This window comes from Ixodes scapularis, unplaced genomic scaffold (assembly GCF_016920785.2).
Source record: "Ixodes scapularis isolate PalLabHiFi unplaced genomic scaffold, ASM1692078v2 PGA_scaffold1__304_contigs__length_218370807, whole genome shotgun sequence".
Classification (NCBI taxonomy): Eukaryota; Metazoa; Arthropoda; class Arachnida; order Ixodida; family Ixodidae; genus Ixodes; species Ixodes scapularis.
The window spans coordinates 177,508,404-177,580,492 of record NW_024609846.1 but is presented as its reverse complement, the minus strand read 5'-3'; the positions used below and the strand labels follow the sequence as shown (position 1 = coordinate 177,580,492).

Genomic DNA, 72,089 nt, shown 5'->3' with positions numbered 1-72,089 from the left:
GTAGGATCATACAAATGAGTTGTGACAGACCTTTTGCCCAACCAATATTACCTTCTAAAAATTCAAAATTCCCCGATCAGAGCACTAAATGGCTCTGATCGAGCATTCCTGCAGTGAAAATAAATCAAATTATTTATTGCCAAAAAAAAAAAAATTCAATTTACAAGTCGCGTTTTGTTGTGTGCTTTCTCCCTGGAGCAGTGTGCAAAGAGGTTCAACATTGTTTGACGTGGTCAAAATTTCCGAATGTAATTAAACGTTTGCATGTCATAGACGTGGCCTGGCAAATTCATCATCAACAAACGTGACCCAAATAGCATAATGAAATATAACGGTGCAAAAAGGTACAAAAGAAAGCAACAAACCGGACAGCTCAGAGGGCTTACTCGCAACTATGTTTACGAAAACCAAAATTGTTCCGCGCAATGACACACACAGATCTGCTCATAATATATGCCCATTACGGCACACACTGGACATTCATTCTCAGTTTCAGGAATTCCAGCGTCTTATAGTAGACAACGCCATTGACGCTGCGCTCACGCAGTTTCTTCCCTCACTGTAAATGTAGAAAGCCTCAAGCACCGCTCATGCCACTTTTTTTTTTGTGCCTTCTGAAAACTGTGGTGGTATTAAAAGACGGCTCGCTCAGGCACTTGTTACAGTAAACTGAAAAGTGTTCTCCCACTGTGGCTCCGAGACAGTACATGTGCTTACGAAGCCTATCGGTCAGGCAGCGTTCCGTTCGCCCAAAGTAGGTCAGGCCGTACGAGGAGGGAATGTCGTACACAACGCCCATGGCACATGACAGAAATTGCTTAACGTGATTCATAATGCATGTTTTTTTTTTCCTTTTATTCTCTTTGTTTTCGCATTCCCTCTGACACAAATCTAACTCGTTTTTACTAGGTTAAAAAAACACTGAAATTCCATAGCGGTTTCCCACATTTTTTATTAATTATGTAAAACTCGGTAAATAAATCCCTTATTTACCGAGGATGACCATTAATCGCTTTCTTTGCACACCATGTTTTGTAGACTGGCTAAGCTATATTCTCTTCAGCATTGTGCCTGCCGCGTCTGACAGTACTGTCGATGGATAGCCCACCGTTTTGAGCCTGTCACTTTGCAGCTTGAAGCTGTCCCCTAGTGTGTGGAAGAAGGATCTCCACAGTGCCGAGCATAGGTTAACGCAATGCTTCTTTTTACCACATTTGAATGGGCCGACCTGTTCTCAAGGATACCTTTCTTAGATCTTGAACCTCACTTCCAGCAGATATGGGAGTCTCCAAAGTATATGGAAATGTCCAGGTACTGGAGCACACCTTCTTCTGGAAACTCAAAGGTGAACTTTAATGCCCCTCCTCTCCCTCCTCCCACACACACACACACACTCCGCACACGTCTTTACCACTTGGTTCACCTGCGTGTCCAATGGTTTTCTCTTTCTAGAATCACTAAACATCGTCAAGGTGGGGGATTACCTTCCCGATACTCGTACTGTTAAGCTCTGTCGATGTCACAGTCCACTCCACCCAAGTAAATGTCAGTTAAAACGGGGGCAATTGCACAGGAGCCAGTCCCCCCCCCCACTGACTTTTTCCGGTAGCACACTTCTGGCCACGCGACTCTCATGGACTGCAACAAAACTTGGAGGATGCTTAAGCTTTGCCTTTAAGAGTGGAATGCTATAGCTATACATATGAAATCCCCATCTTTCAACTAGCAACAGACGAGTAAACTTTCAAACAGCGAGCAGCCGACTATACCCAGTAGGAGTAGGGGAGAGAAGGGGGAGAGAAGGAAAGAAAAGAAACGCGAAGTGCACCACCCTGACTTGCACTTCGCGTTTCTTTTCTTTCCTTCTCTCCCCCTTCTCTCCCCTACTCCTACTGGGTATAGTCGGCTGCTCGCTGTTTGAAAGTTTACTCGTCTGTTGCTAGTTGAAAGATGTGGTTGTGTTGTCCCCGTTTTAATTGTTTTATTCTTTCTTCATCCATGACTTAAACCAACACGCTCTTCTCCCAAGCATGAAATCCCGCTCGTTCTTAAGCCGAGCAAGCTTCTCTGCGTGAACTAATCAGTAGCGTGTCTTGCTCGCAACCGAAGGGTCGTGGTTCGAATGCCGCCTAAAATTCTTGAATTTTTTCTTTAAGGCAAATATATTACTTTATGAAGTGAAACCATTTGAGACATGCGGCGACCTTTAATTCGCATTACATGTCATGTTTCTTATTCACTAAAATTCCACGCGGGAGATTACGTTTTATATGAGCATTGTGGCTTGTTTGAAACTCCCGCGCGAGTTCATGTGTCTGTGAATGTCATGACCTATCGACCAATCGGGATTTTCCCATGACAACACCACCGACGCCGACGCGGCCTTTTCTGCTACGCCAGCTCCTTAACGCTATTGGGTTGAAATCGCAAAAGAGCTTATAACCGTGCAATTGTGTTTTCGGAAATTGGATTAAAGTTTTTCTTACCATTATGGTACATCTATTAATTTGCTGGTAGATTTAAATTAAAAAATTACCCGTGATCCCCAGGTCCATTTGACGTTACAATTTAAGGGTATATTTTGTAATTTAATAATATAATACGCATATATGTTCTGAAAATAATTTAGGAACCTATTTTTCCAATACCGAGGAATCTATGTGTTTACCTTAAGAGTAAACAGATAATACAAATACAAATAAGTACTTGAGAACTAAGCATGTGCTTATTTTGGTAGTTGGAAAACGTCAATATTTTTCCACAAAAAATTGTTTCATTCTATACTACGAAACAACCATTGGCGAGGAACGTATATCTAGTTCTTTCGTATTTCATTTAAGTTAAGATTCTGCAAGATCATCAAATGTACATTTGTATCAATCAAGATTGTTCTTATTTACAGAAAACAAAAGAAGACATTTGTGTCATGCTACAGAAAATACCCGTGAGGGAACTGCATCTTTGATGAGGAACTTTACCGAAGATCATCAGACAGATTCACATACCTTGGCGCGTGTGTCGATAACTATCATAAATTTATTTCATAGTAACGTTTAGAGCCTTGCTGTTTATGATTAAAACTAAAATGTCTGTTAAAGGGGAGCTATAGCAGGTGAACTTTTTCAGCACAGTATAGGAGCCCGAAGCTAGTGCTGCTCGTCCATTGCATAGATTTAAGCGCGCACAAGGATCCAGATTGAGCCTGTTAAATCAATTTGTTAAAACGTTTTTAGTTGGTACACATTATTAAGGGTTGAACTCTGTTTTAACACTGCTCGGCTCCCTTCGCTATATTGTCCGATGTTATCGGTTAGAATTTCCCCCTGCCCGTGAAAACGGCACATGGGAGGCTGACGCAATCATGAAGCTAACAGAACTAGGCGAAGTTAACCTACGCGTCCATATCAACTCGCTAGATAATTAACCAATTATAAATTATTTTTAAGCACACACAACTCAGAGAACAGGTAGTTGATTTTATTAAACTAAAGCATGTATAAATATAAAACTAATTTCAACAAAAAATTATATCTTTAATGAAAATGAATAAGTGCGCCCAGCAGGAATTATGTTAGGCATTGGAAATTATAGTAGTTTTTATTTTCACCCAGAGGTTGTACAAAATTAGACCATTAGTATTTTTACGACCTTCTTTCATTCACGCACAAATGATACCCAAGTACAAACTTGATTAGCAGATATCTATGATATTTAAACGGCAGACATTTTTCTTGCCAATTGTGCACGGAATTGTATTTTAGAACCTTCTCTATTATTAACCATCCTGGAAGAATTATATGTTACATCAAAGTCGTCAATTTTTATTTCGTCGTATTTTTACGTCTAAGTGCTTGGTGTCTGAATATATGTGAATCCGAAATTAGCTTTGATAAAAATAAATCTTGGACCAGAAGAATCGAACGCCGAGAATGGTGCATTTACTCGCCTGTGCCGTTTAAGCTAAATATTGTAATGAACCACTTAAATGGCATACTTTAGTAAGGGCTAATATTTTTTACACATAATTTACGGCTACACGTGGTTTGTTTAGTCAGTAATATGCAGATGAATTAACTGTACTTTATCAAATCGAACAATGGTTACGAAGGCGCCAAAAGACAAATGTTTTGACAGCGCCGGGATTCAAACACTTGGTCCCTTTATTTTCAGTTGGGCATGCTAACCACTACACCTCGCCATCTTGTGTCGTCTCCTTTCTATCTTATTGATGCACCAAAACAAAGGTATTAAATTCTATGCGTTCCTGATTATCACTTATTTCCCTAAAAGGATCAGAACTTGTCCACTTGATTGATTGTATGTGAATGTTTCAAGCCTATACGGTAAACTAATGGCACACATTTCACATTTTGCTACAATACTCTAGTACACATACCATGTTGCCAAAATGCTGACACACGAACACGAGGGAAACACTTAACGGTAAAATATATGACAAAATATAATTTTAGGTCGTGCGTTTTGTTTTATTTTATTTGGGCTGTCATCCTAGTCAAAACATATTGCGTGACATCAGTAGAGTCCATAGCGACATGGGGTTAGAGCAGCAAATAAAGCTACAAAAGCTAAGAAGACCGCAGGGCGAAAGAAGGGGAGGAGGGAACTACTTTTAACAAGAAACGAAATGGAGAAAACAGTTTCTTTCCGAAGGCGGCCAGTATAACTGTCGACTACAACATATAACACCAGGCAGCAGAACGTTTCCTTAACCCCTAAGCAAAAATGAATTCATGGTTCGCTAGCCTGCCACGGCCCCTGACGCCCGTTATGCGTATGCAGTTCGAAATTCTGTGTATAACAATGATGGAAACAGGGAAACTGGTCCCATTTATGAGTCAAAAACGAGTCCAGCCGTATGTACGTAGCGTGATACAACGTTGTATGAGTTGTGAGTTTTCTTTAAATACGCTAACTCTTTTCGTCTTGAGGAGACAGAAGGGGAAGGGTGGCACACTTACCAGGGAGTCTCGATCCGCTCTTGGACCCGCGAGTAGCGGCATGCGGCTCGCGTGCCGCAGTTTGGCCACCCCTCCGTTATATGGAAAAACTATTAGAGAAATATAACGTCCCTATTACTTAATATAACGCGTGTTAATTTTAAATTTCAGTTACTGCCTTTCATGACTTTTCTACTTGTCAGGCTCTTCCGGACACGGGTCATACTACGTCAATACAATCTAGTAAAGTCGCAGCGCCCGGAACAAACACGGATAACCCGGACGTGTTGTCCATCATTAATAAGCTTCACAAAGGTGTCATCAGGTTGCCAGCAAGATTTGTCTCCCCCTCCTGTCTGCTTGGCAGAGCTTTTAGACAGCGTAGCTTCTTGCTCGTAAAATTTCGCATTTCGCTCGCGACAAGCAGGCTTGGGCGAACTACCTACTTCTTCTTTCCACGCTTTGTTCGCTAGCCTGGATCTACGCTCCGTTCCGTCCTACAATGGACCTCGGTAGGCCTATACGAGCCATCCCAGCCAATCCAGCGTAGTGAACGTAGTACGTTACTAAACCCACGCAGCAATGTCACTGCGCACCTCTTGAAGGTCTCGTGATCCTCACAGGGCATGGGATTCGTTCCGATGGCTTTTAGCTTTCTTCGCAGTCCATCACAAGGTGAAACAGAATATACACACACGTTAATGTTTGAAGCGTTAGCGCACGTACAGCGATAAGGGCTGCGAGAAGACCGAGCGAGCAGACGATCCCTGAGGTGCCCTCGTGGCGCTGGGAGATTGTCCCCTCCAGTTCGGGCTCCACGAAACATCGTTCATCTCTCCGGGAATTAGCGACACTTTTCCGTCCTTCTCATTTTGCTTGTGCGTAGAGATTAGCGAAACAAAATGAGGGCAGCGTGCAGCGAGAGCACAAGTGTGACGCGTAATGAATAATTCACCGTACGTGTAATGGGCGGTATTGTTCCGGTTTTGATTTTTTGTATAAAGAAAAAAACACATAACTCACCATTTTCTTATTTTTTTAAAATGATTATTAAATAATAGGGGTTGCTTTACTTTCCTAAAAAGCACAAACGATATAATTAGCGTGTTCATTTACCCTGGGCTTAAATTAAAAGAAAGGGGCTTTACTTTTGTTTGTCAGCTAGAAGAGCCCGTTGACGGTTAAATTACATCAACGCTCGACAAATCTTCCGCACCTTCTTTATATGGAGTTGAATAATCTTTTTCATACGCCTCCTAGACAAAGCGGTGGCTTACAGATCTTCATTTGACTCGTTTGAATTCCGGCCGAAGTACCCGAAATCTAACGGAAACAAATAGCAGAAAAGGCACTTCAAACTAAGATTTCGGCAACAGATATATAAAACAAATCATTCTCCGTCTCTGCCGGTCCGTGAAACAGTCAATCAATCTGAATAATCTTTTCTTTTTTTTTTTTGCATTCATTTTGGCTTTGAGTTGTTTCTCGGTCACATTTCCGGTTTTTTGGAATTTCTTTTCCGCATTATATTTGCAAGCGTCCCTGAATCCATTACAAGGCGACCACAGGCGTGCTGCATTTACTGAAGAGCCTTTGCACAGATCTTGATCGCGATTCAGGAAGGTAATTCTTGGTTTTCTTGCTGTGCGAACATTTGTTTCTGTCTTCCTCAAGCTTTCAAGCTTTTATTTTGTAGGCTGTCTGCGTGCGGGCGCCCCCAGCACCATACGATGAGCAAGACATAATAACTGGTGTCTATTGCGGACTTAATACGGAATGTAAAATCACTCTGCGGCCCTTCAGGACATCTGCCCAAGTTTAGAACTCTATCAAATGTGCGCGTCACCAACAAGGAAAGCCTAGGAACCTGTCCTTGTATACAATTGCTACCGTATTCTACTCTTGCCCCCCCCCCCCCCCCCCGCCCCCCAAACCCTCCGACCCTCACTGAGCTACCAAAGGTAATCAAACAAACCTATCGCTCATATTCATACCTCTTAGACAGCGAATGTCCGTGTCTTGAGTAAAACCAAACTACAAACCGGCAAAGGCGTCCTAACGAAGAAAAGAAATATGTATATACATATATATTTATATATATATATATATATATATATATATATATATATATATATACAGAGAGAGAGAGAGAGAGAGAAAACGTAGCGCAGGATGACGAAAAGGAGATACGGCAGAAAACGCACTTAAGACGGTTGTTGGAGTTTTTAAAACATATTATTCGTAAAGTTCGTTGATGTTTCGGCCCGAGACAGACCTTTTTAAAGGCTCTCTTGAAAAAGGTCTGTCTTGGGCTGAAACGTCGACGTACTTTACGAATAATATGTTTTGAAAACTCCAACAACCGTCTCAAGTGCATTTTCAGCCATATATATATATATATATAATACACAATGATTATTTTATATTTTATATATACTCTTTCTCGCCTGTGTATATAATACACAGTCGAGAAAATGTATATGTACAATACACACTTTCTCGACTTACTTTTCGCGTAGACAACTATCATATCTACATTTTACCATTTTTATTTTACAAATGAAAAAAATAAAAAATGGGTTTTTAGAGAAAATTAATTTAAAAATTGGTAATTTTGGTTTTAGCATATCAGTAACGTAAACGTACCGCAAAGAATATTTTATAGAGCTAAGGCATTTTATAATATGTATGAAGAGCGTGATTAGGCTCTCCATCAACATAAAAAATTTTGATGTAACCCAAGTAGATCACCAGTATTTAATTGTCAAAGTTCGTCAACAATTAAGTAATATTTTTTTATTATTTTTCCCGAATTTTTTTTTCCAGAAAAAAAGCAAAAGGCCTAAAATTATTTCATGATATTAGAGCCATTTACTTGTGGTCACAGAGTGCTTGAAAAAAATTAATATAATGTGGACTGAAAATCGACGGCGGGAGATCGAGCGAAACATCCGACCCACGACGGATGTGAAAAACAGTGCTTTCCGCAGCGGCTGCTCTTAAAATTTTAAGTCGTGAATAAAAAATCCGACGAACTTGCGGTTTGTGGCTACTGCGATTTTAGAGACTACGCCATAACATATATTTTTTCTCAGCGAAATTAAAAATTTGACACTTTTTGCCTGCACGATTTGAGATGAAATCACCCATATAATATATATATGACTTTCAAGTTAGATATTTTTATCTAAAATTAAACCCAAGAAACGTTGCAAAAGATGAAAGAAAAGAAAAAACATATCCAAGGCGCATTATGTTTTCGCTTCTGTTGTTACAGATTTCTTGTGCATCTTCCTTTAGTAATACGCAGTTTTAACTCTCGACATTTTATTATCTGTTAAACACGCCCAGGCACGCGTGTAGAAACACACGCACACAAGAACGTTTCAGAAGCCATTCACTGAATCTCCCGGGAAAATAATCTACGTGACACTGTTGGACGCGGTTTCCTTCACGCCCTCATGAGCGCGTGCGTGCCTCACTTGCTCACCGGACTTTTGTTTTCATCACTTCTCCTCTCGACAAGATCGCCGCTCTCGCAATCAGGTTTTTTGCCAACAGAACTGAGATGGAGCAACGTGTCCCTGCAACCAAGCGAGCGACCCAGTAGAAAGCGACTTGTTTTTGTTCATCAAACTAATAACAAAACTGGGGGCACCCGACCACCCGCTTGCGCTTTATTTGTTGTGATGACCTCAGTCAATGCAACAAAAAGAAAAAAGCATTGAAGTAACGCTGAACACTTCTAAACTCTCCTGTCTTAAAAGGTCAAGGAATGCCGCGTAATTCTTTCCCACAAGCTCTGTCGTCGAGCTCACAAGTGCGCAAGAGCCATGCTATGCTCTTCTAGTCGGCTTCACTTCCATCCAACCAATAAGAAACAAAATCTTGATTGGTTCTATCTGCATGCTCCTGCATTTTACTGCTCTACTTAATTGTCGAAAAATGGAGCTCAAGCATACGATTAATTGCAAACACTGGGATAACCAGAACGCCGTAACTAAAGTCGAAATTGTACCTTACATTGGAGGCATCGAACGTCTGTCTTTGTCACAGAAAAAGTGGACTGGCATGTACACAACCAGGTTATTTCCACATCAGATCGTGCAATGATGATCCGGGTCAATTTTTATCTTTGTTTAAACAAATTTATGTAAAACCCTTGTTCTTGTGAGGAGTATCCAGCTATACGCCGAACACAGTTGCCAATTTGCTTCCGGAGATATAAAAATTCGAAGCTCGAGGCATGATAATTGCCAAGACTTCGCTATGGTACTTTGCACAGCCGTCAATCTCTCATCAAAATATGCACGTAGTGATAACTTGTTTAGTTAGTCTGTGGAAGGTTTCACGACATGTCCACGGAATATTAAAATTGCAATAAAACAAGTTCTATACAAAAAACAAAATTGAGTGAAGGTTTGTTTTCGTTTTTTCCAAACGGATATCATATGTTAATCAATGTTTTGCCATCACAAGTTAGCGTAAACGGTTAAAGAAAATTAAAATAAAAAAACATGATTTTTTAAAATATTTACATGCATTTTCGCCCCCTTTAAAGGAATGAGCTTTGTTTCTGCATTTCTGCATTACTATCAAAACTACGATAATGGCTACGCATATTTTTCCTATATATTCGTAAAATTAATTTCAATAGAATCGTTTTGGTATAATTTGCCTGGTTTTATATAAAGTAGTTCGTTGATAAATATTTCGTGAATGTGTCTCTAAAACGTGCTTATTATGCTTTCCAATTTCTTTTGTTTTGTAAATTTGTTTTTGTAATTTTTTTTTTATTTTGTAATTTTTAATATTTTGTGTTCATGTCGGAAACACTTATTAAAATAAAATAAGCTATTACTACGAGCATGCTTCGGTGTCAAATTTATGGCTGTGCAAATTACCACGATGAGACCTTCGCAATCTCCACATCTCAACGGTCGTAATGCTATATATACGGCAGACAATTAGCTACGGCGGTCCCATAAGCCAAATGCTCCTACCAAGTATATGGCGTTAATATATAGTTTTCAAATATATGTTAAAATATAATCCGGACCATCATTGCACGATCTGATGAGGAAACACACACCACTCTTACTTTCTAACTTTATTTATCGCACAATGGCATGATGAATAGCCTGAATGCTCTTTCATTCCGGTAAATATTGAAAAAAATGTTGTTCTGTCTGTCTTATACGCCTCGCCAGTGGGCTCATTTCCGTCTTCTGCGCATGAGAAAGGAAGTAGCGGTGACGTCAGAACGCCGAGCCCTGATTGGCTGATCGCGACCCCCTATCTGAACGCCGTCTGCTCCTTTGCAACGTCGTCTGCGTCTGTCTTACCTTTCCTGCGACTTTCGGATGTCGAGCGAGCTCGACTTCGGCTTTCAGAGAGGGCAGACGAAATAACCCGAGCGGTACGTTGTTTTTGTTTAACAACTAGCCGACGCGCATCAAGGAGGGAAGTTAAAGGACTCACTGGCGAGGTGTCCCGAGGCGCCGAGGTTTGTTTGCTAAGAACCGAGAGTGAGGGTGGTTAGTGTCCGCAAGTTCCCTCCCAAATACTTTTGCCCTCCTTTCGTGTGCGGCGAGACCCCTCACTCTTTAACGGCGTCGGCGGGTTGGCGCAGTTAACGTCGTCTGCTTTACGTCTGCTAGTCAAAGCGATGGCTGCTTTACCTTTCCTGCGTCTGTCGGAGATTCACCGCTTTTTTACCGGCGAGAGTCACCGTTGCCTCGGAAAACAAGGAGATGACAAGAGGAAGAGATTGACATCTTATTCTAAAATTGAGGTCAGCGATCAAAGTATAAGACGGGAAGGGTTCACAAGGGTCGCGCGGGCATATTCCATTCAGCACTCCAACCGGTCGTGGGCAGACGGTCACCGAGTTGGAGTGCCTGCTAGGCCTACCTGCCGTGCTCGCTTGGTCGTTGTCGGTGGAATCGTGGCCGTTGGAGCTTTTCCCGGGTGTTTGTGGATCCAGCGCTCTTGTTCGCCGTGGTCTGTTTCAAGTACTTTTTACTTTTTTCTTGCTGCTTGAAATCGGGACGCGTGAGAAGCGCACGTAGAAAAATAAACGTCCGTTGGTCGTCGCGACCGCGACGCTGTCGGCCATGCTGATTTGATCGTAGGAAGTGCGTAAGACAGCTTCGGAGCTGTCGTAGAATTTCGTCGTAACCTGCGTAAAACTTACGAAAATTTCGTTTCGTGAATACCAATTTGTTCTCAAGTTTTGTCTTACGTATATTTTTGGCGTAAGATCGTTTTGTGAACCCTCTGCACTTTCGAAAGTCGCAGGAAAGGTAAGACAGACGCAGACGACGTTGCGAGCAGACGACGTTGCAAAGGAGCAGACGACGCTCAGATAGGGGGTTCGCGATCAGCCAATCAGGGCTTGGCGTTCTGACATCACCGCTACCCCCTGCGCAAGAAGCAGAGAAACTTGCCCTCCGCATACTCTATATACTAGTATTTTAGAGATAATTTATAATTTTCCCTTGTATGTCTTCACCCTCGCAACGGAAATTGTTTCCGTCAAAAATGTTATGCTATTGCAACACACTTATAATTATTAAATAGTAGTATGCTAGTGTACACAATTTTTTAATGTTAAAGGTGTCATAAAAGATTCTTTAAAAATAGTGATAATACGCACTATAGCTCTCTCATGCACTGCTTTCGTTTTTTTTTTCAAACAATGTCTGTAGTTTCATTCCGTAATGTACACTAGGGTTTCAAAATCTGAAAATAGGCTATTTTAAATTTACACAACGCGTACTTCTAAATACGTGATGCGAGATAACACATACAAGCCTTCTTGTCGTAATTTTTAAGTGATGTTTTCAAAAGAGTCGTTGACCACATAATGTCCGGCAATAATTACCATTGGTTGGCATGATCACTATACACACCTGTAAGTACGCTCATCATTTCAATGAAATTAAAAAAAAGTATCATAGATGTCCGGTCTATTCTAACGAAGAAATAAGGAGCGTGAGAGCACATTATTTTAATTTTATTGATATTTACTGCTATAAAAATACTAGAGAATTATTTTTTACTCACTCTATATCCCCATTTTTGGCGCCTTCCGGTTTTCCGTCATTTGTGCACCTCTTCCAAGACGCCTTCCGGTTTTAGAAGGAAGGTGTTGTTTATGAGTCTTTACAATGTGTCAAATCGTTTTTGGTGTTGTTTTGAACTTATATCATGTCGAAACGCCGAGTATTGTGATTACCAATGCAGTAGGCGAATGCGAGAGGCTGTGAACCAACTCTCATATGTGATTTTGTTTAGTTTTCTGCGTGATAATCCCCGCTTTCGTCACCGTCGCACATTAACAGCGGTCCTGTCGACGCAGCATTGTCGACGAAACTCAGCCCATTAAACGCAGCCCTGTCGACGAAACTTTGCTGGACATCAAGTAAGCAACGAGTGTCCTTGAGCCTTTCATCGACCAAACGAGACGCGGTTTCTTCCACGCCAACAGGTATTTATTAGCATATCAAAGAACTTAATTAACAGGAACTTATCAACAAATAACAGATTTGCCGTCTGTTTTGATCTTGTATTGAGTCTAATATTGGGGAAATATGTGCGCTTTGTAATAATATTACATTGTAAAATAAAATAAAAATGAACTGTTTAAAGTGACTTACCCTACTTGTAACATACAGTGCCCGGATGGGACAGGGCTCAACTGTTCCGCAAGAATGTATGCACCGTACGTCTTGCTATAATTATTTGCACTGCAGTTATGCGTCTTTAGGACCATTAGCACGCTCGGTGCGTTTTCTCATTGAGCGTATCTAAATTCACGTGGCAGCGTTTGAAAACGTTTGACTAGATTACGTCAAGATACTACCACGAGTTACCGCACCGTACTTTATATGCAGCCTGTCAAACTAATATTTAGATTGATTGCCATACCGCCTTGCTTTATACGAAGCACGGATAAAGGTTCATTTATTAATTTATCAATAGCGACCAACTACGTTGTGAGAACTTACCTTGAGTTACAACAACGAGCTAGCGGGACATCCCTGCTTAGTATGACGCGTGGCAACCTTGCACGCGAAATACTGAACACGCGAGACCTGGCAACTCGCGGTCATAAGAAGTCGACTGCCATGCGACTGTAGTCAAGTACCACTGCGTGGATCGGTCTTGGCTTGCGGTCGCACCTCAACTCAAAGCTTTAAAACTCCGCATGACGTAGTAAAACGCTGAACCGTGTCGTGTCAGGTCACTTACAGGCGCCAACGCCGCTCTTCATAAACATCCTTGTGGGTGTTGTGTCGAACTGGTCGATGAGTTTAGAACCTCCTTGACTCGGGAATGTTTGCCTGTATTAGGCTCGATCATTCAGACACACACGCCAATAATACGCACTCACAATCGCGCGAGCCCCATAGAAAAACACGCTCAACACCAAGAAACCGGAAATGGAAATGGCAACCAAAAGCCGCCATCTTGTTTGTTGTGCTTTACCTTAAAATGGGTTTATATCATCCCACATAAAGAAGCAGCTTGACCATGCCTATCATGCGGTAATAGTAAAATTATTTTATGCGCAATCTCTACTATCCGCATTCTTAAATGTAGTCGCACCAATGTATTCGCGTAAGAATTACAATTCCCGATATTACACCGTGCGTTACACGAATAGATTCACAGTCCCTTATTTGGATGTTCAAATTTTTATGGTCTTTGGTCCTGTCTGAAGTACTGAGATAAACCATTGACGACCGGTCCCTTAAGACATGTTTATTAAGCTTCTTGAACAAAGTATATCAAGAATTGTATGGAATGACATAGATAAATTCAAAATTCTATAATCAGTCATTATACCATACTTAAAGTAATGCTTGAGTCTTGAAATTCTCGTGCAATATCAAGAAAGAAATGTGTCGGCGTTCTGTGACCTTATGTTTGCGCATTCATTATTCTGTAATCGCAACCAACGTGCTCGCCTTTAACTTTGAAAAGTTTTACCGTTCCTCACATACAGTGTCTTAAAAGTTTTTAGTTGCTGAAAGTGTAGTTTTTTTACGGCAAAGAACCAAATCAAGTTTATCTGCATTTACATCCTCGTTATTTTAATTTTTAGGAGAGTGTATGCATGAGATGTGCTGATAAAAAACTCAATGTTGGAGCTATGCCTAAAAAGATATAACGTTCATCATCCAGATTAAACAATAAAGTGTGATATATTTCTCACAGAAAAAATACTGGCACTCCTTCGAGCCTCCCTCACTTAATGTACATTATTACTCTGTCTTCCCTTACCATACGTAGCAGCCAGACTTACATTGATTTATGTTTTTGAGACGTAAGACACCTGAACTTATCAGCACTGTGAACAAGATAGCTTCTATACATCGTGCAGATTAACACAAGCATTGTGTGAACAAGATTATATATATAATTTTGCGACAAATGCATTTCTCCCCCCTGACACGGCTCATCACTCCTTTAAACTCACACATCTTATCGCTTGGCGAAGTCCTTGGTTCGTTTTTCTTAGTTTCACACGACATCTTCATAATAAGCTGTGTTTAACGGCTTCCGCATGTTATCTCATGTAGCACAACACGGCTTATCCATGGGCCATTCAAAGCACATTTGAGATTATAAAGCATGGTCGCTGAATTTTGTAGTCAGTGAATATACCGACAATATTGAGCAGCGCACTCTTCCCTGCTCCCGAATCGAAGTGCTTGAAAGTATTCACAAACCTACACAAAAACCTCCCATGAGAGTCGCAAAATCGCGATGGAAGCGTAAGTGTTTGTTAAGTTCGCCGAATTCATTTATGAAGTGGCACCACGTGACCTTGAGAAAAGGAAATGAAAGAAACGTGCTTGACCTCTTAAAGAGAAGAGCACACACACACACACACACGCAAGCATAAACGCAAACACACACGCAAACAATTCACATACGCACATTCGCAGACATGTGCATACGCAGACACACACACACACAAGCAGACTCACATATCAAAAAGCTTTCATATCAGCCAGATGTGTTGTGCGACAGTCCCGGGGACCTAGCATCCTAGACGTAGGGGTTCGTTGAAAGATCGTGCTGCCGTCCTCCGTGAGGCGACATCTTGATCGATGGTTCACGAGCTCTCCACGTTTTTCGAGGGGCCCCTTGGCATGGTTCTCGTACCTGTTCGCTCCTGTGCGCAGGCGCAATTTTTGTACTATTGGTTTATTTATTTTATTTTGCCTACAGTTCCTTGTGGTCTTCGTTCAAGAAGCAACGACTTGAATTTCATCGCAGAAAAGGCTCGACCGGTCAACACTAAAAATCTCGGCGTATATAAAAAAAAAAAAAAAAAAATAGTGCAGGCGCGAAATGTTTAAATATACAGTACAGCCGTGTCAGCTGTTCTTTTTTTTTTTTTTTTAATATTTATATTGAATAATAAGTTATTTCTTTCGCTATAGTTGATGTTTAAGAAACGCTGGAGCTGGCCTCTTCTGGTCAGGCTTCTTACTTTCGGATTCCGGTGTTGTTAGCGGCATACTTCGCAACCTCATTTCCTGAAGGAGCGAGAGTAAGGTTATCTGGACTCGACACGCCCTGCGTTTCTCAGGCTGTGACTGCAGTGTATTTACTGATAAAATGGGCTGTCTTTGTTTTAGCGAGGTTGAAACAGAGAGAAAAGAGAGAAAGAGAGAATGTGTTTTTATAGTAAGAGGTTTTTATAGTAAGCGTCACACATACGCATTCATACAAACTCTGGTAATCTCATCATGCTCTCTAGAGGCATTTACATAAACATAAGTGCTCAACTGGGACGCTTTAATCACAAGTTTGCGAGTACCGGTTTGAATCGAATAGCGTAGTGTCGTCGTAACTTTCACACTGTTAAGAAAAGGAATTGTCGTGGCTCGCCCTTTTATTGTGAAGGTCGTATATGACGCAGTGCTATCTCGATTCAAATCGGTATTCGCACACCCTTATTTTTTCTTGCTCCTACTCGCGTCAAAAAAATAACTCGACACACTGGTTTAAGAGCAGACGTCACTTATTGACCGTCACCGCCGCGCGCCGCGAAGGAAAAAACAACTGAGCGTGCCTGTGTGCCAGCATTGTGTCGAGTTTGGAGCGCCACGTGCGTGGCCGGGGTGGTCGATTGTCCTTCGCCACCTCGCGGTGGAAATGGCCGGAGGAGATTCAACATGCGAGCAACAAGCTCGATAGTAGCCTTCCCTACGCTGGGAGTAAAAAAATGTGTCTACCAAAACACCTTTCAGATATTTCAAAAACCATCCTTTCTGAGCGGGCCGGGCAAGCGCGAATTCATGGCCTCAGAACGAACCCCAGAATGAAACGGCCTAGTAAAGTATCCTAATATGAAATAATGCTTGCACAAACCGAACCGTTAGTCTAACAGTCGCTCGAAATATATAAGCAGCTATTTGACTAAATTTAGGCTCTAAATTGACATGTATCACACACAGACATGGGAATCACATGTCGCACACATGGAGAAAGACAGCCTAATGGGATTGCGATTTCCTATTTTCGTCGCGGTTAGTTTATACAAGCAGGGGTACCGGGATTTTAAGCCGTCCCTTAATTTAGCCTGCTCGAACTTTGTCCGTTGCTGCAGTCAAAGTGGGCGACGGAGGGACGGGGGCTAGCTTCAAGTAGGAACATTAATATAATATTTAACCAAAGCATGCTTAAATAGGCCAATGAGCAAAGAGAAGTAGGCACTGAACATTTAACAAAACAAAATACCCCACGACGCAACTATAAGAACTACAAACAAAAGGTCACCATCAAAATGAGAAGTAATAAAAGTACATCAAATCAAATCAAAAGTCTTTATTTTTCTCTATTTAGGCAGAACGAACGGAGGGGAAAACAACAGAAGTGTTGCTTGACAGGTCTCCATCTCTACTCAGCAGCTGCAAAGACAAAGCACAGAAAACAGTTATCACACAACAAGAAATAGTGTATGTGATTATTCGCTTGAAAAAAGAAAAAAAAATAAAAACAATGGAAATGACCACGTCATGCACTTGCACCAACATGGGAGGCTCATTAAGAAATGAAAGCAAACATTATTTTGTCATAGACAAAATTTCTATGTTTCATTCTTTCACGCAATTTAAGAGACGGGGAAAAATACTTTGCAACATCTGATTTCCATTATTGATTTTGGAGTGCGGCCTGAACCACGTACCTGCCCTGCGCATATCATAAATCGTTTCTCTAACTGAAAGCTTCGAAATAAACAGAAATACTTTTTATTTGTACTTACATTTATAGGAAAATTCTTTTTATAGGTGATGCAAAGTTCGTAATTAAAGTAATTTGAAATTTGCACAATATGAACATTTTAAATCATGTTTTCGTGTGAGCACCGTATGCAGTATGGCGTATAATACGCACAACTTCTTTCTGCAGAATTGGGATCTGCTTATGATTTGTGGACGTGATGTTCCCCCAAACCAAAAAGCAGTAATTATAATGTACGTAAAAAAGAAAATTATATTGAAGGAGCACTGCTGATGTTGGGAGTATAGGACGATATTTGTACGAAACACCTACGACATTTGCAAGTTTTTGACATGTATAATATGCCATTTTATCCCATAGATAATATTGATTAAATATTACACCGAACACTTTAACAGTTCCGACAATATATATCTTATGGGCACCGACGGAGAGAGTAGACGTATTAAAGCAATTTCTGTTGCTCTAGAAAAAGCGGCTTTAGTTTTACTACAATTAATTCCCAAGAAGTTATACACTGTCCATGAATTTAATTATTTTTTTCGAAATGTATTAGTGGCACTTTTTATCTGCTCAGTATCTGTACCTGAAAAATATACACTAGTACCGCCAGCGTGGATAATAAAACGTATAGTTTCATCAATATTTACTAATTTACTTACATACAAGTTAAAAAGGGGGCCCCAAAATACTGCCTCGTGGCACTCCAGGTGTTAAGGGCTACAATTGAGATTGATTTTATGTGTGTCAACACACTGATAGCAATGTTTAATATAAATTTTAATTCTAATTAGGGCTCTACCACGCACACAGTATATGTGAACTTCTTGGGGCAAGGTATTATGATTGAGGCTGTAAAAAGCCTTTGAAAAGTCTATAAATACTCCAAGTTTCTATTTTACTCAAGCTTAACTTTTATTGCTTTAATATTGCAAGTTTAAGGACTTATTTTACGATGTCTTACATTAATAGAATTTCAGCTGTATCTAGAGTTTTGTGGACCCCTCTCCTCTAGGGTTTCTATGCTTGTCTTAAATCAGCTCGCTTGTACTATAATCTTGGTTTCAATGATAATTTGATTTACGACACGTTTCAGTTATGTGTTCCAGGAAGTTGCTTTTCTCCTGAATGGATATTGTTTATTTTCGTAAAATAAAAACAAAAGTTACACCAGGATATAACTGCGTGCCTGTAACACCTTTTGGATGTCTTGAGTGGAGCGATCAAAGCAACTGGTATAAGAGGCTGTGTGAATGCCATAGGTGGGTCAACGAAATCAAAAATAGTGTGGATGCCTCCTTACCTAATATTTTCCACTCTAATGTCTGTGTTATAGAAGTAGATCTAGGCTCTTGCTTTCCTATAATGGTTCTAGACTATAGAGACCACACCGTTGCTATAGAGTCAGGCGAAGAACCAAAAGTCCAAACAATAAGTTCAGCTCCAAATGCAGGTTAACCTTTTCTGTTAGCAAATAAACAATTATCTCTCTTTCTCTCTCTCTCTTTGTGTCAACCGATTGTTTCCATTCTAGAATGAAATTAACTAAAAACTTATGGACTAATTTTTTTTTTTTAATTCTTTGAATTTTTTTTTAGGATCGCGCTTCCGCTCTACCTTGGTTAAACTATTTTATCTAAAATTGGATTCGCATCACAAACATATTTCTTGTAATATATTCCTGAGATTCGCTCCTTCTGGTTAAAATTTCTAAAACAATCCTGTTGAAAGCTTTCTTCCCTAATGACTCCCTAAAAAAAAATCACGTATCAAGTTGAGTTACAAGTAGAACAATCATATCGCACAGTGGGAATGATTGCTAAACTGCATGTATTACAACTTTACATGATACCCCAAGACTAGACATATACAAAGTGGAGTCTTAAAATTAGAGCTGTTATCTGTGTCTTTAAGCTGAGGTTGATAAAAAAAATATACCGGAGACAATGTTTTAACAACATGTGTCTTGCACTCTATTTAGTTAGTACGCTATGGTCGATGGCAGCATATGAAAGGCGGAGCGCTGCGAATTTCCAGCGTCTTATTATCCCTCCACGTCCAATCAGAATGCGCCACTAGCCAATAATAATGCAGAACAACCTATCACGAAGCCAGAATCATGAACATTATGAGCCGCACCCTGCGTGATCTAAGGCTGTGCGTGTGTACAATCCTCTCGCCTCCCCACCCTTTTGTAAAAAAACAAAACAAAAAAAGAAAACACTCTTTAGTATGTAAATATGCCGCGATTGATATTCTCAGTCTGAGCATCATTTACATAGGCATAACGAGGGCCTGGAGATATCCTTGATTTTGTCAGATTTCGGAAATATTCAAACTTTTTCCGAAAACCGGAGGATATTATCTCGACTTTGGAGCGCCAACCCTTTGTCGGATTCGCCTTGTGCGCCTTACCCCATTAGAAGCTCGTCGGTCGATATTACCTTGGTGCCCGTTGCATCCCCCATAGGTCGTAAGATATCTTAGTCTACCTTAAATTCTCGGCGGCCTTATTGATCTAGAAACGATGACGGGATGCGTTGACTCATTGACGCCGGGTCCTCCTTCCCTATCGGAGAAATACGAGATCCGCAGAGGGATCGCGCTCTTCCCGGGTTTCAATGCCTTTAACTCACGGACAATGGGCGCGGTTCTCGCTTTGACGGGAAAGGAGAGGGGATGACGAAGGACTGGCTGTGCGTAGGGAAGTGATCGGGAACCAGGGCACGGCAGACACCTCGCTTCGGGCGGGATGAACGTACGGCCCGGCGCTACGGCTAATCGACGCGACCCCTTGCGGAACATACAAACGCGCTCCACGCACGCCAACCACCGTGCTTTCTGACCTCGTTAGGGCAGCATGAACGGAGTAAAATGATCTTGGTAAGGCCATCAGGCCCTGACACGTGGGCAGCACTGGGCCTCTAGGGTAATGTGCATGGACGACGAATCTGTGTTGTGCAAGAGGTCTCAGGCGGATAAGATGGATGAAGGTCAAGGGCGCTCTGGGGGCTATATCTGAAGTGCAGGTTCAGTACACGAGAAGCAAGAGATGATAGTATAAGTAGCCTGTTTATTCTTTTTTTTTTGTGTGGGGGAAGGTAGACCACTGTAAAAGCCTTCCGTCATTTTATAGTGAAAATGTGTTACGGAGTGGGGGAGCGGAATGACGCAACACATGACATTTAGATCACCTTGCAGCTGCCAGAAGAACGTTGAGTTGAAAGACACGGTGCACAAAGCATATGGGTGGGGCAAGGTACTGGACGCTTTGAGAAAACTCAGAATCGGGAGTTCGTTTTGATCTTTTTAAGGAATCCTTGATATGGAAGTAGTTGATTTTCTAAACCAATTCAGAGCCAACCTGCTGTTAGAATGTAATACCCAATGAGTGCCGCTAATATTACCGTTTTTTTACCTTTGCTATCCATTTTAACGCACCTCCATTCAATCAGCAGATGCGTGATGAAATTTAGAGCTAATAATATTTTGGCGTGATTAAGATGTTCTGTAAACACTGGTTAGTATAGTAACCTTTATATTAAGGCGACGAGTACGCACACCAAAATAACGCAAATTATGAACCCTGCTCGATCACATTCTTGGCCAAAACGTTCATACTTTTTCAGCTCTCCAAGGATGCGTATCTCAAGCTTTCATGGTTGCAAATGCAAGTGGTCTAAAGGGTTAATCAGGTCTATTTCACGCTATGGGAACATACCTTCATGTAACTCAAATAACGAATAGCTCTTGGTGCATTTTTGTCTTGAGTCTGACGGTTAGGAACCTGGTGATTAATCTTTATCAGAGATTTTGCGTCGATATATATTGCTCGACAACCGATAAGTTGAACATTCCACGCGTTACCAAGAGCAGCAGATACACTATAAGAAACAAAAAGAGGAAAAAGGTAGCAACGGAGTGTTTTCCTCCCTTCTATTGGCGCGCCTCTAAGCGGGCACGAGAAGGAGGAAGGACTGAGACATTTTTTTCCTCCAGGCAGAAGAGGGAAGGGCTTCGTCCTCCGTCCTCATCTTTCGGTTGTATTTTTCTAGCACATCGCGCGCGTTGTTGCAAGGAATGTTGTAGAGTTAATTGAGCTGAAGGTGCAGTAAGGGCCGCCTGTAATTCCACCTCCCAGTCGAAGCGTGCAGAACATTTTGGTTGCATTGACGTTTTTACCACTAATTTTATCAAATTAGCAAACGATCGAGGCCGTTAAGACAGCGAAGTTCCGGAACAGTGCTAGCGGCACTGCGTACACTGGCCTAAGATGGACGAATCCGCATTGCGGGACAACGCGTCAACGTTGACGACGTTATGAGAACCGCGGAAACTGCGTCCGAGACAGGCAGGTTTTGCTGCCGCGTGCCCGGTTCCCCTTATGCTGAGTTCAGTTCTGTTTTCTGATCCCCAGTGCCAACCAGCAATCAACGTAGTACTGAATTTCTGCGTGTCAGCAATATAGCAGAAACATCGCGACGGCAGTGTTTGCACTGTCAACAGACGACTGCAATTATCGCCGATGTGAAGGTGTGTTCGCGTATCAGTGGTGTAACAACAATATGAGATGACGTAAACTGTCGCCCATTGATACTGCTAGTTGGGCATTCATCGGAGGGTGTGGGATGTCGCAGGTTCACATTTGGCTCTACATTACAGTTTAAAGCCCCTTGAGGGATTACCATGAAATCGATCGACCTGCGGATAGCCATGTTGGAATGCGGACTGAACCGTAGCCCATATCGTACGGTGGCGAATGTGACTGTCGCCTGCGACGTCCGGTTGTCTCCTCCCCGAGAGTGATTGCGCTCTGGGGAAAGAACTGAACAGTATGAAAATATGACGGAAAGTACGTATATTCAAAGTTTGAAATTTTTGCATTAAGGAAACATGGTAGCTAAAATAAAAAAGCAATACTTCATTTTGTTATTTAAATATACCATGATGGATGGATGGATGGATGGATGAATCCAGCTGAGACCTTTGGATCGGGCGGTAGCTTACGCCACCTAGCCGTTTTGTTTTGCCATTTAAGCTTAGAATATTTAAATGTGAAAACTATATATTCACTCCGCACTGAAAAGAAAGTGAGGCTATAAAAACCCCTTGCCATAAGTTAATAAGAAAATACTTAATTTTCTCTCGCTTTCTGCCACCATTCACTTAATCTTCGCTTGGTGATCCCTACTGTCTTGAAATCCACTTTTCCTTTGCTGTCTCTAAAACCCAATTACTTTATTAAATATATGTAGTCTTTGGTAGGCATAGGGTAAAGCCCTTTACAGTAGACTATCAAGTGCTCAGCCGTCTCGTCTCTTCTCCAGAAGCAGCGCACACTGTATCCATTTCCTGGTACTTCGCTCTGTATGTTGTGGTTCGCAAAACACATGTCCTTGCCTGAAACAACAATGAGCTTCCCCTAGAATTGTCATAAATGCTTTCTTTGACAATAACTGTTTTATTTAATCTATAGCTTTCCAGAGCCGTCTTTGTCTGCATTCCGTCTAGCCACCGATCTCTTTCTGTGGCCTTAACTTTCTTCTTAACTGAGACCTGCTCTTCCGTCATTCCACTGTAGCCTAAAAACCTTCCTCTTAATTTCCCAGCGCGCTGTCTCCGCTTTGTGTCTATAGTCCTCATGTATAAATAGCTGAAAAGCTTCCCTGCCCATTGCTCCCCATCCGTTTGCCTCAACCGATCCTCAAATACTTTCTTGCTCACAACTTCCCTGCCCTCAAATGACGTCCATCCGGTGTCTCCTTGTACTCCTTGGTTTGGCGTTTTGCAATGTGCCCCCAAAGCCGGCCTACCTATTCCGCGCTGTTTTACTTCTAGTCTTGCGTGCACTTCGGATTGCATGCATAGCACTACGTTTCCAAAAGTCAAGCAAGGCACCATGACCCCTTTCCAAATCTCTCTTACCACCTGATACCTATTGTAATTCCAAAGTGCTCTATTTTTCATTACAGCTGCACTTTTGTTGCCCTTACCTATTATCATCATGCTTTTCATGCTCACTGAGAATATCTCAGTGAGCATGAAAAGTTATATATACTTTTCATGCTCACTGAGATATTCTGCACCATCACATATCCATGTTCCTAGATACTTGCATTTACTAGCTCTCTCAACTGTAATATTCTGTATCTTCAGCCTCTCAACTTCGTCACTGTTAAAAATCATGACTGCTGATTTTTCACTACTGAATTCTTAACCTAATGACTCTCCTTCCCAACCACAGATGCTCATTAATTCCTGCAAATCTATCCTGTTAGCCATCCGTACAATATCATCCGCATACATCAAACCCGGTAAGAATCGCTGAATTTTTTGGCCTAGCTTACTGTGTGAAATTTCGAATCTAAGCCAACTCTTCCCTAGTCTATCCTCCAATCCTCTCAGATACAACGTAAACAGCAAAAGTGATAACGGGCACGCCAATATAAGGCCTCGTTTTATCTCTATTTTGCCCGTTGCCATTCCTTCGCATGTCATAATCACCTCATTATTTTTGTAAACGTTCTTTATTATTGCTGTTAGTCCTTCATCTCGCTTGAAGCTCTCCACTATTTCCCACAGATTTCTTTAGTTCACATTGTCAAAGGCCCCCTTGATATCCAGATATGCCAGACAGAGCTGCGTGTTTTCTTTTTGCGCTTTTTCTATACACTGTGTTAGAGAAAATATATTGTCCTCCAACCTTCTTTGTTTCCGAAACCCGTTCTGTAACTCGCCCAGCATGCCCTCGCAATCTACCCATTCCTCCAGTCTGTTCTTTATAATCAGCATTACTAACCTGTAAATAACTGGTGTCACGGTTATGGGACGATAATTCCTAATATCAGACATCTCCCTTTCCCTTATATATCATGCTCATCCTACTAAACTTCCATTCATCTGGAATATTTCCTTTTGTTATCATAGTTCTCACTACTTCCCTTAGATTTGCCTTAGATTTAGGACCCAAATTCTTCAGCAGCTTGATTGGGATACCATCTGTGCCTGTCGACGTGCCACTCTTCGTTCCACCTTTTCCCATCCTCTTTGTCCGAAATCCGCGATGTCACAGGCTGAACTGCTACTTCCATCGGTTCTCCTATCTTCCACATATACCCATTCCCGAAATTTCTCCTCCATCACTGCTCCTATATGTCGTATCGCATCATCTCCCTCTAATTGATCTCCCTGATGCGAGAACATGAACCCCTATTTAGCTTGCGTTGTTTGACCGAGTGAGTTCAAGTGCTCCCAAACTTCTTGGCTGCGTTTCTATCTTTCTTGTTTACATTACTCATCCATTCTTTACCCTTTTCTTGAATTTTCGCATTGATCAAACGGGATGCCTCTAGTCGGCATGTTATGAAAATGTCCCATTTTCTTTTTGCTTCCGTTTCTGACCCCCCACTACGCTTGGAATGCCTGTGTTCTCTAGAGACTTCTTGACATTTTTGTATCACTTGCTTCACTTCTTCGTCCCACCAGCTTTTTGGTCTATGTCCTTGCTTCCTTTTTCATTTACTCTGAACTTTGTCTAGTTCCAGAGCAAAAAGCCTAGTTAGGCTCTCATAGGTCCAGTCTGTATACCGTTGCCCTAAACTGCTTCCTCTATTCTTTCAGCAATCCGACTCTTTGTCGCTGCAGAAAGTTTGCTTTATTTATGTTCTCTATTTTCAGCTGTTACTTCTTTGGCAAAATTCAGCTTAATACGTTTGTGATCACTACCAAGACTTTTGGAACCTTCTTCATCTATTTTTATTACTTGTAACTTACCATATATTTGTGTGCCATGAGTATGCAAGCTATAGTTGAATGCAGATTGCCAGTTTCCCGCAAAATGTGCCCGTCACACTTCTGACTGGTATTACATAAAACTAATTAGGCTTTTCCATCATTTCAGGTAATATGCTTCCAGTTGAGTCGTGCACCCATCCAGACCTTCGATATGGGGATTCATGTCTCCCATAATAATTATTTCAGAGCCTTTCCCTAGCTCACTAATGTCTTTTGATAGGCAATCAATCATTTTTCTGTTTTCCTCTTTAGCACCTGTCCCTGTCCATAAGTAAACAACTCCAAGGACTGTTGATTCCCCAGCGACTTTTCCTTTCAGCCACAAATGTTCGGCGTACTCCTTTCTGATCCTTTGAAAGTTCATGTTCTCCTTGATAAATGCTCCAATTCCACATCCCTTCCTCTTTCCCTCCATTCTGTTGCATTCTTCCCACACATAGTCAGGGTTGCAAGGTGGCTGCTCCATGACTCTGAGATGTGTTTCCACCAAACCCATACACCTCTAAATCCTCCTTTCTTAGTTGCTCCTCTACCTCTTCCCATTTTAATCTATTTCTACCACCCTGCATGTTAATATGTCCAATGTCTGGTTGTTCTGTTTGTTTATGCCTGCTCTTACGTTTTCCCTTCTTTTTTAGCACTGTATGCCTCACCCGACTTTGCTGGGTTTTCAACAACGGTTCCTGTAGAAACAGCCCTCCAAACGGCTCACTGGGATGTTCGCTCGAAGTTTCCGAGCTCACCACGGCGCAGCTTCGTACACTTAACACCTGCCGCAAGTCGCGGCATTGACTGCATTCAGGTTGGTGGAAAAGCAATTTCTCTGCCCGTGAAGCTTCACTCCCACCTGAGTGAATACTCCCTTTACATATAGTTATTCAAGACGACAATAGTAGCCACACGCGAACAGCACAGATGAAAAAAATACTACGATAGAAAAACTGGCTACGGTGTGCCGTGCGGGGAAGCAAACACATTGTTTGGAACCTCAGTGAAGCAGCTTGTTTTATTGGCTTTCAAAAAGTTACGACATGAGCATTTACTTTTTACTAAGAGATTCATCCCCTGAGCCGTTCAAACTATTCCCCGAGGAATGACATTGCTGAAAACAAAATCAACATGCTGGGAATATAGTTTTTTGCTTACGTGCTCACCGAGAAAAACCGTACCTTCAAACCGACGAGTATAAAAGGCGGAAATGCAGAGCTTGGAAGTAGTAATCGGATTTGTGTGCTCTTTTATTTAGGCTTTTGTGTGCATTGTATGTGTATGTGATCAATGTACATGTTCAGCTGGTGCTTGTAGTATGCGTGATGTATCAACAGGTACGTAGAATAGGTGTCCAAGGGTTGGGAAGCGCAATGGTAGCGTGAGCAAATAAAAGCATTTCTTGTAGCACATGAAGTAGCACTACCTAGCACCACCTAGCTTAGCTTCGTGTAATTACTCTGCTTGTTCCTGCAATTTGATGGCAAGCGATCGTCTTTCACGCTCCGCGATAATTTCGGGTTATCATGCAACAATGAGCCAAAGGCTGCTTCAAAATTGCTCTTTTTGAGCGGTTTTTGGTTTCGCAAATAGTTTACCACTTCTCCGTATTGTGCTTTTGACAAAGGAAATGTGGACCCAGAAATAGCAAACGTAAGACTCAATGTGCGCGAAGTAACTGGGTATTGGTAGAATCCGTTTAAGATAGCATTGCTTATGTCGAGAAGACTTGATGACTGCTTTCAAAACGCAACCTTCTTTACCTGCGGTAGGATGCTGGCTTCGGAAATAAATAGAGTTAGCAGACGCTCGTGTTACGCTTTTCAACTGCCGCTCCTCTCGTCCCGTACAACAGAAGTATCGTCCTCGTTAAGCCTTATTAGAAAGTTTTAGGGAACCGTTTTTGGACATCCGAGACTGTACGATGGGCCCTCCGGGACGAAGCGCACACATGCGAGCCTTCTGTGGTAGAGCAGTCGCAGTTTGGACCGGAGGGCCCAACGTACCGTAACGGAGGTGCAAAAACGGTTCGCTAAAACTCTCCAATAAGCTCGATTTGTTCGATTCGAGGACGTCATAATGAGATGGAGGCAACGGAGGAACCTTGCTCCCCTGCTTTCAGGACGAAAGTGTCCCCCTTTCTGAAAGAACATATTTTACAAGAGCACTTACTCCCTTTAGGGAGGACTATACTGACCCTTTTTTTCTCCAAGAGTGTGGCCTCAGCCACTGCAGAGAATTTCTAATTAATTGCTGACTTTTGAAATTAGTTGATTTGCGTGGACCTTTTAAATCAATTATACCTACACAAAATATCGAGGCTCTGAAGGATGGAGTGCGAACATGGCAGAATCGAATTCATCTACTGTCTTGCGAAAGGCTCACCTATGTGAAAATACATCCCGATTGCTGTCCGTACAAGTACATAAAAAACGTTTGTGAGGCCACTCAAAAAGAAACAAAATAATTGAGTTCACATCCAATCGACGATTAAATGTAAGAGTCAGAGGACAGACAGGGACAGAGACCTACAATCTACGGTCGACCAAATTGGCAGCTACGAAACCCAAGAAAAAAACATCCCTTTGTGTACTTTAATCTATCTCAATAAAATTCTACTCACTCTGGGTTGTGCAATCACGATCTATAAGCAGCGAAAGCCCGTTTGAATAATTACATACTCGATAACGCCTCCTGAACAGCAGCAAGAGCATCGCGACCGCCAAGTAGAGATGTAAAATTTCCGGAAATTTTGAAGGCCGGAAAAAAACGACGAAAAAATCAAGTTTTTTTCCGGAAATTTTGGAAACATTCGAAAAATATTCTCAAGAGCTATATTTTCCGTAATGATTCGAAATATATCGACAGAGGTCAACAACCGCAAGATATTTCCGCCAGTTCTACGGTGAACTATTATATTATATCACCTTTTTTAACGTTTACGACAACTTTTGTCAATTTAGCTGAGCTTTGACTACTCATCTGGCAACAACCGATAGCACCTACGCAGTTCTTCGTTCCCGCCGGTGCCGTTCGCGCTCTCGACGGGCAGTCGGAGGAGCCATATCACTTTAGCTTTCCCAGCCCCTTAGTGAAAGTTCTGAGCATCTTACTCTGGTGTGGACACTTGCCGTGGACCGTGGAGCTGTCAAAACTGTGTGCTGTGCGCCGTGGAGAGGTCAGCCAGGGCAGCTATAACGCTTTAGCTTGAACAGCGCCGTTTCCGAAACCTCGCGCGCATCGTTCTCGGGTATGGACTTTCGCCGTGGATCCGTGAAAACTGTGCGCTGTTCGCTATGGTGAGGCCGCGCTCCAACGTTGGGAGGAACTTTGACGTGCTAAACAGTGGTAAGGGGCCAGCGGTGTGCAGATTTTGCTGTGCCAAATACGAATTTCCCAACGCAACTCGCTTGCGGCAGCACATCGAAAGGTGCTCGAAGTGCCCCCCGGACATCAGGTCTGCAGCATCGGACGACCCGACAAGATCAGAGTCTGGGGCATGTCGGTCCAGGAGCCCATCTGTGGAAGTTTTACGGTCAGAGCGTGCACCTGTGGAAAATGAAAGCACAAGCTCTCAAAATGAGGCCGACAGGTATGTCAAGCAGCGAACTTCTATAGGAGCGTTCGTTGACAGAATGACGCAAGGGTGTCAAAGCAAGCTTGATGAGGCGCTGGCTCGAGTGATATATGCCAGTGGAACGCCTTTATCAGTTACGGAAAACAGATACTGGCGAGAAGCGTTCAAGCTCCTCAGGCCCGCATTCGTGCCGCCTTCCAGGCATTCTTTAGGTGGACGACTCTTGGAGGCCGAGTATGCCCGAGTGATGACGCAGGTGGAAGAGAAAGTCAACGCCGCTCTGTGCGTCACTGTACTCACGGACAGCTTGACCAATGTACGGGGCGAGAGCATCTTGAACTTTGTGTTGGCTACACCGAAGCCTATTTTCTACAGCGCCGTGGAGACGGAAGATCACAGGCACACAGGAGACTACATCGCGGGAGAGATTGTGAAGGTTGTGGAGAAAATTGGAACCGACAAGGTTTTCGCTCTTGTTACCGACAATGCAAGCAACATGAAGGCCGCGTGGACAATCGTCAGTCTGCGCTACCCTAGCATCACTACTCTTGGATGCTGTGCTCATGGACTAAACTTGTTGCTGTCGGACATGCTCCAACTGGTGACATTGCAAGAAGTTTGCAAGAGGTCCAAGACTGTAATCAAGTATGTCAGAAACTCTCACGTGGTTGCGGCTCACTTTGCTAAGAGGCAAGAAGAGTGCTATGCTGGAAACCAGACCACATTAAAACTACCAGCTGAAACTCGCTGGGCGGGCATTTTGATGTCACTACAAGGCTTACTGAAGAACAAAGAAGCTTTACAGAAAACTGTGATCGCTGCGGAGCTTCAAGTGAGCAGGGAAATAAGATCAACGATATTAGATGAAGACTACTTTTGGCGAGATGTGCAAATCACCTTCCACGTGTTGCAGCCAGTTGCCCGTGCTATTTCCGAGGCTGAGTCAGACACTGCTGTCCTCTCAGACGCCCATGAGATCCTGTTCAAAGTAACAAGACAAGTCGAAGAGGCCCTTCCAAACTCTGCCTTGACAACGGGCGAAAAGGAAAGAGTAGCAGAAATCCTGCGTGAGCGACGGAACTTTATTTGCCGTCCAGCACATGCTGCCGCAAATTTGCTCGACCCGAAGTTCAAAGGGCGGTGCTTAAGTGACGAAGAGGTATGCCACGCAATGGACTACATCACAGAGACAGCAGAAAGGATGTGTCTCGATGTGGGAAAAGTGTTGTCAAATCTCGCCGAATACCGGGTCCAGTCAGGTGCTTGGTCGAGGAAGGCATTGGAGGACTCGGCGAAGCATATTCCACCGTCCACGTGGTGGCAAGGGCTGTGTGCCTCTGTACACCTGGCACCAATTGCTCGTCGTCTTCTCCAAGTCCCGCCCTCCTCCGCTGCGTGCGAACGAAACTGGTCGAAGTTCAGCGGTGTCCACACCAAAAGTAGGAACCGACTCAAAGGACACAGAGTGCAGAAGTTGGTGTTTGTTCGCTCCAATCTCGAGCTCAGGAGCCCTGATCTGAAATACCACGACGGAGATGACTCAAGCGTGGAGTCAGAGTAGCCCTAACTAACACACTGCTTTGGAACATCCGTCTTAATTTACAAAAGATATCTAGTCAACGCGTGCATATCTACCTCATCCAATGTTGGTTTTGAAGTTTGATCCTGTACTCTTTAATGCAGAACTAGTTGTACCCTTAGAAGGGAAAAGGGTCATGACAAAATACATCAATGTTGTTAAACTTCACTCCCCTTTGAATATGATTATTTAACGTGGCATTAAAACATGGCACTACCTTTATGATAGTACATAAAGCAATGAATTTCTTCAATGGTTGACATATGCGACTATATTTCGCCACTCTGCTGTTATGTTATTTAAAGCTATGTTCATGCTGGTGCGGTAGTGGAGATCCGGCTGTAAATTAAGAGTCTCGTATATTAATTTATTGACCGAGAAAAACGCCATAGAGGACTTAGAAACACGGCTTCATCACATGCGTACACACTACCAACAAGCCTCGGACAGCACTGTCACTTCTCCTCCGTATAAGGCGTTCACACTGAACAGTAAAGCAACGGTCATTCGGGATGGTTGCTGCATAGTTTTTAGACAACGCAAACGGTGCAACGACGGGGCGAGGCGGCAGACAACCCGAGGTGATTGTGTTTCCTCACTTGCCCCGCCGTCGCGCTGTTTTGTTTTCTTAGGGGCTGAAAGATGTATTATGTTTAGTATAGCGTGATTAAGTTTCCGCCTGCTCTGCCGGCAAAACTCAATTCAGAGGAGCGTGATGGCCATTTTCCCTTTCGATGAGGTCAGCGATATCAATTATAACGTTCGTTGCAGAAATTTGCTTAATAGATTTGTTAATACTTCAAAAACTTGGGTTTCGGTTTTTTTCCCGAATACTATGTCGGGGAAAAAACCAGAAAAAACAGTTTTTTTTGCAAAATTTCCGGTTTTTTTCCGAGCCCTCGCATCACTACCGCCAAGACGACCCTACAATGGCTACGGACCTACGTCCCCGCGTCGGTGCGGATCGTGAATTAGCTTGGATAAAAACCCGCAGCAAATCGGGCCTGACTCGGGACCGGCTTATAAATATTCTTTTTTTTCTAATTTGCGTAATTTTTAGTCTTTTTTTTACGTAAGAAATTCTAGAAAAAGACTTACGTACTTTAGGGGGCCTACATATTTTCGCGATTTTCAACCTGCCTGCACGCCCCAAGACTCAAACTTCTGGCGAGCGCTGGCGTGGCCTGGTAAATGCTGGAAGCTGATTGGGCTCAAAAGTTGAAACCGCTTGGGCGTAGACTCGGGGCCTTGAATTGCCCCTTTTAGGGTGTTCTTTCGTGCTTTTGTGAGATTCAATTTTTTACGAAGAATATCGAGACGCTTAAGAAGAAAAAAATATGCATAGTAAAATTCAACGGTGAGCTCAAGCAGGACGACGACGTGTTTGGTAATATAACTCGCTGTCGGCTTCCAAAGGTGCGTTCTGTTATGCCTCATTTCTGGCTTGCTTCTTCTGCTAATTTCATATCTGCAAGTTTGTCTGTAATTTTTTGTGCTACGGCTTCTGTGTTCTGTTTGGGCTGTGGCTCAAGAGACTGCATGCAGTCACTTGAGCAATGCCAAGAGGCATCAATCGGTCCTGGTATGAGGTAGTAGTACCCGAATTTACTTACGGCGGTGGCTTTGCTGAATGAATACCTTTGAAAGATAAGAACTTTTTATGCCATTTTTTGTTGTTGTATAGGACGCTACGAGATAGAATCACGCGTGCGTATCTCAGTCTTTATTAAGACCTCCGTTTTTCGTAGGAGCTACTAGCTCGGGAAGGTTTTGCTGTTCTGTTGATGTATCGCGGTTGCGGTACAAAGTAGCCATTTGTCCAAAAAATATGTTTGTTCGACGATTAGGAATAAATATATTGAGCGTGCATAAGCGTCTGAGTAGTAAAGCCGCGATAAACTTGCTTAACTGAATTGACTTTAATTAAAAAAAAAATAAACTTGGAAGAGTGAGGTAGATACCAACAGACATGTTCCTATCTAAACACTCTACTCGGGATACTGTATTTCAGATACCTCTGGTAGTATTTTGATATCTTGCAAATAGATTTAGTCTAGAGTATTTTCACCCTATCTTAATTACATTTCTCACTGTCTTGTACTCAGTGTCTCGAGGACATTTTGCAGCCTTCGACAACAAATTTTCACCCGAAAAATTCACGGAACTAGGGATCGTCAAACTCGAGGGTAGATAAAGCTGAACCGTTTGCAAACTTGGAGCCAAGCGACTAACTTTGCAAGCGACCAAACACAAAACAGGAACCAAGGCACGAGCAAAACGCAGTCTCGAAGCTCCAACAGAATACCAAATGAGTGACCCCAAGCACGCCCACCTCTATGTGTCGTCTTGTCCAGCTTTCTTTCTCTGTAATTTTTTTCTAACTGTTTTTGCGTAGAGTTAGCAAACTACAGGTGTCATCATCCTGATATTACACGCAGACCGCTTTTTTGGATCTAGAGTGGCTCCGTCAGCGGAGGTTGGTGACGCCAACGCTCAGTACGATTACGAAAAACCATTTTCGGAAATCGCCGGTTCAGGAGGTTCCAGTATGAAAATGCGGAAACAGGTTTTTGGGAGCACATGCACTCCCTCGGCCAAAAAAGCTAGATCCTGCTGGCTTGATTGAGCTGCAGTGACCTAGATTAAGCTTCCCCAAATCTTGTTGTGTGCCTACTGTGGCCAAACGTTTGCTCCGAAGCTCGCTCAAAAGTGTTTCATTCATCTTTGAAACGCGCGAATTGTTCCTGCCTCAAAATCCTCTAAACCAGTTTTCCGTCAGGTGGAGTCATTAATGAACAAGTGGATTTTGATTGTGGAACCCTGAACATCTTGACTTCAATGCGTCGAGAATGGTTTGAGCTGGTGCAGAGGGGCAGGATAAGGGGTTTTAGAAGCGGCTTTGGGGACACTCTCCTGTCTTTCCATTGTTTCCCTCTTAACCTTCTTTTTTTTTTATTCAGTTCGAAGGTATAGGTGTTCTTTCTCACTTCTGACTGGGGATGGGGGGCACTAGTTCTTGGTTGTTAATCAACGAGAGAGGCTTCTGTCCTCTAGTCAATATTCCTCCCGAGCGTGCACGTCTATCGCTCACTCGCGTACTCATCAACAAGTTTGGCTGTCCGATCAACTTCTAGCTCGGCTATTATGGATATGCAATGCCGAACAATATGTCAAGTCCCCAATATTGCGGCGGGTCATATTATGAACTTATTGTGGAATGCGCCATGAGCCGAGCCTGACATCAAACTAAAGGACCCCCTAAAATATTTCGGCACATACTATGTTGCGTATCCCGAATTATTTCGAAGTAAACTCCAGTTGCTGCAGCTAAGTCACTTCTTGAAAGTCATAAAGATTACATCGAAATGTGATTTTCAGAGAAGTAATAAAAATCGAGCTTCTTTTCTGATTTTTATGCCTATATTACCAGCTTTCGAAAATTGCCAAGTATCTTAGAATACAATACGAGTACTTTTTCAAAGTATTTGTATTCTACTCAAGATAGTTGTACTAAAGGTAACTTGAATACCACTTTAAATATATTTTCAAATATGTAGTCAGTATCTTATCTTAAATACGTTTGTTGAGTATTTTGCACAACACTCTATATGAACAATTTCAAAAATAATGTTTCACTACTTTTATTCGCCGTCATTTTTGTTCCCACCAATATAGTAACTTTTATGCTGTCTGAAAGAAACAGAATTCGTCAACAACATTGTAATGCTTTTGCAGGCCACATTTTCCAAGAGCTTCTGGTTTTGTGTGCATTACATTGCTACTATAAACTAGTGCCATGTCGGATCATTCGGTGTCATGCCATTTTATGAGAATTCTCGTTGATAAAGAACCTCTCTTTCCGAATTTAAATTACGAATTTAAATTCACTCGCAACGCTTACACGTCAGAGATGTTCCCCGGCGCCCGATCGCTTCCCGTGGAACAATATCTGTTTAATAAAACCATTTCTGATTTCTAACCTACTTTATAGATAGTAAAACACGTTTGAATCAATAAAATTGTGTTTTACGACTGCGTTTTCGCGCGCGTTGCCTTCATATCAACGCTATCCCGAGGACGTGTATCTGATTGCCTGGACCCCACAATTGCGAGGAAAAAAAAAAAAAAAGAGGAAGAAGAGGACACCCAGCAGGCTGGGCCAATTCTTATTTTGCCCATTATCTGAAAACGTCCCATTCGCATTTGGTCCGCCTCGTTTGAACCTTCTCATAGGATCCAAATAGCTTTTTCGAAACTGGACCCATTCTCATTATTCCCGTTCGCGCTACGACCAAATGGATATATTTTGGCAAGCTTCTGCAGTCGTTATGCCCTCGCGGTTTTGTTGGTGAGTCTTAACTTGCCTGGGCCCCCAACATACAATCAGATATATATGTGTATAGGTACATACTGAGAATCGTACAATGACGTCTGCTTCCCTTCCTACGTCTAAATGAACGCAAAAAAGGCGATGAACAGTTATTTTGGAAACTGTTTGAACAGAAATAGCGTACATTATAGAAGTGGTGGCAATGTCCCAAGTCGAGGAACCTCAAACAAGGTGACATTTTGGAATGTGATCTGGCTGCGATAATTATGGTGTGTATTATTGTCTTTTCACGACGACCTCGACACAGTGCTGAAATCCTAAGCAAAGAGAATAAGCCGGTAGCGTGGCCCGCATACACACACACACACACACGCACACAAAAAAAAGAAGGAAAGTATTTATCAATACTGTTAGAAAAAAAATTTTGGAGTGGGAAGAGTCGAATGCGACGGGTAAAAGCGAATAGTTTTTTTTTTAGAATTGTTGTTTTGAGAAGAGCCAAGTGAGAAGGGCAAAACTAGAGCCACTAAATGAGCTGTACTTAGAGTATCGGCACTCTGTTCCCCAACATTGTTGTGGCCGCCGCCATTTTGGGTCGTATGCAGAGCAGACGCAACTGCCGATCGTCATGATTCAAAAGTGCGACTTCCTCAGCATTAGACTCGCTGTTCCGAAGATCATGTAATATTGCTTTGCTCTGTCACGAACTGTTTAAACATTTTTGGAGGTCGTAAAGTTGTTTATTGTGATTTCAAATAAAGCTTCAGATAACTGGCAACCCTGATTTTAAGCCACAATATGGCCAAGTGTCGTTACTCTGAAGCGTAGCTTATTTAGTGGCACTAGGCGAAACGAGAACGGACTCAAATGAGGAGAGTCGAAATGCGAATGACGAAACTGGAAATGACCAAATGTGACAGGTCAAAGCGAAAAGTTCATTTTGAGAATGGTTGTTTTGAGAAGGGCCAAAGCGAGAAGGGCGAAGCAAGAACGGACGCAAATGATAACCTCCTTATCTTAGTGGTAACGCCTCCGCCTCATACGTAGCACACCCCAGTTTAATTTCCAGTGTGAGCTTACTTTTTTTTTTCTTGAACATTTTATTTTGTCGAGGAATTTGGCGATTTTTACGACATCTATTTCTTACGATTAACATTAAAAAAAAAAAAAAAAAAAAAAAAAAAACGAATGTTGTCGGTGAAACTTCGCTCAACAAAACGGTATGGGACTCCCTTTCCGGAGGTGCATGGCGGACAGCGGGGCTTGGGCTGCCGGTAGGACGCCGCGAAGCGGCGTTTACGAGGGACCAAGTAGGTTAACCGTTTTAAAATTAGCAGCCGCATACTGTCGCCGCAAAGTGGCGTGAATGCAGGTGGGGGGGGGGGGGGGGGGGAAGGGGGGGTGGGGGAGGTTAACGAGCTTTTTAGTGATACACGCGCCGTCCGAATCTGAAATCCAATTTCCCGCGTGTTGGCGACAGCCAATCCGGCGGGAGCGCCGTTGCTATGGTGTCCATTGTTGCGAGGGTGTCCTCCTCTTCCTCTTTTTTTCCCTCGCCGCGCTGGGGGTCCAGACAATCGGAAATATGCATCCTGAGGCGCCCGGCCCTACTCGGTCGCCTCCTTTGGTGACGTCACGCGATAGGAACAGAACACATAACAACACGCTATCAACTCCACAACGAACATGAAAGACAAGAAAAAAACACGTAGAAACACAACCTCGGCCACGCTTCCGCCCCGCGCCACTGATCATTGGCTCCTTTGGAGAGTGACTTTACCTCCCGAAGCGCTATCTAGGCGGAGAACGGAACATGCAAAATTCACGTAACTCCACCTTAAAGACAGAAAAACGATCCCGATTAGAAACAAGTATTGAAATAGATATGCTTGGTAGAAAAGCGATGTTGGTTTAAGTCATGGATGAAGAAAGAATAAAACAATTGAAACGGGGACAACAGCAACCACATATTTCAGCTAGCAACAGACGACTAAACTTTCAACAGCGAGCAGCCGACTATACCCGGGAGGAGAAGGGGGGAGAAGGGAAGATAAGAAAGCGCGAAGTGCAAACCAGAGTGGTGGGTTTATCTCGGATTTTAGAAATTCAACCTCTGTTTTCCTCAGCAGGACGGAAGGGTTTGACACGTTTTTTGCTGTGGTCATGGCGAATGATTCTATGACCTCCCTGTCGAATCTGCTTTCATGCTCCCCCCAGGATTTTTGTTTTATCAAAGAGGGGATGACAACGCAAACACGAACGGGCATGTATGACTATGGGATGATAAGAATCTGGAGAGGCCTTAGAAACTTCGTTGTGATGTTCGCGGAGTCTGCGATTGGTGCATCTTCCGGTCTGTCCTATGTATTGATGGCCGCAGCTCAAGGGGATGGAGTAAACGTTTTTCTCTTTGCATGGAATGAATTTCTTTTCGTGTTTAACAGTGCAGCCGATCGGAATCCGGTTGTTGTTCACTTGTTGACAGGGTTGTTTAAGACGCATGCGGCACGAGAAGACAACGTTCGTGTCGAACTTTGAGGCAATGGATTTTATCCAGTGGGCTGAATTGTGTACGTACAGAATGACGGTGAATCGGGCTTTCTTTTTTGTGGCTGGTGACTAGCGATCAGGCCCGCGAATCAGCCTTTCCATTACTGATCGAAGAAGGTCAACGGGAAACCCTGCCCTGACGAGTCTCATGTGCTGCAATTTGAGGCTATCTTCTGAAAGATGACAGCAAGTCTTCGTGAAGGATGAAGAAAACAACGATTTGATGACACCGTGTTTTACCGACTTCGAATGGGCGCTAGAACACAGTAGGACAGGTTTAGAAGACCTCTGTTGAAGGGCCCAGCAGAGTCCAGTGGCACTGACATGAAGCCGCAAATCTAGGTACTGAAGACCTTAATTCGAAGGTTCTTCCGTCGTGAATGTATGGCCTGACGAACAAGCGGAAAAAAACGGCTGTAATGCCATCTGGAAAAGTTCGATCAGGATGAATGGTTAGGTAGTAGTCTACATATCTGAAAACATGGCAGCCAGGCACGGAGATGTCCAGTTGTGCTTTTATAGCTCTGTCAACGAATAAAAGAAATAATTCGCTGAGAACCGGGGCAAGGCATGAACCAATGCAAACTCCTTTCTTTTGGTGGTAGATCCCTCTCTCATGTTCAACTAAGGTGGACTGGAGATATAGGTGTATCAGGTCCACGAATCCAGCAACGGAGACACCGGAGGAATTCTGAAAATCTACAGCTCCGTGCTCAAAGATGGCGTCAGAGATTGAGGCGAGCAATGCGGTAGGATCTAGATTCAAATACATGTCTTCTATATCAAGTGAAAAAATAGAGTGCGGCAAGGCGAAGAAATGTTGGGAACTGATGAGAGAGATGAGTTCTATTGAGTTAGACATTCGAAAGGGTTGAGAGAGGTGAATGCAGGACAGATGCTTTTGTAGAAAGAGCCCGAGCTGCTTCTGCCAAAAACCCTTTTCCGACACAATACTTGTAGTATTGTGTCAGAAGCAGCTCGGGCTCTTTCTACAAAAGCATCTGTCTTGCATTCACCTCTCTCAACCCTTTAGAATGTCTAACTCAATAGAACTCATCTCTCTCATCAGTTCCCAATATTTCTTCTCCTTGCCGCACTCTATTTTTTCACTTGATATAGAAGACATGTATTTCAATCTAGATCCTACCGCATTGCTAGCCTCAATCTCCGACGCCATCTTTGGGCACGGAGCTGTGGAAATTCAGAATTCCTCCGGTGTCTCCGATGCTGGATTCGTGGACCTGATTCACCTATATCTCCAGTCCACCTTAGTTGAACATGAGAGAGGGATCTACCGCGAAAAGAAAGGAGTTTGCATTGGTTCATGCCTCGCCCCGGTTCTCAGCGAATTATTTCTCTTATTCGTTGACAGAGCTATAAAAGCACAACTGGACATCTCCGCGCCTGGCTGCCATGTTTTCAGATATGTAGACGACTACCTAATCATTCATCCTGATCGAACTTCTCCAGATAGCATTGCAGCCGTTTTTTTCGCTTGTTCGTCAGGCCTTACATTCACGAAGGAAGAACCTTCGAATGATGGTCTTCAGTACCTAGATTTGCGGCGTCATGTCAGTGCCACTGGACTCTGTTGGGCCTTTCAACAAAGGTCTTCTAAACTTGTCCTACCGTTTTCTAGCACACATTCGAAGTCGATAAAACACGGTATCATCAAATCGTTGTTTTCTTCATACTTCACGAAGTCTTGCTGCCATCTTTCAGAAGATGGCTTCAAATCGCAGCACATGAGGGTCGTCAGGGCAGGGTATCTCGTTGACCTTCTTCGATCAGTAATGGAAAGGCTGATTCGCGGGCCTGATTGCCAGTCACCAGCCACAATAATCAAAGCCCGATTCGCCGTCATTCCTTACCTACACAATTCAGCCCACCGGATAAAATACATTGCCTCAAAGTTCGGCATGAATGTTGTCTTTTCGTGCCGCATGCGTCTTAAACAACTCTGTCAACAAGTGAAAAACAACCGGATTCCGATTGGCTGCACTGTTAAACACGAAAAGAAATTCATTCCATGCAAAGAGAAGAAAGTTTACTCCATCCCCTTGAGCTGCGGCCATCAATACATAGGACAGACCGGAAGATGCACCAATCACAGACTCCACGAACATCACAACGAAGTTTCTAAGGCGTCTCCAGATTCTTATCATCCCATAGTCATACATGCCCGTTCGTGTTTGCGTTGTCATCCCCTCTTTGATAAAACAAAAATCCTGGAGGGCCATGAAAGCAGATTCGGCAGGGAGATCATAGAAACATTCGCCATGAAAACAGCAAAAAAAAAAAAAAAAAAAAACGAGTCGAATCCTTTCTTTGTGCTGACGAAAACTGAGGTTGAATTTCTAAAATCCGAGATAAACCCGCCACTCTGACTTGCACTTCGCGTTTTCTTATCTTTCCTTCTCCCCCCTTCTTCTCCTGGATATAGTCGGCTGCTCGCTGTTGAAAGTTTACTCGTCTGTTGCTAGTTGAAGGATGTGGTTGGTGTTGTCCCAGTTTTAATTGTTTTATTCTTTCTACATCCGTGAAATAGATACTCCAGTCGCGGTTATTTTACAGCGGTAGCTGTTAGGGCATCTTTGTGCAAAAACGAGCGGCGTCCGTGCGCAAAAGAAAAAGGTTGGTTGATTGCGGGGTAAAGAACTTTACCGCGCTTTGCTCCTCTCCCCGTCACCTTCATCCCTCGCACAAGCACACCATCTACGGCCTATGGCAAAACGCGAATCGCTCCCTCTCTCTCCTCTCTGACACCCCCCCCCCCCCCCCCCCCCCCCCCCGCATCTCTCCCTTCCTCCTATTTCGTCGAGATGCCGCCTTGCGGTTCCGGAAGGTTCTCCGTCACGTCCACAATAGACGTATAGGAGCAGCCGCGCTTCGAGAACTAGTCTGGCACCGTGGATGGAAAATGCTTTGTTTTGGCGCCAGTCTGGAAACCATGGGTACGCCTCAGCAATTCTTCACTATCGGACGCTCTATCCACAGCAGTAGCAAGATGGCGGCACCCAGTAGTTGTACTTGCAAATGTCTATAGACCGATGTCACCAAGCAAACTGCGCTGGCGCGCAGATTCCGATGGCTACTTATAGTCATCGCTTTTCGGCTTCCCGGCTGCATAAGGACGTGGCGCTCGTACATCGTCATATATCATCGTTTGAGATGCCCCAGTATCAGATTGGATTATCCTGCATCTATGTACTTTGTAAGGTTGCGTTGTTTGTGATGCCTTCGTTTGTCAGCAAGCGCAAAAAAGCAGTTCCAGTGGTCTTATCGCTTTGTCGTTTGCTTCGTCTTCGTGAACGCGTAAACCCACTGCGTTGACGCAGTGGTCTCACTGTGGCCGCGGGAAAAATAACGACGCAACTACTTGAGCACTCTGCCTGTTCGGGTGTCTCAACGAACTTGGAAACAAGTGAACATCCATTTCTAATGGTGAAGAACACGAAAATTCCAGGGATAATTGGCTCGTCGGAACGGCATCAAATGTGTCGGTAGGAAACTGAGGGCGGTATTGCTGAGGCGTGTGCATAACGTTTAATTGACAATGAAGCAAGAAGAGCTAAATAGTCTTTCTCGGGAAGTGATAGTTTTCTAAAAGTCGTTTCATTCTGGTTGACAGCCTGTACAACAGGGTAGAGGTGGCATGAGGGGAGAAGCCTGCATACGATGAAACGATCCACACAAAGACCCTGCTTGACGCGCCGTCACAACTCGCATCTGTCATAAAGAAGCAACCATGACAGATGCCTGAAAACATTGGCTAGAAATAAGTTTTCGTGTACAGTTTCTACTCAGTTTTATTTTGTTTGCGCATGGTGGGAACGCTAACAGTTGCCCGACGGTGCAAGCGTTTTTCTGTGGCCTCGAGTGGTGTTAATACAGAATGGATAAGTTACTCCAGCCAAAATCAAGATGTGGCATAATAGACCACACCAAGGTTGGTGAGGTTCGTTTTCTACCTTTTTTACGGTAAGTGTTGCACTTCTAAACTGCATTACACAATGTTGTCACGTTTTGTTAAAAAAAAGAAAAAAATGAAGACTGCTTCTGAAAAAGTTGTTTTATTTCAAGTGATGCATATCGGGAATTCCTGCTCTTATTAGTGATTTCCCTGATCCTATGAAACACAGTTTTGCATCAAATATATCGTTGCCGTAACAGTTATCATTAACGAAATACATGGAGCAAAATATGTATGGACGGGTGTCGCAAAGCAGTGCGGAGGTCCCGATTGAGTGAGGCAAACCGATTGACCACTACGGAGCTAGTGCTCAGGGAGATTCCAACGCACGGAACAGTTCGGCACGCCCTACTATGTTACGTGCCCCACAATCCTACACTCTTTTAACTAACGTGCAATTAGGTTAATATAAATAAAAAAGCAGATAAAAAAAAAAAGAAAAATAATATTTTTTTTTCCGCCGTTCTTTTCGGCTTTCTTCACCTTCTTTAGCCTCTTTTCGGGGTGCAGCTTTCTTTCGGGAAGACAGAAAATTCGATGCCGGTTTTTCTGGTGCTGTTATTGTAGCACTCTGGTACAAAACAGGTAAAGTCACCCGTTGAAAACTGTGAGTAAACACACGATTAAAAGTCTTATGCAAACCCGAAAATATCCAAAGGCGGGCGTATACAACTGCGGGTAGGAGAACTACAGGTACCAGAAAGGGGAACCACAGCAGCGGTGGCGTCGAGCAACTCCTGGTGAGATCGGCCTATTCGTTCTGTGTACGAGGAGTGGAAAGGGCTAGCACAGGACACCGCGGCTGTCATGCGTAAGCGCCTCTCCCACATCTCCTGCAACTAATATACTAAAAGCAATATATCCTCAAGCACATCAAATAAAAGCAGATCTTGTAAAGCACAGCTCTCAACAACGTGACATTGTCCATCGCAACACACACTGTGTGGTCGCTAGCAAATTTGTTTTGTTTTGTTTATAAGAAAAGAGCGTTTAAATAACCGAGAACCAATATTAACCTAAGCAGCATTGCCATAAACATAACTTGTGTAGTGGGTTATAACAAAGTAAAAATAAAAATGTATTTTTCAACACTCTGATATGCTAGGGAAAACTGGTTTCGTAAGGCACGAATCTCACAAAACTACAAAGTTAAGAAAGCTTATTTAAAGATTCTATAAGCTTTTATAAGCTTTTTCGGTCGTAGTCTTTTACGCACTGGTGCACTACGATGTGAACTCAACTCAGAGGCTTCCTATATATCAGGATTCTACTACAAAGAATGCTCAGAGGAAAACAATACAACAGACAACTCGCATTCCGCGCTCTTTGAGCCCTGGTTGCCTCGAGATAAGCACGGTACAAACAGACAGTGAAACAAAACGAAGGCAATTGGCTGACCGGACCCGGTCCGGTAGACAAAATGTGTTTGACTCCCTTTGTCTTCCGAGGCGCCGCACGGGTACCCCGTAAGTTAGGCCCTTATCGTACAAAACGAGCCGTCAAAGAACCGTGGTCAAAAACAAAGACCGACTTCTTTAAGCCTCTTCTTAGATTAGGGACAGTATTAGAAAAAATTCGGTTTTCTCCTCGAATTGGGTCTGCCACTCGGAATCCAATAACCTGCGGAAGGGGCTAGGAAAGGGACAGTTCAAATTGCCTTCAGGCTTCCTCGGCGAGATGGGTTCTGAGAGTTTGGACATTTTATTGTTCTTCCGATGTGTCTCTCGTCGTTCCCGCCTTTTTTATTACTTCTTTTATTATTTTCTGTTTTGTTTGTTGCAGCCTGAATCCCGAATGGAAATCCCTGGTGACCTTGGTATAGTATGCTGCTGTGAGTACTCTGTCGTTTCTTTTGAATTTCTTCCATCGTTTTCGTTGGGTTTAAGTTGGTGCAGATTTGAAGACAGTGTTGTGTACGTCTCAGTTAGTGGAGGTTATACTGAATGACTATTCCTGCTTCGCCTGTCTTACTCGTTCCTTTTCTCTCTTTGCTCTTTTCAAAGTGGGAGTTTTCACATCCATTCTGCAACTCGATGAATGCGTAACAATCCTAAAAACGTGACTTGTTTTCCTACGTTCTGAAATACAGACGATGAGCTTGAAATATATTTCATCTAAAACGTGCAAGTTCATTTTTATGGATTTGTGAACATTGTTCTGCTACCATTCTCAATTTTTGCTTTTTCTCTGTCTTGAATAGCAATGGTGATATAGCCTGCAGAAAGAGGCATACGAGGAGTTGATTTAGGACTGAATAATATGACCCAACAGCGTAGAGTGGGAATGAAGTCAACTTTAGTATATTTATAATTGTTACTGTGAAAGCCTTATTCATTTTAGCCATAGAAGAGACGTCATAAAGGTTGTACTTTGAAAAGATCCATGGCTTTAAAAATTGATGCTAACCGCCTCATCACCAAAAACAAAAGCAAAAAAACGCAACAGCAAAAACAGCCCACTAAGTAAATAACAACAAAAAAAATAGTACAATTGCACTCAGTAAAGCGAGGAAGGTGAGAAAACCCAAGATGTAGAAATATGAATGAATTAGGATTTCCCATGTTGCACGTTCCGTATCTGGCCACCTTTCGGTAACTACGAATGCAAAACTCAAGAACGCCATGGGAGGAGCGTCGAAACAGTTGCGATTACAGCAATACTTCATTCCAGTAGTTAGAGTTAATGACAGGGGAGTGAAGGCGTATGCGAAACGACTCAGAGGATCGTCTTGATTCAAGAATTCTACATCGATGTATATCCTTATGGCTGACGTTCTAAAATCAGAAGCGGTGAGCCACAAATATTTTTATTTTATAACTTCAGGAGGTAATTTTAGAACGAAGTATTCAGGTGCGCGTAACTTAATCGTGTAAGGGAAAACCGGCACTAGTTCCGCTTCCTTGGATGTTTTTTTTTTTTTCTTCTTTCATCTGAGCAGCAGCAATGCTTAGTGCATTTCGCCTGCTCTGACGGTACAAACACAACACTGGTATTTTTTTTTTTTATCATTATATTTGAAATTTGTGAACACCGGGCAGGTGGCACCGCTGTAAGATTGTATTAGCTCCCATAAGAAAGATCACAGGAGAGGTCTCGGTGGCCTCTTTCAGCCTGCCTTGGGGTCCTGGATATAGTTTTTCTCAGGGTGCCTTCAGATCCATCGGAAGCAGCCACCGCGTGTCAGCGCAACATACAATAAACTAGGAGGTAATGTTGTACTATTCATTATCACGAGCTATGCACTTGATCTGAAAGAGCTATAAAAGAGTGGGTACTTTGCAAGCACATAAAATTGCCGGGACGTCATTCCTTCGCAAACGAGGCTACTCAAAGCTATAGGTACACACAACCAGAATTTACCAAGTTTAGTCGTTGTTATCATTCATATCTAAATATATCAGGGGAAGTATTGTTGACATTCTTACCGTTTGGAACGTTGCGGTGGCCGATATATATTTTCTTTAGAACTGTTAAAGATGGGGTTAACACACCAAGGTTACGAGGCCGTTAGATTCAACCCATCCCGGATAACCTAATGGACCTAAATGACCTAAATGACCTAACCCTCTTGGGTGTCTCCTCTTTCTGGACGTCGATGCGCACAACCCGGTACAGCGGTCCTCATTATCTGACTAGCCTCAGGGCAAAGAATTATGCCCACGCCAGGGGAAGGCCATATTTATTTTCGCTGCGGTGGCGAGTACAATGGGACACCTTCCACGTAATTGGGGGGGGGGGGGGGGGGGGGGGGGGCAAGGTTCTGGGCCCGCCGGGTAGTCTGTGTGACGGACACACCACGGTGATGTTCGGACTGGTCTGCCTGTTCCTGCTTCCTAGCTCTGACCGGCCGTCGGCCATCATTCCTGTCACGGCGGGCTCGGCACCGCTGCGGACTAACAATCTTGCCATTGCTTACGTTGTCGACGGACGTGGACTCATCGCGACACCTTTACATTATTGTGTTATCCTTTGTTTGATACAAAATTACACGCGGTTCGGGTTATGTTTTAGCCGTTTACGGATATTTATGCATAAACAGATGTTTGCTTTAGGCTTATGCTCCTGTGTCGGCTTACGTTCGAGCGTTTCATTTCTTATTCAATTGTGTTGTAGGATCCTGTTAGCTCACTTTTTTCAGTCGTAGTGCCCACTTCGCGAACTTTATTTATAACTTGCCCGTTGACTTCTTTTGCTTTGCTTGGTGTGTACCGAGAGAAAAGCGAACTGTCTAGTTAGCGTACGGATAAACTCCTCAAGAAGTGGAGCTCCGAGTCCGCGTTATAGTAACGTGTTATGCTTTTGCGTACTTCCAGTAAGTGGTCCCTTGTGAATTTTAAAATTAAGTTGAAAACTTCTAATAACAATATTTGAATTTTTCGGAGCACATGCCAGTCGACTCGTTATGCGGATGTGGGATCCGCTGAACGTCATTTCCATATTTGAAAGCATACACATCCGTCGCACGTTTTAAATAAGATAGACCTGACATTTGAACTCGTGTCATCTTATTACAAATTCTTTCGTTTTGTTTTCTTGTGTGTAAGAAGAAAGTACGGAAACAAAACTTTTAATATATTGCTAGTGTGAGCAAGACATAACATATTAACAGCGCACCGCGAATTGTGCGACTAAAAAGTCAAAGTTGGATCCCGTCATTTTTCGTCGAGAGCGTTGCTGACCACTGCGAAAGCGTACATTTATACCCAGACTTAGCTGCACCACCACTGCAGTTTCTCTTCTTTTTTCCCTCATTTGTAAGCTGCGTTCACGCTTCGCATGCTATTAAGGAGTGTATCTATTAAACTGTTGATCCAGATGTTTCTCGTACAAAACAGAAAAATATCATCTCGTTCGGAGTTAAGGTAGATCCTTTGAAATCTGAAGGGCTTACATCCACTACTCGAAACACCCTTTCCCTAAACAATACCGTAATAGCCTGACATTGTCGTCGTTGTAGCAATGAAGGGTGGCTTCGCCACAAATAACCTCATAGATTGCCTGTGTGTCGTGATATTTAGGTCGGCATAGGAAAGATGTTATTGGGTTCATTTTTCCTAGCTCACTGTTAAATGAATTTTACCCTGTAGGAGAGTAATAATTTGACCGGTGTACCTGAATATAGAAGCAAAATTTGACACTCTGTAATACCGCTTCCCATTTATTTTCGTAGGAGAATATGTTCCCGTTTCCCCAAACCCTGCTTTTTTGAGAAGTTGTCTTAGTGGTATATAAAACGCTTACAGCAGGTTTATTTGCCTATAGTACGAAAACATAATTTTCGCTCTCTTTGCCTTTGAAGTATGTGATTATACTCCGAAATCGACGAATGTAACGCGCGCCGGCGCAAGTCGACGTTAGTCCGCCACTACGCCCCGCCACGGCTAGAAGCGCCCGATCGACTGTGTTTACAGTCCAGTGCAGTTCAGCGAGCCCCGATGAACTGCTTCACTTTGCGCAGGAGCGACTCCGTGGTAACTACGTAGTCTAGCGCAGGGTATTTTCGCTTCCTGGTCGGTATCGATTCTGCAATCGGTTAGAGAGGTCTGTCCGCGTCGAGTGCTCAAGTCTCAAAGCGTGTATTCGTGGCAGTGGTTAGCAGTTCGAAAACAAGCAAATGATGGGGATGACGAGGGATAAGGAATGGAAACCAAAATTTATTTTCTTAAAAATGTTAAACAAATGTCGGCGGAAAAACGAAATATCTCAATACCGCCACAATCAAAGCTAGCCGCATGGCAGGTTTGCAGGAGTCGTTCCAAGCGTCTCTGCAGAATATGACGGAATACTTCGATGGAAGCGATGCACTCCATATTCCGCATAAACTTGTTTTTGACCATTGGCCAGTGTACTATCATCAAAGCTAGCCCTCCGCGTTGACTGAAGAAACTGACATCGGAGGGAGCGGACGGCGCCCAAATTACGCAATGTACGCGTTCGACATTGTAGCCCACTTTACGGAGCCGAAGAAAACAATCCAGAGTTTAGTCCCAATTTTCATGGCGTACAGCTACTATCGTTTACAGGTTGAGACACCCGAGTTGCGAATTTCTGGCCGGTTAAATAGTTCAGATATGTTTCGCTGTGTTTTCCGTTCCCGTACATTCGACGGCGTTTATTCTTTCGATCGGGAACTGCTGCCGGTGTGTACGACTAGCACATGATCATATGTAGCACACACATGAGGTCATCCTTTTTTCTCATTAACTCTGCCTTTGGAACATCGTCGAACTTCAAGCCTTTGCAGGCACGCCGTTCAAGTGCGTTAGTCTCGTTAAGCCTATAAAGCATCTCGGTGTAGCGCGTCCTCGGAGCAGCCCACATCCACGCACGCACTCGCCCAGGCGAGCGCACGAACGTTACATATGCACGCCAGCACAAGAACACAAAAAACAGCGCACGACACAAGACAAGAACGGCAGGTTCAGATCGCAGAAATGAGCATCTTACACATTACGACAGGCTCTGAAATCCCGATTTCCTAATGAGGCGCTCGGGCGAGGGATTTTTGGATAGCAACCGTCGTCGATGTTCCCCCGTCGACTATGCGAATTTAGCGAACTCTATTCTGTCCTGAGCTGCGCCGAAACGTGCCGAGCTACGCTGCACTACATCGTGCTGTGCATGGCGACGGAGTAAAGATGCCTGTTCGCAGTCAGCGTTAGCCAACGCGACCGGGCACGTGCGCTGGTCGACGTTACGTAGGAGTATAAACAGCCTTTTAAAAAATTGTCATTTGGGAGTTCTTTAAGCGATCTCATTGTGCCACCTCTAGCAAATAAAAAAAGGTTCCCTTATTTTCGTAACTATTGGGGTAAAGGCAGTGGTAACGCTGAATCCATTTTTTGCTTCTACGTAATGATATTAAATAAAAAAAAAATATATATATATATAAAGATTACGCAATTTTTGTGTCTGGACGGCGCGAACATCGTCGTGTGTAACCTTCTCTGAAAGAAGCGTTGTCGAAGTTATAGCGTTCCAGCGGTACTGGAACACGAAGTTTGTGTTTTTTGCAATCGTACTCCTCAGCTTTGACGCCGAAATTTCACTTCTCTCTATTTCCTTCAAAACACTTGCATGTTCACCCTCCCCCACCCTCTTTCGCTGCCTGAACGCTTCCATAGTGCTCTCGAGTCCCCTCAACCAACACCTCATAGGTAACAAGTTCGCGATGCTCTATTTTTTGTTACCCTCCGGAAGCCAGCGCGAGGTGTTAATCGGACTCGCGCGCTGTGCCAGGGATTGGCAGATCTTCGGGTTCGCTCAACGAGTACACACAGTATTCGTATCCAATGATTGTCACACGTGACACTCTTTTGCTCCAGAAGTGGGTTACAGGAAGTGCATTACAGGAAACTGCTAGAAGCCTACAGTATAACACATCCTGCGTTAAAATTTGGACTTTAAACGGGTACGGAGACAAAAAATGATATATTCAAATTTCGTTCGGAAATGAGTCAAGTATGACAGATAATAACAGTAAATGATTATCGCACGTTTGTACCCCTACAAAAATATGTATTGACGCCCTATGTCCATACTTTTGCCGTTCTATTACCTCTTTGTCCATCCTATGGATTCCTGTAGACAGTTCTTAGACCGTCTAAGTACCATTGGTTTGCCACAGAATGGACACAAAAACGCTATAAAGATCTTCGCGAAAGAAAAAGTTTCTCATTCCTTCCTATTTCCGTTCTATGGTCCCGGTGAGTCTGTGGTGATCCTATTGCCTCTCTATGGTGTGAGCTATATGTTGGTGCATTAATAAAGTGATGCCGGGTAGACGTTTTCTTTGGGTGTAGCGAGTGTCCGAGTTAAAGAGTTGTTAATTAAGTTCCGGGTATCAATATGTTACATTGATGTCTGGAGGCATATCCAACCTCAGGGTATACTCATTGTGGAGATGGAAATGTTTAGTATGTGCCGGAATAATGTTTTTACTTTCTCAGTGGGAGGTAGGTATATGTGGGTCGCTGCGGCCCCCGCAGATATTCGCAACTTTCACAACCCATAGGGGGCGCACTGGTGCCTATCAAAATTGCGGTCATCTGGATGATCGTCGTTAAAAAGCGGTATACTAGGCTGGGTCTGCGCGCGACGCTTAAGTAATTGTAGTTTTGCTATATACGCGCAGTATCAGAGACTTACTTTATGTTTTTTTTCACGTCAGGAAAGTCTAGGCAAGCCATTTTATTATGAGGCCAATCATTTAGGAGCTAGGGAGTGCGATTCTCACACCGCGGTACCACCATCGCTTAAAGTCGCTTCTCTATGGACCCCGTAGGGACTCCGTGCAGACCCTGTATGGCTCCTCTGCAGACTCCATAAGGAGCCCGTGTAGACCCTGTATGGCTTCCCTGTGGACCCTGTATGGCTTCCCTGTGAACCCCTTACGTACTCCCTATAGACCTTGCTTCTTTGCAGACCCCTAAGGACCCTACACTCTTTAAAATGACTTTTACAGAGCACGTTTTTGCATAAAAACAAATGGGGAAAAGCTCTTTTTGTAGAATCCTTTATTGGAGATCAGTACAAAATGACAAGAACTTGATGTTTGCATACTTTTAGCTTACAGGGTTTTGCGGCACAATTATTTTTTTTTTTACAGCCATGCCTCACCGGCGACTTCAGGTAGCGCGTCCCAACTTGGGTGCGTCCTAACTTCGGTGGCAATTCGCGGCGTGTCCGCCTGGGAGACGGGGATTGGCATCCCTGAAACCCCTCTTCTAGCGTATATGTTTCGGCGCCAAGGTGGCCGATTAAAGCCAAAGCAGAACAGTCACATGCTGTCGAATATCGATAGACCCAAACCAACATACGCAGTCGTGCAGTTATCCAAGTGGCCGCTGCGGGTGGAATGGTGGCGTTGCGATCACAATTAGTTTGGATTTCGAGTACAGATCAGTGCCGCTTTATCAGGGCAAGCTCTTTAGCAGTTTCCCAACTGACTTGTTCTAGAAACGTTGGTTGGTGCGGACCCCATAGCAGACCCCCTGCAGACTGAATGGCTTCTCTGCGGACCCTGTAGGGACTCCCTGTAGACCTTGTATGGCTTTTCTGCAGACCCCATGAGGACCCTGTGTAGACCTTGTATGGCTTCCCTGTGGACTCCCTAGGGACTCCTTGTAGACTTCGTATGGGTTTTCTGCAGGCACCCTATAGACACCGTAAAGACCCTGTGCGGACACCCTATAGAGTCCCTATGGACTCTATATGGCGCCTTGCCATAGAGAGGGTATAGGATGACAGCACATCATCCATAGAATAGGACGTCCATAGAATGTCCGTTGGCCAATATCCTATAGGGCAGCCATAGGACGACTTCACGGAGGCAACAGAGGTCGTGGTCTGCCTATAGACGCCTTTTGTTCTTCCTATGAACGCTGCTCTATAGAACGTCCTAGAAGTGTCCATACATATTTTTGTAAGGGTATTTTCAACGACTGGCTTTATTTTTCGTTCCAAACGGTGCACTCGAGCAAGAGCTCGAAGAGAAGCGAAAGGAGAGTGTGATGCGTCATTGGATATCGGGCGCAAACAAAAACAGAAAAAAAAAATTCCCCACATTCGTGACGTAGCAATGTGGGCGTGGTTATGAGCTTTGCCCTTGGTGGCGTTGTCAGCATTGTGGTGGTGTCATTAGCGTCAAGGCGTTACAACCGAGCCGTTCGAAGTACCCGTGTGGTGACGAGCGTGTGGCTGGCCCAAGGAGCACGTAGCTTCCACACTTTCAGCTTAGGGCTGAACGGGGTGGGAATGGCAACTTTTGTCCGAGTTTTGAGCGACGGGTTAATCTTCTAGGGGGAGAATGGCTGTATCCCGGGTGCACAAACGAGGTTCCGAGAAAGAAAGGAGCCCCTCCTTTCCATCTTCGTGGACTGTTTGGTACAATACGCGGGAGGTAAGCTAAGAAGGAAAATGTTGAAATGCCAAAGAGCGGCGCTGCTCGGATGGAGCTTGCTACGTCATGACTACGTAGCAAGTTCCCCAACGTTGCTAGATTACTTCCCAAATAGGCTCCAGATGCATCCACCAGGTGAACATTGAAAGATCGTTTAATTAGCTTTAAAATTAGTTTGCTTGTGCCTTTCAACGAAAGTCTTGTATTTTTGAGCTTATGCTGCAACATGCAACACATTAAAGCTAAAAAGTGAGCGCTGAAATTTCCTTTCCCTACTCCTTTAGCTGACACTTTCAGAACCAAAAAGAAACATTATTTTAAATTTTACGGCATATTCAACAGAATTTGCAGCTACGCCCAAGTAGTCCTCAAATATGCCTGAGCAATTGAGATTTTTTTTATTGTGTGATCATTGAACAGATTGAAAGGGTGCAAAACGATGATGCGATATAGGTTTCGGGGGGGGAGGGGTGATAAAAATATTCGTGCCATCAAGAAGGAGATTTATTTTACACCATCATATTTTCGTAGAAATTGTCTTTGGTTAACATTAGTGCATAGCGTATACTCGAAAAAAGCTAAAAAAGAAAAGATTTTTTTTTTTTTACACGGACAAACCAAACCTTGAACAGGAAACAGAGACAGACATGTACAAGCTTGTGCATGTCTCTCTCTGTCCCCTGTTTGTGTTTTTCTTTCTTCGCATTGTGTATTAACCCAACACGCTCGTCAAACTCATCAACCTCATAGATTGTTGAATCCGCCACATTTCATTTTGCTGAAGTCGGCACGCACGGTCCACGCACGGCGGTAGGCGAATGGGCGTGTGCTGGATGATAAGCGCCCAAGAGAGTTAAACATTATGAAATACTAAGCACGGACGACAAACAAGAATCGAACACGACAGAACAATGGCTGCCGAGAGAGGCGCCCTGCTCTCCTGGTCTTGATACTGACAGTGAGTGGTTCATGAGGTGAAAGGGAGTTCATTGGCATCTTAGATAAATCTTTGGTAGCTTCTCTATGGACGGTTTGTATCCCTTCACTGCGTTTAACTGTGCGAATTTCATTAAAATCTTTATTTTTTTAAGAATTGAAGTAATATTTTTGGTGAGATTTTTCAATTATATGGCTAGCTGGTGTTCTAAAATTGTATTTGGCGCATCGAAACTTGAAGGGGGGCACGCCAATCAAAGGGCAACAGAGCGAATGCTTAGAAAAAGCGTGATGATGACGCAGCCAAGCTCGCGCCGTCAGTTTTTAAGGTCGGTGGGAAACAAACGCAAGTGGACGCATTTTGGGTGTAAACAAAGGTACTAGGTCCGCAAAAATCAAACGAACTTGCACGCTGTATAAGCTTAATGGCCACAGGCCCTGAGGTTCGCGATGTAAAAGAGAGGGAGGAAGGGGGCTAAGGAATAAAGTTTAGTACTTACGTTCATTTGAAACAAGTAATGCAATTATTTTAGAGCTTTCTAACGCAGTGAAGTAATTAAACAAATGCAATAGCGGTGTGAAATATGACTAAATACGTGTCACCTAAATAATTGACATATTTGCTGTTGAAATATATCAGTATTATTCGTGTCTTTTAATCACAGCACACAGGTAAGACACGCCAAAAATAGCTTTAGAGCACCGAATGTTTTGTGGTTTTTGATCAAATCGATTGTTTTTGCTTCAAACCAAAGTAGCTCTAGAGGAAGATATCCCAAAATGGATATTTGCACATAAACTTTTTTGACAAGAAGTTTGGAAAACTTGCCTACCAATGGTCGAGTGATGCCCATATAGACCGTTCAAAGTACGGCCTCTGTGCGCCACCATCTTTCTGGTGGGCGCTTACGGCTGAACCCTTTATAATGGGTGGTAACTCGCATTACCTAGCCTCGCTAAGGTGTGGCCATGGTTGCCAGCCTGGTACCCCAACATGGCCTTTTCCACACGAGGCTGTCAGACTGGTATTGGAAGTGTGGCTACTTGCAAATATCAGATTCGGGCTGGTTGTTGGGAGAGTTGGTGCCGAATTTCAGGATAGATGGTACCGCTAAACGATAAAGACAAACTGAGAATAGGACACCAGGTCACGTTATTCGAAGCCATTCTTTTGACCTTGACACTTAAAAAAAAAAAAGAAAAGAAGCTTCTTCATTTGACCCGACTTCCTTTTCTCGGAAACATCTCCGTCAGTCGCCCTCTCCCTGCGTAGCATCCACGGCAACCCAATTGACTCCCCCGCTGCAATGGAGTTTCCCCTATGTCTGCTGTGCCGCTTTAATTAGTTTTTGCCTTAAAACTTGCCCTCCAGACCCATTAGCCATCGCGACAGGCGATGAACTCCCGTGACCCCACTCCAACTTTCATGGAAAAAAAAAATCGAAAACCTGCAACGTTGCATTTTTTTATCCTATTTTCCCCAATGGGTCGCGGAAGTAGCGCGGCCGAAGCACGCCAGCGACACTGGGCACGCGGGGGGGCATAGACCCCTCGCTCGCTTCCCCTTCGAACCGTGCGACGCTGGTGAGATAAATGGCCCGAACATGCGGGTCGCAGAACAGCGCACACGAAGCGGCTTTTCCTCGGCGCTACCACCGCAGCCATCCCTGTGTTTGTCGCCGGCTTGCGTTTTCCGCCTTTGTTGGAGTTTTCTTTCATTTGCGTCGTTTTACTTGTAATCCATGGGCCGGGACCGTGCCGGGACACGGGAGAATCATGCGTCCGAACACACACGATCGAGTTCCATGTATTCTTTCATTGTTTCGCTTCTCGTGCGTGCACGCGCGGCACCCCGTGTAATTGATGGTAGCCATCGGGTCATTCGGGCCCGAACGCGTGAGATTAACAAAAATTAAATTAAAAAAGTAGAAATTGAAACCACTCAGGAGAGCCTGCAGACCTACGAAATGGAAAAGCATAAAACAAACAAAGTGAAAGCATTTTGTGGCGGTCGGAAGGAGGTGTGAAGAAAAAAGTCATGTTCATTGGGGTCAACATGCCGTTGTCGCCGCCTTCGCAAATCTGACCTTGCTTGTTCAAGAGGAAGTGGTTAGGCGCAGATCTACATTCTTTTTGTTTCAACAGTGCGAGCACATTGTTGAATCGTCCGAGAACACAAATTTGAGGGTTGAAATGGCGGAAAGAGACAGGGGTTGGGGGCGGCTTTGTTGTTGAGCGCCTGGAGTCAATAATCAACACTTTTCTTTTTTTTTTCTTTTTTTCTCAGATACCACAACGCGCTCCAGTTTTTGCAGGTTGCGTAATCTTCGTTTTTAGTTTCTAAAGAAATAAAACACACAACACAAATGTTTGACAACGAATGCAAGCTATCCAAAAAACGGCAGCATTTGTTTCACCATGAAACGATATATAGTGAGCATGTTCACAACGTCATAGGTGATCAATGGGGCATTGAAGTCCAACTTGAGAATACAACTTATGTCATTTTATTTCATGTTTATATCGCTTATAATTAATCTAACGGTCTGACCGGCGCCAGGTGTTATTGCCGAGCGAACATTTCAATCATCACTGACAGTATAGTTAGCAACCAATGCACCGTCAAAATCTTAAAACTCTCAACAGAAGACGACGGTTTGCGTCCTTCAGTCCTAAAATACAAATCAGTAATCTCAACAAACCATGTGAGTTTAATTTCAGAAAGAACGCAGCACTATATTGAGTAGGCCTTTGTTCCGATAGAGAAGGTTGAAGCGGCTTCCACATTTGCGCATGCGTATAATTGTTTTTTTCTTTATATTGATGACGTTTATTTGTGCTACTTTGAAAGTCTTTGAAAGTTTAAGGAATACAGGGTGTGACTGGGTGCTTCCACGTTTCTTCCTTCGTGATTCGTTATGTGGCTTTCTTATTGGCTAACGTGTCAATATCATTTGCAGCGGTGCTATCATAACCATGTCGATTGAGATTCACTACGCTCTGCTTTTCTCAAGCCATCGGTGACTGTATAGACTGCAATGCCTTTTGTGAAGGTTACGAAATGTTATCAATTTCACAACTCAATAAAATCTCGGTAGCAATAATAAATACGTGAACTACTTTCATAACATGGTCGATCTGTTATAGATTCGGGTACATACCGCGAGCAGGATGTCACGGCGAGAGTTTTTATAGTTCGCTGTGCACAATCCCTCAAGTTAAAATTTAAGTAAAAAACAAACCAAAAAAAAATTTGTACCGTTTGTTTCGAATGAGACAGCACGGGATATGAGGACGAGGTGGACAGCGCTGGGAATTGTGCAGGCTTGGTGAGACGTCTGAATAATTCACGAGTTGATGCGTCTGCCGTTGCCTCCTCGTCACGCTCGACAGGCGCCAAAGCGTTGCTGCTATTGGTCAATCTTGCTATTCTTGTCGCTTCAAAATGACAAGCCAGGTCGAATTTGGGTCTATGTTTTGTCCTTTTGATCAGCGCGTTCGATATTCTATTAAAATTGTTTTATTATTCATATAAAAGGCAGGAAAACCTTACGATTCTGCTTCCGACATTTTTTCCCAAAAAAAGAAACAAAGCGCTATAACATACGCAAGATTTGAGGCCATTAGGCTGTTCTCCATGGAAAATAAAATGTTATTATGGAAGCAATAATATTTTAATCCGGATGTGTGCTGTGAGTCTGAAAGTATTTCAATTCTGGAAGAAAAAGAATTATGTTCCCTTTCATTTTTGGTGTTCAGAAATGCGAGGCTTTTTAAAGGAGTCCCCGTATAATGCACGGCAAAACAATATGCCAGGCCTAAGAATGGGGAATATTTGTTCCTAATCTTCTAATTAGTTTTAACAGTTATTTCCATATTGGAAGCTCCTCCTCCGCAGTTATTCCTGGAATGTAACGATGTTTTCTGTTGTTCGGTTGAAATAAGTATTTTACAACGTTTTGCTGCGGGGCTTTTTTTTTACATGTCGAAAATCTCGGGGATGGACGCCGGCGTACAACCTCCTTTTTCTGCAGGAATGATAGGGATGATAATCCTTGTAGTTTCCCTCTCCTAAGATGCGAGGGAAGCCAAGTTGGGGTAAGGTAAAACGTAGAGGCGGTGTAATAACGGAGGAGGCGTGCAAAAGGAGAAAGCGCGAAGTGTGTGTCGGCCTTTAAGATTTTTTCTTAAAAATAACTTTCTAACCTGGGGTTGTCGGGAAAAAGGGGGTGGGGGGTGCTTTTGAAAAGTGCTGCTTCCGCATAACTGGGCTGTTTCACGTTTGTTTAAAATGTCAATGCAATTTCTAAGAATCAGGTGTCATGAGGAGATAGTTTGTGTGCTCTAACAAACACCCGCAGTCCAGACGATTCTGAAGAAAGCAATTGAAAGAGAGGTTTCTCTTTCTGTTGACGTATATGCGCGCTGTGCGTTTTACAAGAATGATCGCCTATGAATTGTTTTTAAATATTATTTATAAATTTTATTATTTTAATTTTATGAAATAACACGCTCGATTAAAAAAAAATCGTTTTTAACACTCTTGAACTTCTAGTAGAGTGTGAGTGTGGTCGAAAATTTATTTTCACTGGTTTGTACGATTTCTTTATCCGTTCGGTATGATTTAAACAGCTTGAGTTTATCAAATTCGGTTATTTGGTCTTGGAGTTCCAAAGGGAGGTTGTGTGTTGGCTATACAAAGCGTGATATGGGAAAAGGTTATTTTCCTCAAAATGTGAACATTCCAAAAATGCCAAGCAATGTGTAGCCACCACAGCTATATCAGCCAGCCTTAAAAAGATATTGTCACAGAAAACAAATGACGAGGCGAAGTAAAACTGAACAAAATAAACGTTTAATGGGACGAACTTCCGCCCAAACTTAAGGAAAGTAACACCACGTCGGAGGCGTCAAGTATCGTCAATACAACAGGGTCGAGCGCAAGCGATAACTGACTGTATAAGGCCACGTGGGGCTCCTTTTATAGCACTCTCATTGTTAGAACATTCTGCACTCGAACATTCCGTACTAGAACATTCTGTTCTAGGACTAACCATGACCTTTTTGAATTTTTTTGATGCATCGTCTAAGGAGTAAATAAAAATATCTGCCGGTTCCAGGATTCGAACACGGGACCTCTGCGTGACAGTCGAGGGCGGTGCCCACTGGGCTACCCCTAATCACACGGCATTACCCCCCCCCCCCCCCCCTTTTAAAAACGCATCGTCCCGATGCGCTCTAAAGCAAAACAAATGAACCGAATGGCAGACTACACACATTTCTAAAACACAGTCCTAACAAGCGTAGTGTTCAGTTCAGTTCACAGTTCACAGTTCAGAGTTCTATCGAGCGTAGTGCGGCTTGAGGCGCACGACTTGGTTTACTTCTGGGTCGCGGATGGTGTCGTCTTGATGCTCGAGTTCCGTCGGGAAGCGCCTCGTGGTTTGAGACCCCGAGACGGCGAAGAACCTTGCAGGATCCAAAGTAGCACTCGACAAGCTTCTTGCTAAGTCCATATCTCCGAAGTGGTATCCAGACCCATACTTTGTCCCCGGGATAAAAGTGGACGTCACGCCGGCGAAGATTGTACCGGTCGGCGTCGACGTGTTACTGGTCTTGAATCCGTAGTCTGGCTAGTTGGCGGGCCTCTTCTGCCCGTTGAGCAACCACCTGGGCGTCATCGCTCCCTTTGTCAACTGGCTCGTGCGGCAACATGAAGTCTAGAGTAGTCGTCACCTTGCGGCCATGCACCAGCTGGAAGGGAGCCACTCCTGTGGTCTCTAACACCGCCGTGCTGTAGTCAAAGGTAGCGTAGGGCAGCACTTTGTCCCAGGTCTTGTGCTCCACTTCGACGTACATAGAGATTATGTCCGCGATTGTTTTGTTGAGCCGCTTCCTCAACCCGTTGGTCTGCGGATGATATGCAGTTCTTCGACGGTGGTCCGTGTGGCTTAGACCAAGGATCTCTTGGGTCCACTGCGCCATGAACGATGACCCTCGGTCTGTAATCAGGACATCGGGGGCGCCATGCCGGAGGACGATGGACTCGATGAAGAACTTCGCGACTTTGACAGCAGTTCCCGACGGAAGGGCCTTCGTCTCGGCGTAACGCGGAAGATAATTTGTGGCGACGATTATCCAGCCGTTTCCCATCATCGTCGGTGAAAAAGGACCCCGAATATCCATTCCAAGTTGCTGGAACGTCTTGGTTGGAGAGGTAAGCGGGTAAAGGAGACCTGCTGGCTTTGACGGTGGTTTCTAGCGTCGTTGGCGCTCATGGCAGCATCGTGTGTAGACATGGACGGTCGTCGGAATCTTGGGTCAGTAGTATTATTCACGTATTCGGGCGAGTGTCCGACTGTAACTGTGGTGTCCTGAAGTACGGTCGTCGCGGCAGGCTTGAAAATCTCTTTTCGAAGGCTGGTAGGGACTACCAAAAGCCACGGCGAATTACTGATTTCGAAATTCTTGTTGTAAAGTACACCTCATCGAATAACCAAGGTCGGCAGGGCTGGTGAAAAGATATGAGGAACGGTACTTTTTCGTCCTTCTAGATGCTCCATTGGGGCGCGCAGCGCCGGATCGTCTTGTTGAAGTCCTGCCATGTCGTCGGTGTCCACGGCACCTAGGAAACACTTGTCGGCATCGTCGTTGGTACAGCCTGACGTTTCGACGGAGCTCAAGACAGGCAGTCGGCGTCACTGTTTCTGTCCTGACTTGTAGACCTCGGTCATGTCGAATTCTTTCAGTCGAAGATTGCATCGAGCAATCCGTCCTGAAGGGCCTTTGAGATTTGTAAGCCAACAGAGCGAGCAGTGGTCTGTGACCACGCGGAATGGGTTCCCGTATATATACGGACGAAACTTTGCGATCGCCCATACGACCGCGAGACATTCTTTTTCCGTCGAGGAGTAATTTTTCTCTGAGTTTGACAGTGTCCGACTTGCGTTGGCAATGGCCCGCTCATTCGCTGAGCTGCTTCCGTAAGCTGCGGTGATTGGTTCTCCGAGTGTTGGTGCGAAAAAGTAGACGCACGTTTTATTTTCTTTTTTCTTTTTTATAGTATATGCCAAATATTACTTTTATCTAAACTGACTTCGAAGAAATGTTATATATTTCTATTGGCGTCTCAGCAAATTTTAAGGCTGAGAAGGAAAACATATATGGATTTGAATCGAAGAAAAAGTACCAAATGAGAAAAGTAAAGTATTTTGCGAATAAACAACATCGACCGCTCAAGAATAAAATTCAATAAAAATTGTGCAGGATAATTAATTTCAACCCAAGAATTTTAGGTATCTGAAATAACTGGTTATTTTTGACAGATGCGAGTTGGTAAACAGGAAGTGCCTTTCGGTGGATCGTTTCATGTTTGCGCGCAGGCTTCTTCCCGCAGTTCATCTGTACCCTGTCGTACATTCTGTCAGCCAGAACGAAACGACTTTTAGAAAACTTTTCCTTCCCTAGAATTTATATCTGGCCGTTCTTCGTTGTCGATATTAACGTTGTGCACAAGCCTGAGCGCTACCAAGCTCCGTTTCCCACCGTCACACTCAATGCTGTTCCGTGGTGCTAAACCTAGCCTACTGTCCCCCGAATTTTCGTGTTATTTTCCATCGAAATAGATATTCACTTGTTTCCAAGGTGCCTTTTCTCGAGCTGCCGAAGTGCTCGAGTAGTGGGATCGTTGTTTTTTCCCGCGGCCGCAGTGGGGTCCCCGCGTGAACGACTCGAACGTGGCAGCAGAAGACAAAGCGATTTTAAATCGATAAGACGACTTTTACGTATTTTCCGCGGCTGGTGTCAAACTAAGTAACTTTAAATAAATTACTCTTATGAAGAACACATGTGACAAGAAAATCCAAGCCGACACTGGGAAGTCCCAAACAATAATATACGCTGATGTACCCGCACCGCATGCCCTACGGCCAGGAAGCCGGAGAGCGATGACTGGAAGAAGCGCGGCGGTGGCACCACTTTCGCAGTGCGTGCGCCTGCGCAGTTCGCTTGGTGAGATATGTGTAAGAACAAGAGAAAGAGGAGAGGGGAATAACGCATAGACGGTCTCGGGTTGCTTAGGAAGATCACTCAGACAAACCGAAAAGCTCCGTGACCAAGAACGGATCTCTGTTCCTGAAATTGCAAGAGCGGGTGATTAAACATTATAGTGTTTTAGTAGATTGTTTAGTCACTCCGGCTACGCTATCCCTAATCCGCTACGACTTTCGAAACATGTGGCGTAGCAAAACTGCGATTCCAAGTTTAAGTAGAACGCTCGCCACTCGCTACATATTACAGCGTTGCCAGAGCGGATGCAACACCACAAGCATCAATTTCAGACACTGAGGCCTGCGTGAAATAAAGGTTTTTCAACCAATTACTTGTGACATTAAACTGGTGTCGCGATCTCAATACTATTTTTTGCCCAATAGAGTGCTAATTTTGCTTCTAATATATGTAAATGATTCTGTTTGTAATCTACAACTGACGGCCAAGCTGTCCGAGACGATCCAATATGATTGCCACAAAGCCACCAGCGGGAAGCTTCAGAAATGAAAACGTAGCCCTTATGTTTTGTCGTTGCGTTCGAGCTTTTCGACCTCTTTCCCACTGCTCATCGAAAAGAAAGCGCCACGGAAATCCATCACATCCGCCTGCTTGCTCGTTCTTTGGTTGGTTCTGTCCTCAGTACTAAAGCGTCCGATCAGGAGGCCGTGCCGTTCGCTCAAAATACGGATTGCGAAGCGACTTTTTTTCGTGACACTATTTAGCAAGTCCAGCATAAATAACTACTTGTTGCAGTCCTGGAAAAGCTTGGCCACCGATGCTTCTCGCAGCAACAAGATATCACCCTAGTAAAAATCGATTTGTATGAGAACTTTTGTGTGTCCAAGAAACTCATATGAATCATAAACGATATATAAGAACATATGAGAATCATGTAAGAAATATATAAGATATATAAGAATCATATAAAAAATTTCACAGGTTTCTTTTATGGTTCCTATATTCTCTAATATGTCTTATATGGTTCTTATACGTATAGTTCTTATATGGTTCTTATATGGTTCTTATATGGTTCATATATGTTTTAATATATCTTGTATGACTCATATATGTTTTAATATATCTTGTATGATTCATATATGTTTTAATATATCTTGTATGATTCATATGTGTTTATTAGACACAGAAATTTCTCATACAAATGCGCTTTTTCAATAGGGCGTCCACCCAGAACCGCCATCGCAAAGCGACCAGGTTCGGCGTGGCGGCCATCTTGAATTGCGTCCCCCACTGAATCGTGTTTCATATGCAGCGAGTGTGGGGAAAAAATCGGTGCGACAGCCGACGCAGCGAGTGCAATCGCAATGTTTGGTTTCACATGCTCCAACAACCACGCGATTTCTGTCGGCGCGGCTGGCTCTTCTACTTCCAGTGGACACGTACGCGACGCGTTTGACTTTACCTAAAATAGAACAAAAACGTCTTTCATTTCATTTCATTTATTATGTATCTCAGGGCCTGAAGGCATTACAGAGGGAAGTGGGGCACAGTAAATTGAAGAAAACAAATAACAACGAAAAGACAAAAAATACACAAAGTAACTACTAAACATAATTTAACAGTTAGTAATTGCACAGTACATGGAATAAAACAAATATTAATTAAGAGGCAAAAAAAATACTACTAAGCATCGTGCAACAGGTTAGTAATGGCAATCTTAAATTTATCTCAGGCAATGATTGTAACAATGGCTGCGGGAAGGCGGTTCCAGTGAATCGAGGCTTGAGGAAAAAAGAGGCATTAAAGGTTGATATGCTGTAATGAGGGATCCCAACTTTTAAATTATGAATGGTGCGTGATGATATGTAAGATGGTTCAGAAAATGGTGCATGGCGGAGAGTAGGGTTAGAGTGATATATCATATAAAACAAGCATAGACAGGATTAGTAATTAAACACAAATGTTTTACGAATACAGTGTGTAACTAGATATTTCTAATAATTAAGCATTAAACCAAAAGCTTTTAGGTGCCTAAATTTATTTTCGAGTACGCAGCTGTCGCGGATAAAATCTGGCTAATGAACGGCCAATTGACGAGAAGGCGATCGCACCGACTCTGCGACAAAATACCAACTTGATGGAAAGCAGTCGCAGAGCCGCTGCCACAGTGTCACTGCGACTTTAATCGCACATTTACTGGAAATCGCAGTGACTGGAATCGCAGACGAGAATCGCAGCATGTGAAACAGCCTTGACTCTTTCTGATTTCGCGAAAACTCGTTCTCGTGAGACCCACGCTAGGCCAGCGAGCTACGAGTGCTACGTTTATCGCATGTTTTGTAAAATTGTCCTCTTGCACTAACTTCATAAGCTCCGTTGATTCTTCATTAGCAACGCAGATTCGCCCTAGTGAGATCTCTCTAGCGTATAGCATGGTGGGCGCGCCACACGATACACTAAGGCTCTCTATTCACCACGGAGTTCCTGATCGCGAACGATCCAACGACCTCCCTCCCCAATCTCTAGCCATGGCGCCCAAGCACGCGCGTGTTCTCGAATGTGGGCCCACATCCGCTGCAAGAACGGCGAAGTGCAGCAATTGAGTGCACGAACTCTTCGCCAGGTTCAGAAACCTCTCGGGAATGTTCCCTCAGGCGGCCATTAGGGCAGCGGCCCGTGTATCCAATTTATTTTCCTCCACAAGAAAAAGGACTGAGTAGATTCTCTCATTCTTTGCTGGAACGTTAAGATTGAATCATTATCATTTATGGTTTTCAATTGCCAAGTGTCTACCCAAGTCATCGAGGCCCAAGAAGTTGAGTGTTTTTTTCCGGCAAGAAAGGTTCCTTTTATTTTTGGCCGCGAAATTTGCGTGTTATGTGTTATGTCATTTCAGCGAAGTGATGCGCATGGGTTTCAACGGGATAACCGTGATGTCCGTTTGCGCGTGTCAGTGTCGACTGTGCTCCACCAGCGACAAATGGTTTACAGAAATGACTGAGAAAGTATGCTGCAGTTAGCTGGCCTTGTATTTAGCCGTGTAACAGATTCGTTTTTTAGAGTTTTCTTTGTAAAGCTTTCCTGCGACAGTGGGCAAAAAATGAAATGTGTGATTGTTTATACAGCATGGAGGTAGTCAGCCATCAACATGAGTGACCTGTTTTCGCTATAGCGGAGTATGACCATTGCAGTGCGGCTGCTAATTTTCGGTCTTTCATATGTTTCCTGCAGTACTTATTACAGGAGCGCATACCTGTAAGGTGCTCATTCTGGCAAAAGACAAACAAGGGCGGGCATTGAACCAGTGAAAGAAGAATTTTCAAATGTCTCCATGTGCGCATCACTAGATGCAGCAAATGCAGCATTTGCCTGCTACTTCGTTTGTTTTGAAGCATAAAAAGCAAAAAGTATAGGCGTTCTTAATGTCCTTTATTTAGACTGTTTTATTGTGGGTACAGAGCCATTTTGAACACAGTAGCGCCATCTAGCGAGTGTCAGGTTTCGCGGCCATGCTGAGTAGTAAGAAAAGTTGGCAAAAGTGCTCTTCTGAGCGCCGCCTCCGCTTTGCGTGTGCCAGTTGGGTGCTCCAAAGTGCTGAGCATCCGACTTCGGGTGCGTCTTGTGTTCTTGTGTGCCGCGGATGACATATTTTTTAATCATTGGGAACGTTCCTCCCCGCAATAAGACATCCGCCAGTGCGGCACTAAACGCGCCACCGAGAGAAGCGCACTCAATATATTGTATCAGTTAACAGGTATTGAATTTTTTTTTTCAGGCGTTCTGTCATTTTAGATGGAGTACATTGAGAATATTTTTGTCGTTTAGTGTTGTCAACAACAATGAAATATAATGTGAACAAGGACGTGGGAAATAAAAAAAAATGCAAGGAACGATCGAAGGCAGCTGTCTCGAACTTAAAAATGTTTACTAAAGTTTTTTTTTTTTTTTTTTTTCTTTTTTTGAGAGTTTTCTGTTTACGAGTTTGTCCTTGGTCGAGAATTGAAAACAGCACAGTTGAGGTGGGTCCATTGTCGGAGAGAGGGGATCAATGATTTAGCGATTCAAATCGATGCGGGAGCAGTTTCAGCAATAGAAATTGAAGCTTTATTTCCAGTCTCATTATGTACTAATCTACGAAATAAGAAGAATCCAGGCGTGTTGTGACGGTCAACCTAAGTTCACAGCTCCCTGATATCGCTCATGGTATCGCGATTAAGAAAAACCGATAGAACTAACTTTTCGACAATTTCACTCACACCCGGCGGCGGAAATGAGCATTCAACTGAGAGTTGTAGATAATAAAATCGAGTCAAGGTCACCATTGCAAAATATCAACATGAAAATAAATTAAGTTATGAAAAGTTACAACACGAGACATCGATTCTCACGAGAATACCTGCACGCACCATGCGAGCGAACCCCATGTTCATCGACGGTGCAGCGTGAAGTTCGGTGCGCGCTCCATTCACAAACTGTTCGGAGCACATTCGAGAGAATGGCGTTGGGGAAAAATTTTATCGGTTTACGCACGCAGCCCACTGCCGCCGGAGGTCTTGGTCATTTGAAAAGCGATGTAGTTTGAAGACGTTGCAGCCGCAGTTGCTTTGTTGGATCGCGTGCGCTATACATATGCCCTCCGATAATAATGTGCGATTTAGATTGTTATTTGTGCAGCCTATTACAGAACAATGGTGTCCCGATGGCCAGGGGATTGTAGTCCATGCATGGGCTAACAATGAAATCTGAAACTAAAGAAATAAAGAAAACCGCGAAGAAAACAAGAAAACTTGGAGCAACACACACGTCATAGGCGTTCACCGGGTCTTGCGCTCTCTCCTAACTAACCAGCAAGGAGGAAAGCGCAAGTAGCCCTTTCCCCTTTTCTTTCTTGCCCTCTTCAGTAAAAGGAACTGTTCCGATAAACGGCGCCGAGGCGAATGTTTGACATATTTTTATTTTTGAGAAATTCAAAAGTGCCTGGTTGTCCTCATTTATGCATTTCGGTCTGATAAAATGTTTATACTTCAGTAATCTTGTTGTTCTTCTCTTGGCCCATTATTTAGGTCAGAGGTTGTATATGCGGAAATATTGATCTCGTAGATACGTATAGTAGCAGTGAATGACTGTTCACCGTAATATAATTACGAAATCAATATCGGATAAACGTACTGTTATATATCCATAGTAACCCAGAGACGTAGAAATAAAAAAAGAAGGATAGAACAACGAAGTCTCTAATACAGCTTGGAATTTATTGAACAACGATAGCCTTATATACGTATCCCAGACCTCTTTTTTCAAACGACCTTTTCGCCCACTACACAGTGCACCTTAACTTTCAATGGATACCGACAACCGCACACAAATCATACACGCCTGAAACATAGAAACAATCACAACCCCGAACAAACAAACAAAAAAAAGCACAAAAAAGCGGATTGAAAGAAATTCCCGTACCTGGAAAGGTCGGACTAGGAACACGGCAACACGTAGCATATCGTTTGTTCCCTCATCAAGAGACAGCAGAGAAACCACAAAGTACCACACGGAAATTATGAGAAAAACCCGAACCGTAAATCATTTGACCCGCCTGTACGATAAAAAGAAAAAACAAACACCCACAAGCTCCAAAATTTTTTGTTCCCTTATCAAGAGATAAGGAAGGTTTACTGATACGGTTCCCGGAGCTTAACATACGCATAGTTTATCTTAACACTCTCCCATTGCTATTTTCCTCTCTGTGCAAGACTTCAGTGCCCTCCCACTCGGGTAAGCAGTTGTTGCATTCGACTACATCTTTTTTTTCTCGGGGTTTTGTGCATTATTTTAGACCGCCCTTTTTATGCTCTAATATACGATCGTTTAAGCTACGACCAGTCTGTCCTACGTAGAAAAAAACGCACCCCAGAGAGATACTATATACGGCATCTTCCGGAAAAGGCACCACGGGAAACCGGTGTTTTTTCGTGCACCCGAAAGCCGCCCTAAAAAAGGCGTCAACCTTTGTAGCTTGTTTGGCGCTTTAATCACAACGCTAACACCAAATTTTGAAGCCACAGACCTGACATTCTGCGAGATGGCATAATAAAAGGAAGCAGATACCACATTTTTAACACTGTTTTCGCCGGAGGGGCAAAAACATTCGATCCAACACTTTCGATATCACGCTGGAGATAACACCCCGTCTGTAGCCTGCTTCCAAAAGGCGCTCAAACTGCAAGGCTATTGCCCTGTCTATCCAATGTATACAGAACTTATGTCACACGAAACGTTTGCAAAACGCCCTATATACATTGGATGGACAGAACAATAGCCTCGCAGTTTAAGCTCCTTTTGAAAGCGGGCTGTAGACAGGTGGTTATCTCCAGTGTGGTGTCGAAAGTGTAGGATCGAACTGTTTTTGCACCTCCGGAGAAAACAGTGTTAACAAATGCGGTCTGTTCCCTCTTATTATGCCATCTCGCACATTGTTAGATCTGTAGCCTCAAAGTTTGGTGTTAACGCTCCAAAGAGGCGACTGTGGGGGTAACCGGCCTAAAGCTCACCGGAAAAAAGCTCACCGGACAAAAGCGCACCGGACAGAAGCTCACCGGACTAAAGGTCACCCTTTTTTTCACACATCCGGGCAAACGCTCACCTAATTTTTTTTTCTTTTTTTTTTTTTTCTACTTGGTCGAAAGACGGGTTAGTATAAAATGCGACGCGATGGACAGCTAGTGCACAATTTTTAGGAGAACTGGTACCCATTCCCATGCAAAGGTGTCGACAGATGAGACATAACAGGCAGAGGAGCAACAATTTGGGACGAAAGAAGCGAAATCACCCTTCGGTAACCGCGCGTTCTTTTTTTATTGTGCTTATGTCAGGCTAGACGCGCTTATAAAGGTTAGGCACAATATCCCTTCATTACTAATGCATGGGCTTTCTTGGGGTTCAGGGTAATATTTAAAGTGTCTGGCTAAGGAAATTAAATTGTTTCCGTCATTGTACGTCGTAAATTTATTTGAAATCAATTTTTTGCTCAGTGTGATGTGAAAGAAAAACTCAAGCGAAACTGTAATATACGAACCATCGAGTTGCAAATTTTTACAAATACTATGAGGGAACGAGAGTTGTGCCTTTTGGACAAGTACGAGACAGATAATTAATTTAGAAAGCTGTGCGGGATTTTGGATAGGCTGGTGTTCTTTCCCCCACAGCTCGTGCCCGAAGGTATAATCTACATTAGGGAAGGGTCTACCGGTGACATCGGCGACCTTCTGGACTGCTTCGATTGCACGTATGTCAACGGACTCTTCCTTTATGCTTCTGCTCTTTCTGCGGCGGCAGCCAGAGCGAATTCTTCCCCTTGCCTGACTGTGCGCTGACGACGACCGGAGTCTCCCCCGGAGCCGTGGAATATGTACAACTCCACTCTTCAAGATGAAGACCGGACGATCAACACCTGCGAAGGATGGATTGCAGGGTTCCAGAAGCTTGCCTGCCGCGCCCATCCAAGCGTCTGGAGCTAATTGAATGCAACAGAAATATCAGGCGCTCGTTGCCGTGGCATTGACACAACCCCGGAGAGGTGAGCCCCCAGTGAAGTGGGTGCGAAAACCACTCTGCGCCTGCAGAATTGTCTGAAAAGATATTTGCGAGCGGTTCCAGGCACACCGAGATCTACCAAGACTACTGAAGCTAGTAGGGGACTGCATTCGCCTCTAACCAATGAATAAATGAATTTGTTTCTAATCTAATAAAAAATGTGCCTGTCAGTTTTAATGTATCGTTACATCTTAATGTCGCACGCATAAACGTAAGTTGTGCGCACTCGTTTAAAGACCAACATGAAATTTTCTCTGGGTGAGCTTTTGTCCAGTATTCGGCGTTGGGGTGCACAAAAAAACAACGGGATCACGCGGTACCTTGTCAGAAAGGGGTCGTATATAATATTCCTCTGCGGTGCGGTTTTCCCTGCGTAGGAGAGACTAGTCGTTGCTTAAACAATCGTATGTTCGAGCACAAAAGGGCGGTTAAAAATAATGCAGAAAACTCCGAAATTGCAAAACGTGTAGTTGAATGCGACAACTGTGTACCCGAGTGGTAAGGCGCTGTAGTCTTACATAGAGAGAATGATAGAAATAGGAGTGTGTAAAGAGAAACTATACGTATTTTAAGCTTCGGGAACTGTATCAGTCAACCTTTCTTATCCCTTGATAAGGGGAAAAAAATTCCAAACATAAAATTTGGTCGTATTTTTTTTTTTTTTTTTACAGTTGGGACCCGGACGTTTTGGTGTAGGGAGTTCCGGTGCAGTCTTTTCGGTGCACAGACTTTTCGGTGCACGGACTTTTAGTGCATGGACCTTTTCGGCGCACGGTCAATCAAAATAGCGAGCTTTGTTTTTTTCTTCTGTTCTCTCCAAAAGTAATAAGCACTATTTCAACCAAAAAGTATTTTTTTCCATTTTACAATTTTGTAGACTTCGTCATCCATTTACGGTCACTTATTGATAAACGACCTAAGTGACTTTGTTAGGCGCAGCACTATCCTGCGGGAGGACTGGAGACGTTGGACGTTATGTTTCGTTCGCCGGTGTCTATTTTCCAACGTACGGAATAGATGCATCACATCGTGTTGAGGCGTCAGGTCGATATAGGCGTTCTCGGCGTCTTCTGTAAAAATATGAGTTTTATCTTTGGTAATCTGTGTAGAAAGGCCCCAACACAAATAAGCATGAGAATGTTGATAATGGCTCAGACTGTGGTAAAATATGTGAAACTTCGTTGAATTTTGAGACGTCCTTCCTCGTATGTCTTTTGTCTTGCACGACGTTTCCCATCTTCTACCACAGTTTCGGGTAATTTTAATTTGTTTTACGTCTTGCTTCATATTACGAACCCAATTGCGACGCGCGACAGATGGGAAGAATTTTAATTTCTCCACTCAGGTGTGCTAAACCATCGATGCCATACGATTTCCCGGTGGGCGCACATTTGAAAGCATTCCTTATTGTTCGAAGCTATCCAACGTCATAAACAAATTCTCAAGTTTCACAAAAAAAAAAAAAAAAAAAAAAAAACGGTGAGTGTGCAGGCGAGCTGGTGGATGCTTATCATGTCGAAAATAACCCGAGACCGTCGTAAACGATAGGCAACTCCGTTGAAGAAAAATGACATAAAGAAGGACGTCTCAAAGTTCCGCGAAATTTCTTAACTTTTACTCTGGTAATTTTCGACATTTTCAAGCTTCTTGCTCTAGGGGCCTTTCCTGCAGGGAGTACCAATCCTGAAGCCAATACCTTTACAGAAGACGCCAAGAGCGACTTTATCGAACAAACGCGTAAACGCGATGTTATGCCTCTACTGCTTACACGTTGGAAAGGATGCACCTGCAAACAAGCCATAAGGTCCAGCGTCTCCATCATCACGCAGAATGGTACTGCGCCTAACAAAGTAACTTAGGTCGTACATCAGTAAGTGACTCTAAAAGGATGACCAAGTCTACAAAACTATAAAGTTCGAAAAACTGAATTTCTAGCTAAATTTGTGTTTATTACGTTTAGAAAAGAAAAATCTCGTGATTTTGATTGGTTGTGCACCAAAATGTCCGTTCACCGAAAAGTCTGTTTACCGAAACGTCCGTGCACCAAAAAGTCCTTGAGCCGTAAAGACCGCACCGAAAAGTCCTACACGGAAAAATCCTAGACCCGTCCCTTGAAAAGGAAAAAAAAAAAAAAAAAAAAGGTACGAGTGGCCGGGTTTAAAGTTTGACCTCGCCAAGTGCGGGAATTTCTCGCACTCCTCTTGTTTTTTTTTTGTTTTTTTCGTGTGTTTGGGTTTATGTCGTTTTATGCTCCAGGCGTCTAAGCTTTTGTGGGGTACCCGTTTTTCCGTCCGGTTGTCGGTATAGGTTTAAAGTTAGGGTACTCTGTGTAGTGGGCGACGAGGTTGATTGAATTCTGAAAGAGGTCTGGGACATGTATATAAGACGATGATTGTTCAATAAATTCCAAGCTGTGTTAGAGACTTCGTTGTTCCTTCTGTTTTTGTATTATTCCTACGTCTCAGGATTACTATAAATGTCATTCACCAGCTCGCCTGTGTTTTATACCTTTCTTCGCTGTTATATATTTGTGGAGAGCTATAAAACCGCTTCACTCAAGTACTTCTGTTTGCGCAGAATATACTAAAATGGTCTACATAAGGAAGCCTAAAACGATGTTTTAAAGGATACTAAGTCATGGATGAAGAAAGAATAAACAATTAAAACAGGGACAACACAACTACATCTTTCAACTAGCAACAGACGAGTAAATTTTCAACAGCGAGCAGCCGACTATACCCAGTAGGAGTAGGGGAGAGAAGGGGAGAGAAGGAAAGATAAAACACGCGAAGTGCAAGTCAGGGTGGTAGGGTTATCTCGGATTTTAAAAATTCAACCTCAGTTTTCGTCAGCAGGAGGGAAGGGTTTGACACGTTGTTTTTTGCTGTGGTCATGGCGAATGATTCTATGATTTCCCGGCCGAATCTGCTGTCATGCCCCCCGAGGATTTTTGTGCCATCAAAGAGGGGATGACAACTCAAACACGAACGGGCATGAATGACTATGGGATGATAAGAATCTGGAGAGGCCTTGGAAACTTCGTTGTGATGTTCGCGGAGTCTGTGATTGGTGCATCTGCCGGTCTGTCCTATGTATTGATGGCCACGTTCGCCCCAGACCTTCCCACTAAGAAGGTTGATCAACTCGCCTCAGTTCATCAAGTCGCCGCCGCCATCCCAGAACCACAGAGGCAAGATTTCCTCGGCTCCGCCATCCGCGCCGTGTGCTTCCACCCACCCCCCAAGCCAGGCAAGATCTCTCTACTCGCCGCTGTTGAAGAGCTTCGTCAAGAACACCTAAAGCTGTTAGAATCCGATAAGACGGGTGTGTTCGTTGTGTTAGAGGAGGGAGATTTTAGAGATAAGGTGAAAGCTGCCCTTTCAAAGAATTTTCTCAAACTGAAATCGCGACCGTCTGGGACCCTCAGGTCAAGAGCTAAACAACTCTGCTCGTCTTTGAATCTGTCGTCCCTAAAAACCGCCATTAGTAGCCCAGCGAAGCAGTACCTTTCAGTTTTCTTCACTGCAAAAACACATAAGATCGGAGTACCCCTCCGAAGTATTGTGTCGGAGAAGGGTTGTTGGCAGAAGCAGCTCGGGCTCTTTCTACAAAAGCATCTGTCCTGCATCCACCTCCCTCAACCCTTTAGAGTGTCTAACTCAATAGAACTCATCTCTGTCATCAGTTCCCAACATTTCTTCTCCTTGCCCCACTCTATTTTTTTCACTTGACATAGAAGACATGTATTTCAATCTAGATCCTACCGCTTTGCTGGTCTCAATCTCCGACGCCATCTTTGAGCACGGAGCTGTGGATTTTCAGAATTCCTCCGGTGTCTCCGTTGCTGGATTCGTGGACCTGATTCATCTATATCTCCAGTCCACCTTAGTCGAACATGAGAAAGGGATCTACCGCCAAAAAAAGGGAGTTTGCATCGGTTCATGTCTCGCCCCTGTTCTCAGTGAATTATTCCTTTTATTCGTTGACAGAGCTATAAAAGCACAACTGGACATCTCCGCGCCTGGCTGCCATGTTTTCAGATTTGTAGACGATTACCTAATCATTCATCCTGCTCGAACTTCTCCAGATAGCATTACAGCTGTTTTTTCCGCTTGTTCGTCGGGCCTTACATTCACGAAGGAAGAACCATCGAATGAAGGTCTTCAGTACCTAGATTTGCGGCTTCATGTCAGTGCTACTGGACTCTGCTGGGCCTTTCAACAAAGATCTTCCAAACCTGTCCTACCGTTTTCTAGCGCCCATTCGAAGTCGGTTAAACACGGTATCATCAAATCGTTGTTTTCTTCATCCTTCACGAAGTCTTGCTGTCATCTTTCAGAAGATAGCTTCAAATTGCAGCACAGTAGGCTTGTCAGGGCAGGGTATCCCGTCGACCTTCTCCGATCTGTAATGGAAAGGATGATTCGCGGGCCTGATCGCCAGTCACCAGCCACAAAAAAGAAAGCCCGATTCGCCGTCATTCCTTACGTACACAATTCGGCCCACCGGATAAAATCCAATGCCTCAAAGTTTGACACGAATGTTGTCTTCTCGTGCCGCATGCGTCTTAAACAACTCTGTCAACGGGTAAACAACAACCGGATTCCGATTGGATGCACTGTCAAGCACGAAAAGAAATTCA

General features: G+C 43.5%; 1 protein-coding gene across 1 annotated transcript; it reads left to right on the top strand.

Moving 5' to 3' along the window:
- The first annotated feature begins 28,831 nt into the window (after nucleotides 1-28,831).
- Nucleotides 28,832-30,145, top strand: LOC120844013 (zinc finger BED domain-containing protein 4-like). Its single transcript, XM_040215569.1, has one exon. The coding sequence runs from the start codon at nucleotides 28,832-28,834 to the stop codon at nucleotides 30,143-30,145; it is 1,314 nt and encodes a 437-aa protein (XP_040071503.1).
- The last annotated feature ends 41,944 nt before the right edge of the window (nucleotides 30,146-72,089 follow it).

Coding starts and splice junctions, on each gene's coding strand:
- LOC120844013 (XM_040215569.1), top strand. CDS start 28,832: ATGACGCAGGTGGAAGAGAAAGTCAACGCCGCTCTGTGCGTCACTGTA.